The sequence below is a fragment of the Sphaeramia orbicularis genome, chromosome 4, assembly GCF_902148855.1.
Source record: "Sphaeramia orbicularis chromosome 4, fSphaOr1.1, whole genome shotgun sequence".
Lineage (NCBI taxonomy): Eukaryota > Metazoa > Chordata > Actinopteri > Kurtiformes > Apogonidae > Sphaeramia > Sphaeramia orbicularis.
In genome coordinates, this window is record NC_043960.1 from 59,873,563 (window position 1) to 59,945,651 (window position 72,089).

General features: G+C 43.0%; 2 protein-coding genes across 3 annotated transcripts; one reads left to right on the plus strand and one right to left on the minus strand.

Annotated features, from left to right (window-relative positions):
• The first annotated feature begins 9,403 nt into the window (after nt 1-9,403).
• On the plus strand, nt 9,404-22,280 carry LOC115417645 (ubiquitin carboxyl-terminal hydrolase CYLD). Its single transcript, XM_075353465.1, is given in 27 exon segments — nt 9,404-9,612; nt 12,922-13,196; nt 14,379-14,409; nt 14,412-14,483; nt 14,531-14,658; nt 14,753-14,831; nt 15,095-15,159; nt 15,193-15,266; nt 15,591-15,693; nt 15,695-15,758; nt 16,325-16,419; nt 16,421-16,467; nt 16,960-17,070; nt 17,342-17,423; nt 17,425-17,434; nt 17,522-17,596; nt 17,687-17,808; nt 18,958-18,973; nt 18,976-19,005; nt 19,008-19,064; nt 20,620-20,694; nt 20,697-20,737; nt 20,820-20,913; nt 20,916-20,978; nt 20,981-21,036; nt 22,103-22,255; nt 22,257-22,280. Coding segments are annotated over 26 exon segments (2,016 nt in total). The 5' UTR covers nt 9,404-9,612; nt 12,922-12,947.
• Nucleotides 22,281-31,049: 8,769 nt separating this feature from the next.
• rab3b (RAB3B, member RAS oncogene family) lies at nt 31,050-51,057 on the minus strand. 2 transcript variants are annotated; one of them, XM_030133107.1, is made up of 5 exons: nt 50,767-51,057; nt 36,578-36,802; nt 35,030-35,148; nt 32,800-32,924; nt 31,105-31,289 (listed from the first exon to the last, which is right to left on the minus strand). In XM_030133107.1, the coding sequence occupies exons 2-5, from the start codon at nt 36,800-36,802 to the stop codon at nt 31,105-31,107; spliced, it is 654 nt and encodes a 217-aa protein (XP_029988967.1). In that variant the 5' UTR covers nt 50,767-51,057. The 2 variants fall into 2 exon arrangements, with proteins under 2 accessions (XP_029988966.1, XP_029988967.1); XM_030133106.1 differs by lacking the exon at nt 50,767-51,057 and having other exon boundaries at nt 31,050-31,289.
• Nucleotides 51,058-72,089: the final 21,032 nt, after the last annotated feature.

Genomic DNA, 72,089 nt, shown 5'->3' on the forward strand with positions numbered 1-72,089 from the left:
AGCGGGGGGGTGGCGGCTGTAAAAACACTGATTGCTTTCCATCAGGTCGGGCCTATATTCTACAGTTCGTTAAAACAATCCAATTTGCGGAGGGATAATTACGCATTAGCTGCTTTTATCTGCGGGTGCGAGCGTGGCAGCTGATAGGGCTCAGCCTCCTCTGCAAATTACACACTATCACCACTTGTTCACCATCACTGCTGAATTGGGCAATCAATTAACCTCCTCTCCCGGGGGTGGCGGTTGGGGGGGTGGGGGGTACACAGGAAAACACACAGATGAGTTGGGGGGGGGCAAAAGACACCAGGAAAATCCAGGGGATAAGATGGGATCTGCTGCCCCCTGGAGGACAACCACACACAGCAGGAGTCCATTGGACTGGACGAACAAGGATGTCCATCAGCGTCAGGGACACTTTAAAGCCCCCACCCCCACCCCCCATATGTGAAAAAACATAACAGCCTCCGACTGCAGCCACACAACAAAAGGGGACAGAGGACAGGAGACACTTGGACACAGATCCTGGTCAAAGGTCAAAGGTCAGATGGTGGATCACAGAGGTGGGACAGGCTGGACACAGCGGACCGGCATCCAATCAAAGGGACCGACTCTGGACCGAAACTCTGTATTTTGAATTTCGGCTCAAATGTGCTCAGAGCTCTTCTGTGTGTCTGTGTTCATATTAAATCAGTCTCAGTGAATCCAAAGGAACTTTGTGTTGGTAAATGACAGTTGTTCAAATGGACAGGATTTCAGTTCTTTCAACATGTTGATGCTCATATGAACTATGTTTTCAGCTCCAAAATGAACCATTTCAGCACAATTAATGCTATATTTTCATGTCACAAATGGACAAGTTCTATTTGAACTGAACTGAGCTGAAAAACAAATCTTCTCTTCTTTTGGATTCCCCAGTTTTTCTTCCCAGATTCTCTCCTCCATATCACATGTTTTATTTGTACAGGTTCAATCTGGAGTATGGTGCTGATCCATCCTGCTTCTGTTCCACCAATACATACATGAAGAATGGCACACAGCACTGTTTACATCAACACTTTTACAATAAGAGGCATTTTTATACAGAAAGAACAATTCTATATTGTTCTTTCCTCTTTAGTCTGATGCTAAACTATCCAATAAATAATAGTGCTCCTAGTTTTTGCACAGGGATCATTAGTGTAAACGCTGACATGGCTGCAGAGCATCAGTATGATGGGATCCCAACAACCAAGTCACATCCGTCCACTGACACATTTAGTGTTTTTGTGTCAGCTGGGATTGTTTTAGATCCACAATACCAACATTTATGAAGAAGAGCACAATTAGCAATAGGAAGTCTAGAAGTTTTTCCTAATAAAGTACTGGGACTGACCAGAGCATCATGGGTAATGTCACGTCCGTCCACCAGCAAAAGTTTTCACATACACGTGCTATTCCAAATCCAATATTTATGAAAATAGAGCTTCCACTGTCAGAGAATATCAGTAGTCTGTGCACAAATGGATTAGCATTATTTACACACACTTCTATGACTTTAGGACAACTGTTTTTGTTTTTTTTTTTTTTACAAAAATGGACACTCATTGACCCCCTAAGGAAATTTTAGCTGATTTATATATATAAAATGAACCTAAATAAACATTAAACACATGGATTCATGTTTTCATCTTGTTGAATCATGTAAAACCATAAATCTCTTCTTCATGAGTTCATAATTATTTGATGTTCATGTGTGATATATTACGTCGAGAACCTGTGGGTGAATTGTGTGAAGTTCTACAGAACAGACATTCGAACTGTGGCTTCAGTCCAAACCTGTAGAACCATGTCAATGTGAAACCCACCAGATCTGAACCTCCACCACAGAAGAACCTCACCAGAACATGTCAAACAGAAACACAATCAAAGATTTAAGACCCACACCTTCACCTCCAATCAGATGAAAATCGACATGAACCAGAACCAGAACCAGAGAATAAAGACTGAAGAAACGGGCGCCATGAAACGACCTGTTCTTCACATCAGCATCAGGAAGTTCACATAGAACCTGGACTCACACTGCCACTGTGTGGCCAAAACACGTCACTACAATAACTTAGCAGAGCAGTGTCTGAGTGAACAGATGAAGAAGATGAAGATGATGAAGACGATAGAGGTGAAATTATTAACTGACTCCAATCAATTAAAAAAGGTATTTGATTCCATTTTTCCTGAATCTAACCTTTTCATTTCCTTCATTTCTCTGCTGTTAAACATTGGTTCCACTCTTGTGTTCACACGGACACTTATTGTGATGCACATGAGGCCAGGACCAACCCAAAGAGATGAGGACAAAAAGACAGAACATGTCCACATGTGGACATTTGTCCATTGGATCCATCACTTGAAGCTTTACACAAACATTAGAAATCTGGTATTTCTATATAGATATTTTATATACACTTTTGGTGGTTGTTTCTGGAATAAAGGACATGTTTGTCATTTTCACACATCTGTTAAACATTTATACTGTTTTTTAACCAAACTGAAGAAAACAATTGTTAGATTAACTAATTACAGAAATAATCAACAGCTGCAGCTCTAGATGATGATGATGACGATGTTTGTTCTTTGACTGTATTGTGGTCCTTTCCATCTACTGAAGTAATAATAATGATAAAAAATTTTACAAATTCACTAGCACATTCTCCTCTGGTGGTGTTAAACTACACCTGGATCCACAGCTGCCCTGGGGCCTAACCCTAATCCTAACCCTACCCCTGGGGTCCTAACCCTACCCCTGGGGTCCTAACCCTAACGGAAGCATGGCTGCCCGTTGATGGCCCCTCCCACCACTGAACATTCAGACGCATTCATACACCAGTGTGAGTGACACTGGAGGATGAAATGTCTTGCCCAAGGACACAACGGACTGACTAGGACAGAGCGGGATTTGAACCACCAACCCTTCGGTTACTGGACGACCTGCTCTACCTCCTGAGGCACGGCCGCCAAGACAGTTCCTCAAACCCTGACACAGTAAAACCTCTGTAATGGAACTAATTCAGATACTTATGATCTTTGTCATATTCATGATGTTAATTATTAATTGTATTAATTATATTAATCGTATTAATCAACTGCGGGGTTTCATCGTGGGCGTGTCTCTCACCTGTTCTGGGCACTCGCATCGACACCTCCTCAGTTTATGGCGGCCAATGGACACCAGGTCTCTGGATGGCGTCCTCCTGGTCCAGGTCTGAGCTCGAACCCGCAGTGCCAGTTTATGGGGAAGGACCACCCCCCCTCTCAGACCCGCCACGTGGAAACCACATACAGACATTTTAACAACAGGGATCATGCACTGAAGACGGAAACACAGAGTCTCTGAGGTCACCGTCTGTTCATCAGGTCAAAGGTCATAGTCTGGATGTGGTGAAGCTGAGGTCACATGACCAAGGATGCCATCAAAACAGTTTCATTAAAGTCAAGTTGATTTAAAACAATGATCTGAACAAGTTTTCTATACTTTTAGACACAACGGGCTGCTTTCTGATGGTCTATGTTGCTTCTGATGGGACTGACCTGCTGCTGGACTTCCTGATGATATTCATCCTGCTGCGGAGTTTGAACCTGAAGACGATGAGGAGGTTGAAGGCGGGGTTGCTGTGGAGGCGGGGCACCACCGGCTGGTTTTCAACGCTCTGCTGCTTTTGTCAGAACTCCAGTGAATGATGATCGCTGACGACTCACTGATGCTGTGGAGGAAACCCTGACCTCCCTGCCCCACCGTTACCGACTGGAAACTGGACCTGGAACCGCCCTCTTCAGTTTGGAGGGGAGGATGGGTGAGTTTCTGAGCTTCCTGGCCCACCTCCTTTGTAAACAGGAGGTGGGGTTTTGGGGGAGGAAAACAGTTTTTTTGACGACTTTATTTCCCGTAGCAGAAGAAGAAGAAGAGACCCATCTGTACCTGGAGGTCAACCGAACTCTGTCTGCGAGGAGTCCTACGGGGAGGGCCTTCTTCAGGGAGGAGGGGCTCCCAGTGTGAGGGCTCTTTTTCAAAGGGGCGGGGTTCAAAGGAGGTGTGGCTTTCTTAGAGGGGTAGGGCTTGCAGGTGGGGTGGCTTTCTCAGAGGGGCAGGACTAACACTCAGCTGTTTTCTTTAAAGAGGTGACACTGGGTGGGGTCTTGGGTAAAGGGGTGGAGCATACAGGGGATTTATTTGGAGGGGCGGGGGGCTAACTGTGTTTCACCCAGGTGAACTGGGACTGTTTCACTGTAGATGGACCAGTCAGGCCTTGGGAGTGCTTCAGTGAGGCGGGGGGTTTCTACTGTGATTGACATGATACCAGTCGGTCCGGGTTGGGTCTGACGTGGGCGGAGCTACTGACTAACCCTCTGCTGACCTGTGTAGGGTTTCCTGATGCTACTGATGTTCCCTCAGACGAGGAGGTCGGGTTCTTATTTCTCAGAGAGTAAGTCTTCCTCCAGCTTGTCTGGTTCCCAGAACCGTAGAACGGACCACAGGTGCACTGTAAGCCCGCCTCTGACTGCAGGTGCACTGTAAGCCCCGCCTCTGACTGGGTGCATTGTAAGCCCCACCTCTGACTGCAGGTGCATTGTAAGCCCTGCCTGGTGCAGGTGCACTGTAAGCCCGCCTCTGGTTGAGGAGTAGTGTTAGATCCCTCTCTGGCAGCAAATGCACATATGTCCCCGCCTCTCGCGTGCAGCGTACTGCTAGCTCCGACTCACTGCAGCTGTACTGCTAGCTCCACCTCTTGCTGCAGCTGTTACTGCTAGCTCCACCTCTCACTGCATTTCCACTGCTAGCTCCGCCTCTCGCTACAGCTGTACTGTTAGCTCCGCCTCTTGCTGCAGGTGTAGTACTAGCTCCGCCTCGCTGTAGCTGCACTGCTAGCTCGCCTCTTGCTGCAGGTGTACTGCTAGCTCCGCCTCTCGCTGCAGGTGCGTTCCCATGAATGCTCTTGGTTTATTGATGAGATCTGAAAAGGGATGGAAATGTGGGTCTTTGGATAAACTTTACTTTGGATAAACAAATGAGTGTCCATTTTTGTCAAAAAAAACCAAAACAGTTGTCCTAAAGTCATAGAAGTGTGTGTAAATAATGCTAATCCATTTGTGCACAGACTACTGATATTCTGACAGTGGAAGCTCTATTTTCATAAAACTGGATTTGGAATAGCACGTGGATGAGAAAACCTTTGCTGGTGGGGAGGACGTGACATTACCCATGATGCTCTGGTCAGTCCCAGTACTTTATTAGGAATAAACTTCTAGATTCCTATTATCTAATTGTGCTCTTCTTCATAAATGTTGGTATTGTGGATCTAAAACAATCCCAGCTGACACAAAAACACTAAATGTGTCAGTGGACGGATGTGACATGGTTGTTGTGGATCCCATCATACTGATGCTCTGCAGCCATGTCAGCGTTACACTAATGATCCCTGTGCAAAAACTAGGAGCACTATTATTTATTGGATAGTTTAGCATCAGACTAAAGAGGAAAGAACAATATAGAATTGTTCTTTGTGTCTAAAAATGCTTCTTATTGTAAACTGCTGATGTAAACAGTGTGTGTGCCATTCTTCCTGTATGTTGGTGGAACAGAAGCGGATGGATCAGCACCATACTCCAGATTGAACCTGTACAAATAAAAACATGTGATATGGAGGAGAGAATTGGGAAGAAAAAACTGGGGAATCCAAAAGAAGAGATTTGTTTTTCAGCTCAGTTCAGTTCAAATAGAACTTGTCCATTTGTGACATGAAAATATAGCATTAATTGTGATGAAATGGTTCATTTTGGAGCTGAAAACATAGTTCATATGAGCATCAACATGTTGAACAGAACTGAAATCCTGTCCATTTGAACAACTGTCATTTACCAACACAAAGTTCCTTTGGATTCACTGAGACTGATTTAATATGAACACAGACACAAAGAAGAGCTCTGAGCACATGTGAGCCGCTGTATCGACAGTTACATCATGTCTTGAACTAAAAATATCTGGGGTTGCACCAGTTGAAATAAATCTAAAGATCCAACTTCAGTCTGTCTGTTTCTTCAGTAAAACCACAGACTGGAAGTAAACACATGAAAGTCCAGCCTGAAGGAGCTCAGATCCACCAGGAGGTTCAGCTGAAAACACTGACAACGGCTGGAACCTGGTTTCAAATGAGTGAAGAACTGCTGAAATGGAACTTCAGACTGTTTTCTGTCACAGACACTCAGTAAATGTGTGTCCTACTTTAACTCCACTTACTCTGAATTCAACCTGATGATGTGTTTCCACTGAACAGACTCAACACTGGTAACAGGTGACTAACTTCTGTTCTAAACTGCTTCAGCTCTATTTAGTGATCTTCAACCCTGTTTATGTGTGTGTGTTACATTATAAACGTCCGTTTAAAGACTTAAAGTCACTTTATTCCACCTCCGGAGCCTCTGATAAAGCTAACGGCTAAAGCTAACCGCCCTGTCACCGACCCGTTGGCCTGAGTCTCTCGGGTTAGGGGTCGTCGTGTCCGGCCTGAACACCTTCCTCCTCCTGCTGATAGAAACCCGAACCGGACCACAGATACGGATCACACCAGACCTTGGACTTACTCTGTAAGAGTTCAATCTGTCTCTTCAGAGCTTCCCTTCCTCCATGTTTACACCGCGGACCGGAGGTCGCGAGTGATGACGTACAAATGTCGTCATCACAGCGCGTCCTGTTAGGGCGTCTTCTGTTCCACATGTGTTTTATCACGAACTTTATTAAACTACAGATTGTTTACTCCGTTTACTAGTAGATTTTGCGTCATACTGATACTATCTCATTGATTCTGTATCGGTTTGTTTATGTTTAGCAATTTTATCATTTTTATTCATTTTATAATTTATATTTACTGTGACTTTGGAAACTATTGGATTTTGTTATTTATTTATATTTGTATCAAACATGTAAATAGTTACAATCCATAGAGTATAATAAGCATTAAAAAAAATACTTAAAAAGGCTTAGGGTTAGGGTTGCACACACCCTATCTTCAATAACAAGTATAAAGATGCTGGTGCCAGTATTTAACAAGTGTAGAATGAGTATAAAAGTCAGAGTTACCAACTGTAAAAATCTAGAATGACTTAAATGCAGTATAAAATTCAAAACTGCTTTCCTTAACATCTCATAATAGAGTGAACATTATTAAAACAGAACATACCACTAGCACTACATAATAATAATAATAATAATAATAATAATAATAATAATAATAATTATTATTATTATTATATTATTATTATTATTATTACATATTTTCATCATATCTTCTTATAATAACAATAAATTATATAAACTAGACTTCTGAGTCTTGTATGAATCCACTACTGTCTTCATAAAAGTTTTTAAAAATACTGTTGAAGACCCATTCACATCAAAACTAATAATGACAAACTGTTTTGTTTGTTTTTTTTCACAATTAAACTAAATGTGTCAAAAATGAAACTCTTGTCTTTTGATGAACACTGTCTCAGTTTACGCCAACAGACCAGAAAAAAAGAGTATTTACGTGTCCAGTTTTTATCTCTACGTCCAAAAATAAACAAACTGAGGTCAGATTAGGAGGTCAGGTGGTCCAGGTGGTTTGGGTCCAGGCGGTCCAGGTGGTTATGGTGGTTCTGGTGGTCCAGGTGGTTCTGGTGGTCCAGGTGGTTCTGGTGGTCCAGGCGGTCCAGGTTGTCCAGGTGGTTCTGGTGGTTCTGGTGGTCCAGGTGGTCCAGGCGGTCCAGGTGGTTCTGGTGGTTCTGGTGGTCAGGCGGCCCAGGTGGTCCAGGTGGCTCTGGTGGTCCAGGTGGTCTGGTGGTCCAGGTGTTCCAGGCGGTCCAGGTGGTTCTGGTGGTCCAGGTGGTCCAGGTGGTTCTGGTGGTCCAGGTGGTCCAGGTGGTCCAGGTGGTTCTGGTGGTCCAGGTGGTTCTGGTGGTCCAGGTGTCCAGGTGGTCCAGGTGGTTCTGGTGGTTCTGGTGGTCCAGGCGGCCCAGGTGGTCCAGGTGGCTCTGGTGGTCCAGGGGTTCTGGTGGTCCAGGTGTTCCAGGCGGTCCAGGTGGTTCTGGTGGTCCAGGTGGTCCAGGTGGTTCTGGTGGTCCAGGTGGCTCTGGTGGTCCAGGTGGTCCAGGTGGTTCTGGTGGTCCAGGTGTTCCAGGGGTCCAGGTGGTTCTGGTGGTCCAGGTGGTTCTGGTGGTCCAGGTGGTCCAGGCGGTCCAGGTGGTTCTGGGGTTCTGGTGGTCCAGGCGGCCCAGGTGGTCCAGGTGGCTCTGGTGGTACAGGTGGTTCTGGTGGTCCAGGTGTTCCAGGCGGTCCAGGTGGTTCTGGTCCAGGTGGTCCAGGTGGTTCTGGTGGTCCAGGTGGCTCTGGTGGTCCAGGTGGTCCAGGTGTTCCAGGCGGTCCAGGTGGTTCTGGTGGTCCAGGTGGTTCTGGTGGTCCAGGTGTTCCAGGCGGTCAGGTGGTTCTGGTGGTCCAGGTGGTCCAGGTGGCTCTGGTGGCTGGTGGTCCAGGTGGTCCAGGTGGTTCTGGTGGTCCAGGTGGCTCTGGTGGTCCAGGTGGCCAGGTGGTTCTGGTGGTCCAGGTGTTCCAGGTGGTTCTGGTGGTCCAGGTGCTCTGGTGGTCCAGGTGGTCCAGGTGGCTCTGGTGGTCCAGGTGGTCCAGGTGGTTCTGGTGGTCCAGGTGTTCCAGGTGGTTCTGGTGGTCCAGGTGGCTCTGGTGGTCCAGGTGGTCCAGGTGGTTCTGGTGGTCCAGGTGGTCCAGGTGGCTCTGGTGGTCCTGGTGGTCCAGGTGGCTCTGGTGGTCAGGTGGTCCAGGTGGCTCTGGTGGTCCTGGTGGTCCAGGTGGTCCAGGTGGCTCTGGTGGTCAGGTGGTCCAGGTGGTTCTGGTGGTCCAGGTGGTCCAGGTGGCTCTGGTGGTCCAGGTGGTCCAGGTGGTTCTGGTGGTCCAGGTGGTCCAGTGGCTCGGTGGTCCAGGTGGCTCTGGTGGTCCAGGTGGTCCAGGTGGTCCAGGTGGCTCTGGTGGTCCAGGTGGTCTGGTGGTCCAGGTGGTCCAGGTGGCTCTGGTGGTCAGGTGGCTCTGGTGGTCCAGGTGGTCCAGGTGGCTCTGGTGGTCCAGGTGGTCCAGGTGGTCCAGGTGCTGGTGGTCCAGGTGGTCCAGGTGGCTCTGGGGTCCAGGTGGCTCTGGTGGTCCAGGTGGTCCAGGTGGCTGGTGGTCCAGGTGGCTCTGGTGGTCCAGGTGGTCCAGGTGGCTCTGGTGGTCCAGGTGGTCCAGGTGGTCAGACCGTACAGGTTGGGCTGAATGTGGAAGCTGAACTTCAGTGGGTTTGGCTGCCCTGCTCTGACAGGCTTGACAGTCAGCTGATCCCCTGCCCACGTGGCCCGGCTGTGACGTCATCCGGGAAAGTGAAAGAGGAAGTGAAAGTTCAGAGGAGCTGGACTGAACCGAGCGTCGACGGTGAAAAATCAGGTAAAAACGGACTAAAAGTGACGGTGACCGGAGCTGAGAGGAGACACACGGAGACCGGAACACGAACGAACCGGGAAACACCGTCACCGACCCGCCAGGACCCGGAGCCCGAGCCGGAGGTAAGGTCCGGTCCGGTGGGACAGAGTGAGTGAAGGGGCCTGGGGTGGTTCAGCAGACACTGGGACAGGGGTTTGACCTCTGACCCCGGACATCCAGGGTCCGTAACTCCTCAGACCAGGACATGTCAGCCCAGTACCAGCTGGTTTTGGTCTGTTTTAAAGAAGTGCGTATGTTGGAAACATCCTGATGCAACAGTTTTTCAGATGCACTTTGTACATGTTCTATGGAATGTCCTCTGTGGTGGACAGTCTTCTTTTTTTGTATAAAGTTGTGAAACTTAGTGGGTCTGAGGAGGTTACAGGTCCGTGTTTTTATCCAGTGTGACTGAAGAAAAACCCAGAAACCAAGAGTCAGACTGGAAGGTCTGTTTAGCTCCATCTGAGGTTAAAGCTGAGTTTAGCTTGTTTTGTACGCCACGAAAAGTCAGATGGTCATCACACAGTATGAGATATAATTAATATAGACTATTAACTGAGAGGAGGAGAGGAGGAGGAGGACGGAGGAGAGGAGGGGAGGAGGAGGAGAGAGGAGAGGGAGAGGAGGAGAGGAGGAGGAGGAGAAGAGGAGGAGGAGGAGGAGGAGGGGAGGAGGAGGGAGGAGAGGGAGAGAGGAGCGGGAGAGGAGGAGGAGAGGAGAGGAGAGGAGGAGGAGAGGAGAGGAGGGGAGGAGGGAGGAGAGGAGAGGAGGCGGGAGAGGAGGAGGAGAGGGGGGGAGGAGAGGAGAGGGAGGAGAGGGAGAGGAGGAGGAGAGGAGAGGAGGAGAGGAGAGGAGAGGGGAGGGGAGAGGAGGAGGAGGGGAGGAGGAGGAGAGGAGAGGGAGAGGAGGAGGAGAGGCGAGGGAGAGGAGGAGGGAGGAGGGGAGGAGGAGGAGAGGAGAGGGAGGAGGAGGAGAGGAGAGGAGGAGAGGAGCGGGAGAGGAGGAGGAGAAGAGGAGGAGGAGAGGGAGAGGAGGAGGAGAGAGGAGGAGGGGGGGAGGAGGAGAGGGAGAGGGAGAGGGAGAGGAGGAGGAGAGGAGGAGAGAGGGAGGGAGAGGAGGAGGAGAGAGGAGGAGGGGAGGAGGAGGAGAGGAGAGGAGGGGAGGAGGAGGAGAGGGAGAGGAGAGGAGGAGGAGAGGAGGGGAGAGGAGAGAGAGGGAGGGAGGAGGAGAGGAGAGGAGGAGGAGGAGGGAGGAGAGGAGGGGAGGAGGGGAGGAGGGGGGGGAGAGGAGGAGAGGGGGAGAGGGAGAGGAGGGGAGGAGAGGAGAGGGAGAGGAGGGAGGAGAGGAGAGGAGAGGAGGAGGAGAGGAGAGGAGGAGAAGAGGAGAGGGAGAGGAGGAGGAGAAGAGGAGGAGGAGGAGGGGAGGAGGAGGAGAGGAGAGGAGGAGAGAGGAGGAGAAGGAGAGGAGGAGAGGAGGAGAGGAGGGGAGAGGAGGAGGAGAGGAGAGAGGAGGGAGAGGGAGAGGAGGAGGAGAAGAGGAGGAGGGGAGGAGGAGGAGAGGAGAGGAAAGGAGGAGAGGAGAGGGGGAGAGAGAGGGAGGAGGAGACAGGAGGAGGAGAGGAAGAGGAGGAGAAGAAGAGGAGAGGAGATGAGAGGAGGTGAAGAGGAGAGGAGGAGCAGGGAGAGGGGGAGAGAGAGGAGAGGAGAGGAGGGAGAGGGAGAACCCACAGGGAAAAATCTGTCACCAATGAAAAAGAACAAATGATTGAGTCAAGATGAAGAAAATGAAAAGAATCAACATTAAAATTCAAATTCATGTTTGAGTCACAGCCACGTCTGTTATGAAGAATTAAAACCATTAAAGAGTGGATTCAACTACAACTGAACCTTTAAACTATGAAGAAATACATATTAGACCTGAAGAAGACCTGAAGGACCTGAAGACCTGAAGAAGACCTGAAGGACCTGAAGACCTGAAGAAGACCTGAAGAAGACCTGAAGAAGACCTGAAGGACCTGAAGACATGAAGGACTGAAGACGTGGGAAGAAGACTGAAGGACCTGAAGAAGACCTGAAGGACCTGTAGACTGAAGAAGACCTGAAGGACCTGAAGACTGAAGAAGACCTGAAGACATGAAGGACCTGAAGACATGAAGAAGACCTGAAGGACCTGAAGAAGACTGAAGGACCTGTAGACTGAAGAAGACCTGAAGGACCTGAAGGACCTAAAGACCTGAAGGACCTGAAGAAGACCTGAAGGCCTGAAGAAGACCTAAGGACCTGAAGGACCTGAAGACCTGAAGGACCTGAGGGACCTGAAGGACCTGAAGAGACCTGAAGAAGACCTGAAGGACAGAAGACCTGAAGGACCTGAAGACCTGAAGAAGACTGAAGAAGACCTGAAGACATGAAGGACCTGAAGATGTGAAGAAGACTGAAGGATGAAGAAGACCTGAAGAGACCTGAAGGACTGAAGAAGCCTGAAGGACCTGAAGAATGAAGGACTGAGGGACCTGAAGACCTGAAGGATCTGAAGAAGACCTGAAGGACGTGAAGACCTGAAGAAGACCTGAAGACATGAAGGACCTGAAGACGTGAAGAAGACCTGAAGGACCTGAAGATGTGAAGGACCTGGATGTGAAGGACCTGAAGACGTGAAAACTGAAGGACCAGAAGACCAGAAGGACTGAAGGACCTGAAGGACGTGAAGACCTGAAGGACCTGAAGGACATGAAGACCTGAAGGACGTGAAGACCTGAAGGAACCTGATCGACCTGAAGACCTGAAGAAGACCTGAAGGACCTGAAGGATGTGAAGGACCTGACAGATGTGAAACCCTGAAGGACCAGAAGACCTGAAGGACCAGAAGACCAGAAGGACCTGAAGGACCAGAAGACCAGAAGGACCTGAAGGACCTGAAGGACGTGAAGACGAAGGACCTGAAGGATGTGAAGACTGACGGACCTGAAGGACATGAAGACCTGAAGGACTGACGGACATGAAGACCTGAAGACGTGAAGCCCTGAAGGAGCAGTGTGGTATTCCCAGCCGAAAAGTGATTTTAGTCTTGCACAGGCTCTTTTGGTGGAGTCCCGCCCCCCTTCAGAAACCCTCGACTGGTCCCCAACCACTGTGACCCTGGGAAACACAACTATAGACTGATAATTAGCACAGTTTTGAGCAGGACCTGCACCATCTTTTTGGCCGTGTTTTTCAAATATTTATCGTTGTTAATCGCGGTGAGGTGCACGGCTCGCTGCCTAATACAGTGGGTGGAGCAGGTCCAGGTACCTCAGAACCGGTGTGGGACTCTTGTGGTTCTTGGACTTAACCTTAAATGAAACAGGAACCACTGTCCGAAAGTCTGAGCTGTTTTTTACTGTGTGTGTTCAGGTGCGTTCAGGACCTGGTGGTCACCCATGGCGTCCACAGACCAGGTGTTCTTCATCATCACTCAGCCTATGGAGCATTTCCAGTCCATCAGCCCAGGGCGGATCTGCTACACCTACTCCTTTAAGTACAAAAATCTGGGCTCCAGTCGGAAGCTGAAGGTTTTCTTTGTGGGCGCGAACTCACCTTTAGATCACGAAGTGGAGGTGAGTCGTCTGGAGAAGCTGAGTCAACGGGAGGCGGAGCTTCTGCAGGCCTTACCTGAGGACGAGAGCGTCTGAAGAGGTTCAGGACAGAGGATACTCTGCAGACGGCGCTCGGTTCTGACGGTGGGGACGGAGGTGGAGGTGGAGGTGGAGGAGGGCGGAGCCAGGCTGAGGGGCGTCATCAGTTAATTGGCAGATGGAGGAGCCCACATTCCCCTGTCCACTCTCTGGAACCTCTCTTTGGGATCGAACTTGCAGGTAGAACACACCTTTAGACTTATGCTGCGTTTCCACTACGTGGAACCGGCTCGATCGACTCTGGTACAGGTCATATTCCAGGACCGTTTCCATTACAGGGTTACGACCCACTTTCCAGTACCTGGTCGTCATAGCGATCCGGTGCGTTCCTTCTGTGTGCTCTGCTCACAGTTGCTGATAAACTCACTGGTGCCTGTTGTCTGGTCAAACTCCTGCTGAAGTTTGCGTCCTGAACCTCTGACCAACCATGGTGTAGTTTTACAGACTGTCATCATGTGGATTCACCCTACTGACAGATTTACTGGAAACTTCTGCATCTGGTTTTTGTAAAAGGGCGGGGCACAGAGATGATTGACCAATCAGTGGTTCTGCAGTGTTTTCACAGTGTCACCTTTTAGTATCTGGTCCCCAGTCCTGGACCTCAGTGGAGGGCAAGACCCATAACTGGTACCGGGTACCAGATTCCAGGCTCTTTTTTATAATGGAAACACAAAAACGTTGAGTTGAGTCAAGCCGAGCCGGTACCACATAGTGGAAACGCAACATTAGTCACTAAGAAATTTAACGAGACAAGAACCAGAAGACAACGTCAAATAGACATAACAGGAAGTGACGGTAACATAGGAACCACTGAAACAGACACGAATCTTGGAAAATACGTCATAATGTTTCCAGTTTTGACACTAAAATCTGATTCATACATTATTGTTCACTATTTCAGTTTGTTGTCGTTTTTGAACGAACCAATCTGCTAAGGTGACGTCAGTAGAGGAACAGGAACCGGTTGGTTGTGGACCTTGGGTTCTGTAAATTTGTGGAATTCGTGGATGGTCTTGTTGTTGTGGACCTTGGGGTTCCGTAAATGTAGTAGAACTCCTAGATGTCTTTGTTGTGTGACCTTGGGGTTCCACAAATGCGTGGAACTCCTGGATGGTCTTGGTATTAATGTGGGACCTGTACGTTAACTCAGACCTTGTTTCGTGTCTCTGTCCTCAGGGGTCTGATCGGGGGAAGGGAAACACTGACGGCTACTTAAGCACAGAAAACTCTTCTCCTGTGAGAAGAACTGTGGTGTAATTCGCTCCGTCTCTCCAGAGTCCAGCCTCTGGGACGCAGATCCAGATCAGAGTCTGTCCCAGAATCCTCAGAACCGGAAGCTGAGGGTCTGAGCCCGGGGGACAGGGTGACGTTCTTCATTGACGACGACTGTCTTCATGGGATGGTGGTGACGGTGGAGGAGGGTGAGGACGGACAGAGATACGCTCACATCTCAACGGTGAGTCCAGTTTGGCCTTCAGACCCTCAGCTGGTTCTGGTCTGGGTCTGGTCTGGGTCTGACACTTGTCCTAACTGATTTCATGTGTTTTCAGGACACAGATGGAAAGGGGAATCGAGGCGGTGAAGTGAAACTTCCTCTGCAGTGTGTGATCAAGGGCGAGGTTCCTGCAGGTCTGAACCTTTCACATCCAACTGTCTCCTACATGTTTGAACCTGGTAAAGTGTAAAGTCAGATGTGAACCCTGACTCCTGTGGACCACGTGGGTCTGAAGGGGTCCGTCCAGGATCAGTTGATCTGTGTAGAAGTATCAGTTCAACAGTGGTTTTGTTTTTGTTCCAACCCTGTAGTTTGACTCCAACGCTGATTTAATGTTTGAGTAAATGAACCTGTTTCTCTTGTGCTTAAACATGTAACTCAGTTTCTGGTTTCTCAGAGTCCGAGCACATGGACGTGGACCGACCGGACCTGGACCTGGACTCTGCAAAGTCTGGTCTGACGGTGAACTCTTGGTGGAGGTGACTTTGGGAAAAGGAAAACGGCTACGGAATCATCCGCTGGATCGGGAATCTGCCAGGACGACAGGAAACCATGGCGGACTGGAGTTGGTAAGACCCAAATCATACTACTACTACTACTACTACTACAACTCCTACTATTATTACAACTACTACCATTACTATTACTACTACAACTACAAACACAACTACTACAACTACAATAGAAATACAAACTTGTTCTTGTACCAATTACAACCCAAGCACAACTGTGACTCTGCAGTGACATTAAGTGTGTTTGATTTCTGGGATCTTTTGGGATCTTCTGGGATCTTCTGGGACCTTCTGGGACCTGCTCTTACTCAGTGGACTCGTGCGTGTTTTGAGTCCAATCCTGAACGTGTAGCTGATGCTGCGTTCACTGTCTCTGTGCAGGGAGGAAGGTGAAGGTGTGAGCGACGGGACGTTCAAAGACCAGCGTTTGTTCTGGTGTGCTCCGAGACGAGCTCTGTTTGTGAAGCTGACGTCCTGCAGACCGGGACTCACGCTTTCAGAACCTTTCAGCCAATCACAGCCAAGAGACCGACCAGCGCCATGGACCAGGTCCCACCTTCACACATCAGTTCATATTCATAGTTATCGTTCCAAAAGCACCGACACAGACTCCAACAGTCACTGATCACTGGCACACTAATGTACATATATATGTTTTTAATTGTTTGCTAATCTTGACCAAATCTTGTTAATGACCTAAAGTATATGGCACTTTCAAAAATTTTGGCCAAACTTGTTATTTCTTTGTGTACTGGTAAATTATTGCCTTTTTTTTATTATATTTATTGTTATCACTGATCCTTTTAACCTGTTTTCTTTTCGGTGTTTACTGCTGACCTCTGGGCCAGGTAGCACTTGTAAAAGAGATCTAAGTCTAATGGTTAAATAAAGGTTAAATAAAAATAAAAAACACATGCATGTTCAGATGAGCTCCAGCATGGGGAAGCACTGAGCCACAACAAAATGACAGTTTTATCTTCAGACAAAACTGGACAAAACACAAGAGAAAATCAACACAAATATGCTCACAGGAAGTAAAACCTGTAAAACCATTGGTTTGTTCCGTAAATACTCTTCACATATGTTCACGTGATCACAGGTTTGTGTTGTTCCAGATGGTGAATACGACATGAGTGCAGGTCGTCTGGAGACGGTCCCCCCCGTTGGCACTGAACATGTCAAAAGCATTCTGATTGGACGGATGACGGGCCATTCAGGGACACTGTAACTCCTGTTATATGGACGCTGCCCTCTTCAGGTCAGAACCAGACACAGCACCAAAGACGTAGCCCCAGGGTTCTAGAGCTTCAAGGGATCCAGAGTTTCAAAGGTTCCACAAGTTCAAGGGTTCTAGAGGTTCAAGGGTTCTAGAGGTTCAAGGTTTCAGAGGTTCAGGATTCCAGGAGTTCAGGGGTTTCAGAGGTCAAGGGTTCTAGTGGTTCAAGGGTTCCAGAGGTTCCAGAGGTTCAAAGGTTCCAGAGGTTCAGGAGCCCCAGTGCTTCAGCTGTAGTTGTAATACTGCTGACGGCCACTAGACGCTACTCTGTAAAGCCCTGAAATCCATAGACTCAGACTATGGGGTTCTGGGTTTTACAGGACTTATTCTGGTCTCACTGGCTTTATTGGCTCTAACCCAACATGGTGACGACCAAAACACAAAGTACAAGTGAAAAGTAGGGTTCTGGATGGGTTCTGTTTGTGTCTGGACTTGGTTTGTTTTGTCATGTTTTGTGTTCTCTGTCCTTTCAGTCTGTTTTTCGTGTTCATCGGTTCTGGACTCGATGCTGTTTAAATGTACAGAACCTCAGGACGCCCCGATCCAGAAGACGCTCCTCCAGGACATTGTCAACCCCCTGCGCAGGTTAGCACTTCAAACCCAGGTTCAGATCCAAACCCAGGTTCAGATATGTTACTTGTCCTGATCATCATATATTCAGTCCATGTCATAGATGAGCATGTGTGTGGTATGTTCCGGTTCTGGACTGAACGTGTGCATGGTATGTTCCGGTTCTGGATGAGCATGTGCGTAGTATGTTCTGGTTCTAGACAAATGTGGGTGGTATGTTCCGGTTCTGGATGAGCATGTGCGTGGTATGTTCCGGTTCTAAACAAATGTGTGTTCTGGTCTTCAGTCAGGGCTTCGTCGAGGCTCGTCACATCATGAAGCTTCGACAGCAGCTGCAGAAACACGGGTACAGCCAATCCTTCACCACGGCATGAGAAGGGTGAGTTCCTGTGGACTGTGGAACCTCTCCAGACGGGTGGGGACTGGTGGACTGGTCAGGAGTTGATGTTGCTCCATTGTCTTTCAGACCCTGAGGAGTTCCTGACGGTCATCATGCACCACATTCTGGCCTTGGATCCTCTTCTCAAACTGTACGAACCCAGTCAAACCTCTGAGCAGAACCCGTTTTGAACGTTTCCGTCTCTGTTGCTGATTCAGTCCTGGTTCTGGTGTTGTCCTCAGGTCCGTGGAGGTAAAGTTCAGGAGAGCTACTACTACCAGATCTTCTGGACCAGAACCACAGTTCTGGTTCTGCCCACGGTCCAACAGCTGCTGGAGCACTCCTTCCACAGTTCAGGACTCAAGTTGGCAGAGGTTAGAACTGACGTTCTAACCCTAACCCTTTGAACTCACATGTCCATCACTTTGGGGCGTTTCCTAAAGACTTGCAATTGTTGTTTTGATCTAATGGAGCGTTTCCACTACATGGTACTGGCTCGACTCGACTCGGCCTTTTTGCATTTCCATTACAAAAAAGGACCTGGAGTCTGGTACCTGGTACTCGTTTTTTGTATCATCTCCACTGAGGTTCAGGACTGGGGACAGATACTAAAGGTGACACTGTGTAAACACTGCAGACCATGATTGGTCAGACAGTTGTCTCCTGTGACGCGCCATTTTACAAAAAACAGATGCAGTAGTTTACAGTAAATATGGCGGGTAGGTTAATCCACATGATGACAACACTGTAAAACTACACCATGGTTGAGGAGGTTCAGATGGAGAAATTAAGCATGAGCGTGACGAGACAACATGCAACGAGGTGAGTCATCAGCAACTCTGCGCAGACGACATGGAAGTAATGCGCTATCGCTATGACGACCAGGTACTGTAAAGTGGGGAGTATCCTGTAATGGAAACGGTCTGGAATAGGAACTGGTACCAGAGTCGAGTTGAGCTGAGCCGAGTCGAACCAAGTTGAGCCGGTTCCATGTAGTGGAAATGCGGCATAATGTTTTCTCGTTCGCTCTAGGCTCAAGAACAGTCTGACTTTATGGAAACACAAACACACAGAGAACTTCAGTGGTGGATCTGCGCTGCTTCATCTGAGGTTGTGTCCAGTGTTTGTCCTCAGTGTCTGTCCAGTAGAAAGTCCTGTTTCTCAGTGTCTTCAACTATTGGACATTATGGACCGGTCCAAAACTGGACACAGTCTGGATGGACCTGGACTGAATTAAATCGATTTAGGTCCTGGATCCACTAGATCTTTGCGCGGGGAGTGTACCGGTGAACTCGTTTGTACCGATCCATTTCAGTTTGTGAACTTTGATACAATACAAAGGTGACCGAACGAATGCACGAAGCCTCTGTGAAGAACCCTAACACTGGGGAAGTCAGAGGGTGGAAACCCGCAGAACCATGTGCAGGATACCCTTAACACTAACCAGTAGAACCATGTGCAGGGTACCCCCTGAAAGTCTGATCCAGTTCCTGAAGGTCTGATCCGGTTTCTCTGTTGTCCAGGTTCCGTCCTGCTTCATCCTCAGATGCCTCGCTTCGGAAAGAGGTTTAAGTGTTCGATAAAATCATTCCTTCTCTGGAGTTGGACGTCACTGACCTCCTGTCAGAAGGTAAAGCAGGGCAGCATGGGAAATGACACAACATAGACCAGGTCTTCGAAACACAGTAGAAGGAAACTCCCTGAATGTCAGAGTTCGACCCAGCTGTAGTTTTTCTGCTTAACTTCAGAGTTTTCATAGTTGGTGTATTTGCTGGTCGCTGGTCGTAGATGTGCCGTTCCGACGTTCAGATGTTTTGAAACGGTACCCCAGACTGTGGTGACGGCAGGTCCAGTCGTATGCTTAGGCTGTTTGACGTCCAAGCAGGGGCGGAGCAGCACAGGGGAAACATGTCCAACTAAACCTTTAAACTGACCCGGAATGATACCGACCCATGACCCCGGGTTGGACCGGGACTGGACTCTAGACTCTGGACTCTGGATCCGGGCCCCCGGATCCAGGCCTCGGAAACAGACTCTGACTCTGAATTGGGACTGGATCTGGACTTGACCAAGGATCTGGACTCTCTGACCAAGGTTATTATGTTAACAAAAACTAACGAAATGACAAAAATTAGAATGAAAAAAACGTTTTCGTTAACTGAAATAATTAAAATATAATTAAAAGAACAATAGGACCAATGGCCCCTGTAGCTTACTGGACAAATTAAAAGCATTTAGAGAAATGTATCCAGAGGCCATTTATTCTCACCCAGTTCTTTGTATTATTCTATTACAGAAATAGCCCAGTTTTGGTCATATCTCCAATCAGATCTGTAAAAATCAAATTCCAAGTGATACCATTTATATTTACTGAGTTATTGCATCGTCCACTTCCTATCTCTTATAATGCGGAATTTTTCAAAGTGGCACCAAATCCAGAATCAGATCCGGATCTAAATAATTTCAATACCTGGTGTTGACATCATTATAAAGACGCTGTATACCCACGTTTGAAGTCAATCGGAATTGTAGTTTCGGAGAAGACGATTGAAGTTTTTGTAACGGAACGACAGACGACAATAGCTTATGGCCTGTCGGCCGGCAAGCTGAAAACCATAACTAACTGAAACTGTATTGTGGCTTATAAAACTAACTCAACGGATAAAATTTATGGATAAATTCTGTTCGTTTTCATCTTCATCAGTGCTGGATTGATATGAAATCGATTTATTTCCCTCTAGCAATTTTTAGCTAGCGGCACCATAAGACACTTTTTGCTCCGTCACTTGTGTTCATTGTGGTTTCAGTCGTCTTCTGGTCCCCACTCTACCTGGAAACATGGAGGACTAACGCAGCAGAGTCCTGTTGGGATTGGTTTGAATAGGAGCACAGAGAAGACGAGAAAAGAGACCACTGAACTACAACTGAACTACAACTGAAGCTACAACTGAACTACAAATGAACTACAAATGAACTACAACTGAACTACAACTAACTACAACTGAACCTAAACTAAGCATTTAGAAAATAACAAAAACTAATAAAACTAACAAACCTGCTCCAAAACGGACATTAAAACGAACTGAATTAGAGGAAAAAAAAGTCCAAACTAAATAAAACTAAACTAGACTCTAAACTCCAGAAACTGTTACTCCCCTTGATTCTGACCCGGGTCCCTGGTGCAGGTCTACAGCAGTGCATCGTCTGTGGAGGTCTGGCTGAGCTCGAGTGTCCGGACTGTTTCAAGGATCCGACCTTCAGTCGACCGGGTTCAAGACCTTCTGCAGGAAGTGCTCGTCTCAGGTTCGGACCTCGTCCTCTGGTTTGAGTCAGTGTAGACGGGTTGGTGTTGACCTCCGTGGTGTCCCTGTGTTCTGATGTTCAGGTCCACTGCCACCTCCAGCGCCGGTCCATCGGACTTGGACTGGACCGCCCGTCGGGGTTTGAGGGCGGGGCGGGTCCTCAGGTTCTGTCCCGGGACGACTGGACCTGTTCGCCGTCCTCTGCATCGAGACCAGTCACTACGTGTCCTTCGTCAAATACGGACGGATCGTCAGGACTGGATGTTCTTCGACAGCATGGCCGACAGACAGGGTGATTTAGTGATTTATTCTGAACATGTGATGAAATTTAACATATATGCACTTGCAAAACGTACATAATAATACAAATATCTAAAATCATAACAATCTTAGTCAGAAAGAAAAGCACAATAATTCCATTTACATTTACCCGAAAAGGGGTGGGAAGAAGTATAACTTATTAATCCCCACCCCCTTTCCCTACCAGTATTATTAATAATATATGTCCCCTCTTCCTTTTACATTACTCTTCTATATTTAAATATCTATTCACACACACACAACACACCATACACACACACTCATTCAATCCATATACACATACATACCTATACACACATACAAATACACATTTAATCTTTTACCAGTGCTTTCTTAGTTGTGCTAGCGAATAAATAAACAAATATTCACTAACTCAAGGAAGGAAATATGTACATACTCAACAGTGAACATATGGGGACAGTTCCTACCCCTCACCCCCTGTATCTGTGAAAACCTGTTCTAAGTGTTTTTGAATGGTCTCCTTATGCTCCTCCCTCAGTCTGTTCCAGACTTTAACACCACACACACACACACACACCCACAACACACACACATGCTCAAACTGTTCCCAGTAGTGCACACCCTCTGAGTTTTGAAACTGGGAGGAGTTTGGCATCGACTTACACCTTTCACACAAATGGGGTCACATGATAAAGAATGTTATGAGTGATGTTTGTGTGTGTGTGTGTATTACTGTGTGTGTGTAATTACTGTGAGCGTGTGTGTGTGTGGTGTGTATTACTGTGTGTGTGTGTGTGTTAATTTGTATTACTGTGTGTGTCTGTGTGTGTGTGTGTGGTTTGTTTGTCTGTGTGTGTGTGGTCTTACTGTGTTGTTAATGTGTATTACTGTCTGTGTGTGTTAATGTGTATTACTGTGTGTGTGTGTGTGTGTGTGTGTGTCTACTGTGTGTGTTACTGTGTATTAATGTCTGTGTGTGTGTGTGTGTGTGTTTGTTTGTCTGTGTGTGTGTGTCTTACTGTGTGTGTTAATGTGTATTACTGTGGTCGTGGTGTGTGGTGTGTGTGTTTTCAGGGTGAGTCAGACGGCTTTAACATTCCCTCAGGTTCCACATGTGTCGGAGGTCGGCTTCTACCTGGACATGAGCCCCAGCCGAACTGGCCAATCAGGTGCTCGGGACATGAAGGGCGTGGCCAAACGCCTGTTCTGTGATGCGTACATGTACCTGTATCAGAGCAAACAGCATGTGTCTGTACCGCTGACCACGCCCCCAAATCCGTCTGACCATGACTTAAATAAAAACTAAACTGACAACGTTCAAATGTGTAAAACTTGTTTCATAAGAAGTAAACAAAGAATCGACTCCTCAACAGATGAGTCCAACACGTCAGGACAAACCCAGTGGACAGTCCCCCAGGTGACAGTCCCCCAGTGGTCAGTCCCAGAGGACAAACCCAGTGGTCAGCTCCCCCAGTGGTCAGTTCCCAGAGGACAAAACCAGTGGACAGTCCCCAGTGGTCAGTTCCCAGTGGACCGTCCCCAGTGGACAGTCCCCCAGGGTCAGTTCCCAGTGGACAAACCCAGTGGACCAGTCCCCAGTGGACAGGCCCCAGTGGTCAGTTCCCAGAGGACAAACCCAGTGGACAGTCCCCAGTGGTCAGTTCCCAGAGGACAAACCCAGTGGACAGTCCCCAGTGGACAGTCCCCAGAGGACAAACCCAGTGGACAGTTCCCAGTGGACAGTTCCCAGTGGACAAACCCAGTGGTCAGTTCCCAGTGGTCAGTTCCCAGTGGACAGTTCCCAGTGGACTGTCCCTGGGTTTGGAATCTGACCATATTGGACTTTTCTGTTGTTTTACAGTTGAATATTAAATATTAAATGCCGTCTTTTGAATATTGTGTTGAAATATTTGATTTTGAATTTGTGCTGTTTGATATTTGTAATTTCTCTCAGGAAAAGTGTTCTGTACATTCAGGTTGTAAAAGTGTAAATGCTTGAATCCACAGTTTTAGAAACAGATGAAAATCTACTGGATCAAACTGAATCAAACCATGAAATGAATCGGTGGAAAAACTGTCCAGCTCATCCATATACTGTTTATTCACATGTAATCCACTTTGTTCTCCTAATAAAAACCCCTCTGACTGTTGGATCTGACGTATGGAGCTGAACAGTGGGTTTTCAGTTTGGGTTCATGGTTCTAGTGTTTGACCCTCAGCACAGGGTCTGTCCTCCGGTCAGTGTCGTCCGTCCGGTCTGTATGTGCAAACACTATGACTGAAGGTCTGAGGGTCGTCAAGTGGAGATCTGTTTTCTGCCACACAACTACATACACACAAGTACACAGTATTAATTTTCTCTCATTTCTGTCATTTATGAATTTTCTTCCTTTCAGTTTGTTTCATTTTTATCTTTATTTTACTCATTTTTCTTCCTTTTGTTCATTATTTTGTAAATTTTTCTAAGTTTTGCTCAATATTTTCTTCATTTTCTTCCTTTTGTTCATTATTTTGTTCATGTGAAAGGGTAAGTACAAAGGCTGAACCCAAAAGCAAGACCACAAGTAAATAAGGTTTAGTGTTTTATTCAACACTTTCACAGAGAACAAGGTTACAACACAGAGATAATATTAATTTCTGTGGAGCCTCTGGTTCCGGGATAAAACGTCTGGGCTGCGGGTGGATGCGGCAGATGACCAGCTAGGCCGAGCCGGGAAAACCCCAACGGAATCCCCACTAGGGACAGACAGAGGGTGGTCAAAAAACCAAGCCAGGTCATACACGGAAAGACAGTTTAACAAGCAACGGTACATGGGGGACAGGCTGACTCACGGTGGTAATCCAGGCGAAGGTCGAAGCACAGGTGATCGTGTGAGGCTGAGGTCATTAAAGGGAGAAGGCAGAGACAGAGTCGGGGTAAACGAACCAGGTCGGGAACAGGCAGGCAGGATAGGAACAGGCTGAATCGGTGGTCGAGGGACGAAAACAGGTCAAACAGCAGACAAACGAACAGGATCCAAGAAACGCTGGTTAGTGAACACAAACGAGTTGTAGAGCACAAACTGGCAACTGAACAGGGGAAGACTGAGGGTTTAAATACACAGGAGGGCGGGAAGACAATGAGACACAGGTGGAGATAATCAGGGAGGAGTCAGGTAATCAGGGAAAAGGTGAACACGGTCAGGGAGAGGAAGTAAAGACAACAGACAAGACACATGAGGGAAAGTTAACAAATAAAACAGGAAATGACAAACAGAAAAGACAGACAAAGTCCAACAGCTGACATGACAGTTCATTTGTCTGTCCTTTTGTTCATCATTTTGTTCATTTTTCTTTTCATTATTTTATTCATTTTTCTTTGTTCATTATTTTGTTCATTTGTCTTCCTTTTCATCATTTTGTTCATTTTCTTCCTTTTGTTCATTATTTTGTTCATTTTTCTTCCTTTTGTTCATCATTTTGTTCATTTTGGTACCATGTAAAAAATGGGAAAATGTATAATCTCATGAAAACACCCAGAGAGAAGAACCGCAGACACTTCTGATTAAAGATTATGATTTTTTTTATTATACTAAATTGCCTCTATAATATACAAACATTCACAATATTTTGTACAATCACTTTGTGCTTCTCCCCCGTACATCGGAGTGAACTGTAAGACGACAAGTTTACACAAACTCTCTACAGAATTTGTCCAATGATATACAGCGCAGAAAAATAAACCCATACTCAACACCATTAGAATAATAAATCTAACTCTATCATTTACAAAGTCACCTAGAAAATAATCAGATGAACACCAATGTCCAGATTATTGTACGTTTTTATCAATATGAAGACACATGGTGGGAGTCACACACAAAACGTGCGCCGTGTAGCTATACAACAATTTGGCAGGATATTGTTGTTTTTTTCTATCGTAATATTTAATAATAAACGCACAAATTTCTTCCCACGTTTTCTTCTCCCGTCGAGTCTTTCATATTCAAACGCATCGTATCTCGACACGACATTATCAAAAATTTATCTCACTTCCGTCAAAGATACTGCACACGAACACAAAACCCTCACAACTGAACACGCAATAAATATCCGTATGATAACCGTACGTCGATGTCGCACACGCACACATCCATGGAGGAAACACTGCACACATGACGGTCACGTGACTACACCTGTGAAACGGGGAGGAGGGCCCATGTGGCTCACGTGCTCCAGTAGAAAACACCCTCATATGGCGTTGGATTGTGTGCCCCGTGCAAAAACGCTAACGCCACCGTGAAGCAGGGCTGCAGCGCTGCCCAGAGGACGCCTCGTGTCCGTACAGTTTTAACCTCCGAAGTGTCGGGAAACGAGCTGCTGACCGGGTGTTTTACCGTTTATGTAAAATTATCGTGGAACAGTGAGGCAGGATCAGAGTGACCAGGGAACGGTATCATTTCCCCTTGTTTTCAGTTTATGTTTTTGTTTTAGGGTTTTTTGCGATTGTTCTGTAAAAACGCTGCGGTCACCAACCGGGTTCGACTCGTTTATGTAAAAGGATCGTGGGACAGTTGAGGCAGGATTCAGAGTCCACAGGGAACGGTATCAGTTCCCCATTGTTTTCAGTTTAACGTTTTTTTTTTTGTTTGCGACGTTCTATAAAAATGCTGCAATCGCCAACTGGTTCAACTCGTTTTATGTAAAGGATCGTGGAACAGTTGAGGCAGGAGTCCCACAGGAAATGGTATCAGTTCACCTTGTTTCAGTTTAGGTTTGTTTTTGTTTTTTGCGACGTCCTGGAAAAACGCTGCGGTTTTCACGGTAAACATAGGTTTGATCTGTTCCAGCTGACTGGCAGTGAAGGCAACAAGATGTCTGCTGTTTTAAGCCTCGTCTAGAACAATGAGCCCGTTTCCATGATGACAAACACCAAATAACTGTTGGCGATTGGATAATTGTAATAATCTGATCTGATTACGATAATCGGAAATCCCTGTTACCAAACGTCCTGTTTTTGTCTTCTATGTCACTTTTTCTATAAATACAGTGTGTCCCAAAAAATGGGACATTATTTCATCACCGAATAATTAGGTCTTATCTCAAATTATGTCCATTTTTTTGGGACACCCTGTAAAAAAAAAAAAAAAAAAATATAATATATATATATATATATATATATATATATATATATATATAAAAATATATATTATATATAATATATATATAATATATATATATATATATAAGACCAGTTTAAACTGAAGCTGTTCCCTTTAAAACCACTAACAAAACCTGTGTTTTCACCTCTAACTCCAAACGCAAATATATAGTGTTTTTTCATCTTTAGGACTAGACGGAAGCTGTTTTACATTTCTGTTTGTTTCACGTATTACTGGCAGATTTACGCAGAAACTGCTTCTGGACACGCTTAGTGTTTCCGTTCAAATCTGGCAGAATTCACTGTTTTTTTTACTAGTTTGGTCCAATTTCTGACAAAACAACCCAACTCTGTGACGTCTGGTCTGAGGTTCAAACTGGATCGTCATCTGCGTTCGTACTAGGGCTGCATGATATTTGTTTAACCCTGCGATATATATTGCGATCTGGGTGTTTCTCTGAAACTGGGTTTATTTTAGTATCTGACACTTTTCCATCTTTTTAGACCCAATAATAAAAGGTAAATGTGGACAGATTACCCCAGGGTGGACCTAATGATGACCTCAGAGAAAATGAGCCATCCCATAATTCATGAATTTATAATTAAATATTGGGTCCAAAAATAGGACCCAAATATGGACATTAATCTCCTAGGTGCATTAGATGTGTAAACGTGTGTAAATGCTCTTCTATAGATTCTAAATTAAGACACTGTGTTCAATGTGTGGATCCTAGTGGTTTTTCTAATCCACACGTGGCTTTGGCATCAATCTCAGTCTCATTCCAGGTTTGGTGTGGAACCCATCATGTCTACTGGTGTTACATGCGGAACCTGAGCATTTAAACACTAATAAATCGCAAATTATTTTTGCAACAGCGGCCATTTTTGTCCAATACTCTGCCTTGAATATTTACTTCGATTACCTAAATGCACCTGTGAGAGAATAAAAAGAAATTTAAAAAAAAAAATAGTAGTGTGTATTTTTCGTGTCCTTTTGACTGTGTTACATGCGGATTTATGTATAAGAAAATAATATAAAAATGTGTTTTATGTGAAAAATAGTTTCTTCTTTTTGTCTCAGTAAATTTTTTTTTTAAAATAGACCCAAAGTTCTTCCAAACCTGCTTCAGAACATTCGTCTACATCTGTTTAAATGTTGAACCCTCTGTCCTGGTTTTGGACCAGTTTCATACAAACACCCGTTTGAAAAACTATTCAGGAGGATAAAACATCTGTGCGGTGCGACGTGTAATGGTCAAACTAATTAGTTTGTTTCCTCTGGTTGTGTCGACCAGAACACATGTTTCAGTTTCATCCTCCTTGTAGCCGAAATATTCCAGATAACTGACGGTGCTTTTCTTTTGACACCAACTCTTCATTTTTGGTGATACCCTCTTGCTCATTGCTCATTTTTCAATATGTTACCAGTGACATTAAGAATGCTTGTGATTGGTGGATGGCTGTGTGCAGTGTGTGTCAGGTAGCCTCAAAACTACTTGACAACACAATGAGTTCATTACCCTCTTACATTGCGGGACCTGCGACGTGACTTCGGCACACACATACACCGTGATGACGACACTCAAACCATATATTGTACAGCTCTAGTTCGTACAGTTGTAGGTTTGATGCTAAAGCGGCAGGATTCGACCGTACTGACCCGTACGTCTGCTGTTGTTTTTCACTTCGGTGAAATCCTCCTAAACGGACTCAGTTTTCCTTTGATTGTACAAAGATTTGTTGTCCTTATTCATTTGTTATCAACCCTGTTGATCTAATCAAACCCTGTTAAAACACCATCTAGAGGCACTCGTGTTCCATGGTGTTGGTCTGGTCTGGTCCAGTCTGGTCTGGACTCGACCCGGTCCTGGTTTGGGCTGCAGCCCTGCCTGGGAGTTGTGCATCGGTGGCGTAGCCCTAAAGCGTCTTTCAAGCCAAAAACAGCACAAAGTAAGGCCAGTAACAGTTAGTGGACTAGAGGCGTATGGTCTTAACGTGAACGCGCTAATCGTTAGCTCTAGAAGCGACCTATCGGACGTGTCGGCGGATGACTGACCGGATGGACGACTGCGACGGAACACGAGCACCTGTTTGTGCTACACATCGGCGGCAGTGCTGTGCTATATGCGAACCCTGCTCCCCTCTGGCCGTCGACTCACAACACTTCATTTGCGTTTTCAAAGCCGTGCGAGACAGAACTGAACCCCCACCACCACATGGGGCTCAGACTGAGACCAGAAGACTCCAGATGTCAGTGATCGGCCTCCGTCAGCTCCACCTGTGGCTCGGTTTCATTCTGAAGGGAAGTCCGTGGAGTTCGCCCTACGTTTCCAGGGTCCCTGTGTTCAATTGGGCTTATGGCACATGATGGGAACGTAAGAAGGGTCTTTATGTTCCCAGAGTTGGGGTCCCCAGGTGAGGACCCGTGGAAACATAAGGTTTGGCTAACTTGGCCATTTTGAATTACAGGATCTTTGATAAACCTGTTAGAGACTCTCCTTTGCCCCCAAACTTTAGCTGATTAAAGTTCCTAGCGAATGAGGGTTGGACTTTTCACATTTCTGGAGTTCTTGGGGGCAGAAGAACATGATTGGTGGAACCCACCCAGTGACGTCTGTAACTGGTTCTATTTCTCTACCAGCTTCACGTGGTTTGTGTTAGGATCATTGTGAAGCTAACATACGTTCTGGTCTAACTTTAGCCCCTTTTTACCATAGGATCTTTGAACAACCTGTACGAGACTCTCTTCGACCACGACTTTACCTGATTAAAGTTCCTAGTAAGATGGGGGGGGGGGGGGGGTGGTTGGGTTTTATGGCACTGATGGGAATGTAAGAAGTGGTCCTTATGTTCCCAGATCAGGTTCCATGTGAGGACTGTGGAAATATAAGGTTCCGGTGTGACTTTAGCCCCTTTCTACCACAGGATCTTTGAAAAACCTCTTACAGACTCTCCTTTGACCCCACAACTTTTACCTGATTAAAGTTCCTAAGCGGAGTGGGGGCGGTACTTTCAGATTTCTGGAGTTCTTGGGGTCAGAAGAACACTGATGGTGGAAACCCACTGTCAGCGGCATCTGTAACTGGTTCTATTTCTAACCAGATTTACGTGGTTTGTGTTTGGATCATTTGTGAAGCTAACATAAGGTTCTAGTCTACCTTTAGCCCCCTTTGTACCGCAGGATCTCTGAAAAACCCGTTAGAGACTCTCCTTTGACCCCAAACTTACCTGATTAAAGTTCCTAGTCAGAGGGCGGTTGGGACTTTCGGATTCCTGGAGTTCTTGGGGGCAGAAGAACACTGATTGGTGGAACCCACTGTCAGCGGCGTCTGTAACTGGTTCTGTTTCTACCAGATTTACGTGGTATGTGTTTGGATCGTTTGCGAAGCTATGAGAAGCGGACAACGAATGCCAACATGTGACGAAAATTTGTCTTCTGAACATGACATCATGACTCACGTAAATATACACTCCACTTTTAGTTGCCGTGTTGTCTGTACACATTCCGCTGTTACTAGCCCCCTGTTCAGCGTGAATCGATGCATCAAATACCACGAACTGAGGGTTATGGTTTGGCTGGGGTGGGGGGGGGGGCATGACAAATTCATGGGGCCCAGTGGATATAGGTTAGAAGTTGCGAAAATTTCGTGCAAGCTCCGCAGCACCTCTATGTTACACTATGTTCACCCCCCCCCCCCCAGACCAATGACAGATTTATAGATAATTTGTTGTTTATCTTCCACGGGGTCCACAATCGCACAAAACTATAATGGAAAGACCTTTTTCCGCAACTACAGTCACATGAATTTAAAAAAAAAAAAAGAGGATGTTTTCGGACGTTACAACAACAGAAGAAGAACAAGAAACGTGTCGGATGTGTGGACACACCAGCAAACCGAGTCATTTTTAATTTAGTGTGAGATAGAGGGGGAATATATAATAATAATAATGAAAATATCTGTAAATCAACACGATATTTACATTTGTCACCATGTTTATGGAATGACTTCTCGTGTCATCTCGCAATAATAAATCAAACAAATCATCGCATTTGTGATTTAATGGAAAAACTGACATTACGCACTTCTGTTTTTTCCATATTTCGTAAAAATCTGTAAAGTTTTGCACAGATGTCCAATGGAAAAGAGACTAGTGAAGCTGATTTATGAGAAAAAAAGTAGAGAACGTATTAATTTACACCATTTCTATCGCAGTTTTTGGAAGTGGACATTTTTTGTCCTGAATAACTTCAGAGGGACGTACATGAAAGCCTGAGGGTTAAAAACCTGCTAATGTTGGCTAACGTGCAGTAACGTAACAACTGTGGCAACTGCAGTTTGTAGGTTTGCGAACTGAACCAGGTCCAGATCTACGACTGAAGAAGGAACCAGTTCTTCAACCATTTAATGCAAAGAACCGGTTCTATACAAGCTACGAAAAAAGTAAAAGACCGGTTCTATACAAGCTGCGAAAAAAGTAAAAGAACCGGTTCTATAGAAGCTGCGAAAAAGTGAAAGAACTGATTCTATAGAAACTGAAAAAGTGAAACGAACTGGTTGAAATCTGTAACTGGGGTTCCCGTCTCCTATTGGGCAGCAGATGAACCATGTGGACACGAACAGGAAGTCACTCTGAATGTGTCTCCTGACTTCCTGTGTCTGGTTTAATGTTGCTAAAACTTTGTGGAAAGCGACCTTTGACCTTTTGCGAAGATGCCAAATGAAGTGTTGCACCGTGCACCGCCGCTGCGACACCACTAGGGCCTGGAACTGGACCGGAACCGGACCGGGTGGACTCTATCTAAATGTTATCGACTGCTCACGAACATGGACTGAAGCGGAGGGAGTGAGTCGAGGAATGTTACAACAGTTAATCTGATTTTTTTTTTTCATCTTTTTCTCGGAGTTTTCGGGGGGGGGGGGGGGGGGAGGTCGACGCCCACTCCATCAGCAGCACTTCTGAGGTAGCTGGGCGGGCTTGTCCGTCAGTCTGGTGGTCTTGGATCCGGGAGCCGCCGGCGCCTCCACGTCCACGCGCTCCGACATCTTCACGCAGATGATGTCCACGAGGCGTTCAAAGACCTGCCGCACATTGATGTTCTCCTTAGCACTGGCCTCGTAGTACTCGAAACCTGGAGGAAGACCAGGAGGTGAGGAGGAGCTAAAGACCAGGAGGTGAGGAGGAGGTAAAGACTGAGAGGTGAGAGGAGCTAAAGACCAGGAGGTGAGGAGGAGCTAAAGACCAGGAGGTGAGGAGGAGGTAAAGACTGAGAGGTGAGAGGAGCTAAAGACCAGGAGGTGAGGAGGAGCTAAAGACCAGGAGGTGAGGAGGAGGTAAAGACCAGGAGGTGAGGAGGAGGTAAAGACCAGTAGGTGAGGAGGAGGTAAAGACTGAGAGGTGAGAGGAGCTAAAGACCAGGAGGTGAGGAGGAGCTAAAGATCAGGAGGTGAGGAGGAGCTAAAGACCAGGAGGTGAGGAGGAGCTAAAGATCAGGAGGAGCTAAAGACCAGGAGGTAAGAGGAGCTAAAAAAACAGGAGGTGAGGCGGAGCTAAAGACCAGGAGGTGAGGAGGAGCTAAACGCCAGGAGGTGAGGAGGAGCTAAAGACTAGGAGGTGAGGAGGAGCTAAAGATCAGGAGGAGCTGAAGACCAGGAGATGAGGAGGAGGTAAAAAAAAAACAGGAGGTGAGGAGGAGCTAAAGACCAGGAGGTGGTTTTGGAAACGCTGAACCTTTCACGTGTCATTTAACACCATTTATTCTAATGTGATCTTCTACATTTGACATGTGTCAGTGCATGTTCTGTTTTTACTTCACTGATCGTGTAGATGTTCATTAAAGCTCACAGTAAATTTAAAGGTTATTAAATCAAAACAGAGAAAACTAAAGAAAAAGGGACTTTTTCACTCAAATTGATCAAACCAATACCAAAGAAAATGAGCAAACATGATATTTTTTCTATAAATAATAATATTTAAGTGGTAATTTTGTTCTTCAAATACTTCTATATCTATATTCTACTATGACATTTACTGTAATACCACTAATACTACTACACTGTACTTCTACTACTTCAAGTTTTTTTTTCTTAAATCAACATTTTATTCTCTAAATGTTAGATCCTGTTTCTCATAATTTCACATTTTCCTCAATTTGGTTCAAATAACTGAAATAAAAACACACACATACAAACAAACAGGTTTTCTCTAATTACGAGGCCTTTCTTTCTGCAAATATTCCAACTTTTTCTGTAATTCTGACTTTTTCCTGGACTTGACCCCGTGGACGGATGTCCTGGTTCGAGCCGTTGTCCCTCAGAGGTTCAGATCTGGTCTGACCTGTGACCTTTGACCTGTGACTCACCCAGCTGGTCTGACCTGTGACCTTTGACCTGTGACTCACCCAGCTGGTCTGACCTGTGACCTGTGACCTTTGACCTGTGACTCTCCCAGCTGATCTGACCTGTGACCTTTGACCTGTGACTCTCCCAGCTGGTCTGACCTGTGACCTTTGACCTGTGACTCACCCAGCTGGTCTGACCTGTGACCTTTGACCTGTGACTCACCCAGCTGATCTGACCTGTGACCTTTGACCTGTGACTCTCCCAGCTGGTCTGACCTGTGACCTTTGACCTGTGACTCACCCAGCTGGTCTGCCAGGTGTTTTCCTTTCTCCGGGGGGACGACCCTCTCCTCGTCCATGTCGCATTTGTTTCCCACCATGATGACCTGAGCGTTGTCCCAGGAGTATGTTTTTATCTGCGTGGCCCTGAAAACACAACAGCCCACGTCATCTACAATAAACCCACCAGAGTCCAACTGGACCAGAACCAGAACCAGAACCAGAGCCAGAACCAGAACCAGAACCAGAACCAGGATGTTTGAACCAAATCTGCAGCTGCAAAAAAAAAAAAAAAAGAACATCTGACGTAGAGAAACAGACAAACCTGGTGGACGTCAAGGTTATTATTGTTAAGGAAAACTAACGAAATGACAAAAACTAGAATTGTAAAAACATTTTCGTTAACTGAAATAAATAAAAACTATAATTAAAAGAAAAAAACATAACTAACTGAAACTGTATTGTGTGTTTAGAAAACTAACTAAAAAATTAACAAAATTAACAAAAATTATGGATAAAATTCCCTTCGTTTTCATCTTTGTCAATGTCAAATTGATACAATATCGATTTATTTCGCTCTAGCAATTTTAGCTAGCGGCCCCATAGCGTCATATGGTTCGCGGTCCATGGAAATTGGATTTTATTTACAGAAAAAACAAAAGAAAAACTAGTGGTTCAATGATTTTCGTTTTAAAACATAAGAATTAAAATTTAATTTCAAGGCATTTTTCTTTTTCTGTGTCAAAACAGATAAACCAAATTTCAAAAACAGACTGATTTTCATTTTCTCTAATAACTAAAAATAAAATTACAACCGACAGAAATGGAGAAACGGACCAAAAACACCAGTTTTTTTTTCATTTTCTCAGATCGCATGTTGTCATTTCAAGGACAGAGCGCTAATGCCATCGAGGTCACAAAGATTCTTAAACGATGGGTTTGTACGAATCTTCCAGTTCGTAGACATTCATGGAGGGAGCATGTTTACGATGTCCAGATTTTGTACGAACTGGAAGATTCGTACAAACCCATCGTTCGTAGTCCGTGTATCTGATGGTGATTGGATTTTCTTTTCAGAAACAAAAACAAAAACTTGAGGTTAATTGATTTTCGTTAAAATTGAATTTCAAGGCGTTTTTCATTTTCAGTGTCTAAACAGATAAACTGAATTTAAAAAACAGATTAATTTTCATTTTCTCTAATAACTAAAAATAAAGTTACTACTGACAGAAATGGAAAAACTGACGAAAATCACCTTTTTTTTTTTTTTTTCATTTTCTCAGATCGCATGTTGTTATTTTCAAGGACAGAGCGCTAAACGCCATCGAGGTCACAAAGATTCTTACGAACGGTGGGTTTGTACCAATCTTCCAGTTCGGACAAAACTTGGAGTTCATAGACATTCATGAAGAGAGTATGTTTACGATATCCAGATTTCATACGAATTGGAAGATTCGTACAAACCCATCGTTCGCAGTCTGTGTATCTGTTGGTAATTGGATTTTATTTTCAGAAACAAAACAAAAACTAGAGGTTAATTTGATTTTCGTGTTAAAATAGAAGAAATAAAATTGAATTTCAACCCATGTTTCTTTTTTCAGTGTCAAAACAAATAAAACAAATTTAAAAAACTGTTTTATTGTTTTTGTTTTCTCTTTATAATAACTAAAAATAAAATTACAACCTGACAGAAACGGAAAAACAGACCAAAAACACCTGGTTTTTTTTTTTTTCATTTTGTCAGACCAGATGTTGTCATTTTCACGGAAACAGCGCTAATGCCATCGAGGTCACAAAGATTCTGTACATTGTAAACACGCTCCCTCCACAAATATCTATGAACTCCAGATTTTGTACGAACTTGAAAATTCGTACAAACCCATTATTCGTAAGAATTTTTGTGACCTAGACCTGACCTAGAACCAAAAATAATACTAATATGAACCAGTGTTGGTGTGAATCGCTGACATCTGACAGGAGGAACAAATAAATATATAACTGATACATTTATGTAAAATATTTAAAAAAAAAAAAATTGTGTTTTTTTTGCATCAAACATATGGTTTGTTTCCGTTCCAAACCTGTCATTTAAAGGGTTAAATATGACAGTTGTTGAATATTTGGTATTTTTTGCTTCTGGCTCCAAATCATTCAGTTCCAGACATTAGTTCCGCTTCGGTGATTAGATGGACGTCTGTGGGCGGGGCTAATATGTCAGAGGTGTTGTAAATGGGGTTGGGGGCGTGTCCTACCAGTCCTGGACGGCGTTGAACGACTCCTCGTTGGTGATGTCATACATGAGGATGAAGCCCATGGCACCGCGGTAATACGCCGTGGTGATGGTCCGGTAGCGCTCCTGTCCCGCCGTGTCCTGGAAACAGACGGGTCACATGGGTCAGACCAAGGCCTGTGATTGGCCTGTGACTGAACTGTGATTGGCCTGATGGCGGCGGATTTAACACACAATGACCTCAGGAATTAGACTGAGCCCGTTTCACACAAACATCCAACACCGCGACATTTTACACAAATAAAACCAAAGATGAAAAAAAAAAGAACAATATGTGTTAAATTCAACACAAGAAACAAAAGAAACTGGAGATTTGACAACATTCTACGAAGTCATCATCCAAATATGGTCGATATTCCGTCATAAAGCAAAAGGTTCTGATACACAATAATAATAACAATAATAATAATAATAATAATAATAATAATAATAATGATAATGATAATAATAATAATAATAATAATAATAATAATAATAATAATGATAATAATAATAATAATAATAATGATAATAATAATAATAATAATAATAATGATAATAATAATAATAATAATAATAATAATAATAATAACGTGTATTTAAGGGTTAAAGTGGGTCGGCCTGTACCGTACCCTCTGTGACGTCACCCCTTCTGTTCTCTTCTGTCTGTTCTGTTTCTCTGTTTCTCTGTCTCTTCATCCAACAGATCATTTCAGTCCATTTATCAACTACAACTCCCACAAGGCTTTGCTGCCACCAACACAAAGCCTGTTCCACTCAGCGCCTATGGACACGTGTGTGTGTATGTGTGTGTGTGTGTGTGTGTGTGCATGTGTGTGTGTGTGTGTGTGTGTGTGCGTGTGTGTGTGTGTGTGTGTGTGTGTGATTGGTTATCAATGTAATTTTCATTCTGAATTGCTCGGCTCTGATTGGCTGCTCTGAGAGCCCCGCCCCCTTCCTGTGGGTCTCAACCTTTTCACCCCACGAGGTCCTTTGAATTCAAACACACCACCATTAGTGTGTGTGTGTGTGTGTGTGTGATCTGTTGCCATGGTAACACCATCACCGCTGATGATAAAGTTGAGCTCTGACTCGTCGTCTGTTCGTCTTCTCTCCCTCATGTTATTTCCCATGATTCCGTGCTCCTTCGTGTGTGCGTGTGTGTGTGCGTGTGTGTGTGTGTTACTGTCCGTGATTCTGCGTTTTGACGTGTCTCGTTGTCGTTTCGTTGATGTCGTTCCGTTTCTACATTTGTCTTATACTTTTGTCAAACACACCGTACGGGTCACTTTTCAGGCTGTATGTATTCACAGCTGCTTTGTTTGGTTCGTTTTAAACAGACCACAGCTCGTTGGCTCCCTAGGTTCGGACCTTGGTGTGAATAAAAACCACCGAACTCTGTTCCGGACCGAGCGAGCGAACCCAGACCCAGCTGAAGAGGTGGTCTGGGCACGGGCCCATATGAACCCTGGTGTGGTTCGGTTAGATTCAGACGGTCCAAACTCTAGGTGTTAGCGTTGTGCGTCCTCACCCAGATCTGCAGCTTGATCCTCTTGTCGTTGCGATAAACCGTCTTGACCTTGAAGTCGATGCCGACGGTGCTGACGAAGGAGTTGCTGAAGGAGTCGTCCGCGTAGCGGAACAGGAAGGAGGTTTTGCCCACGCTGCTGTTCCCGATGATCAGCAGCTTGAACATGTAGTCGAAGTTCTGGTCCGAGCCGTCCCGCTGGCCGAAACGCTGGTCTGCCTTCGCCATCTGAAAGGAGCGGTTAGAACAGCATGTGTTTACAACAGCTGGAGTCAGAGGGTGGAGCTGGATGAGCTCGGTGTGTTTCCTGTTCAGCTTTTGTGTTTTCATTATTATTGATAAGCCCCAAAGACCGAAAGCATCTGCTGATGGACACTGTTAAACACCTGCTGATCCACTGGTCCTATCAATACATGTCAATAACTGGTGTCAAATACAGTTCTTCATCTTTTCATGGTCATCAAATATGACCGTATTTAGACGTTCAGAGGCTCTGTAGTTACCATGGAAACACCGTCATCTTCTCCACCATTGATTCACCAGTAAAACCCATGGAGTTGGATCAGTGACAGTGGATGGACACACTGGGGTTATGTTAAAAAAAAATAATATTCATTATTTTGTCTTTTTTTATAAATTAATTTTTGTTCATAACATGGAAAAAAAAGCAAAAACTTCACCAATGAAGTAAAAAAGAATAAGTTAAGCAACAAAATGAACAAAAGCAGCTTAAATAACTGATCAAATGAACAGAAATGAATAATAATTAAACAAAATAATAAATAACATGAACAAAAAAAGCCACAAACTCAACAAAATTGAAGAAGGAAATAAAATAGGCAAGAAAATGGTTAAAAATAAAAACCAAATAAAATAAAAAAGTAAAAATAATAAAAATGAACATAATAATAAGAGTAGTTACCGTGGAAACACTGTCATCTTCTACAACATTGATTCACTAGTAAAACCGACAAAGTTGGAACCCTGGGTTCTAGATGTGGTGGTTCTAAATGTGGTTCTAGATGTGGTTCTAGATGCAGTGGTTTTAGATGTAGTGATTCTAGATGTGCTGGTTCTAGATGTGGTACTAAACGTGGTGGTTCTAGATGTGGTTTTAGATGTGGTTCTAGATGTGCTGGTTCTAGATGTGCTGGTTCTAGATGTGGTACTAAACGTGGTGGTTCTAGATGTGGTTTTAGATGTGGTTCTAGATGTAGTGGTTCTAGATGTGGTTGTAAATGTGGTGGTTCTAGATGTGATTATTCTAGATGTGTTACTTCTAGATGTGGTTGTTCTAGATTTGGTTCTAGATGTGGTGGTTCTAGATGTGGTGGTTCTAGATGTGCTGGTTCTAGATGTGCTGGTTCTAGTTGTGCTGGTTCTAGATGTGCTGGTTCTAGATGTGGTTCTAGATGTGCTGGTTCTAGATGTGGTTCTAGATGTGCTGGTTCTAGATGTGGTGGTTCTAGATGTGGTGGTTCTAGATGTGCTGGTTCTAGATGTGGTTCTAGATGTGGTGGTTCTAGATGTGCTGGTTCTAGATGTGGTTCTAGATGTGGTGGTTCTAGATGTGCTGGTTCTAGATGTGGTTCTAGATGTGCTGGTTCTAGATGTGGTGGTTCTAGATGTGCTGGTTCTGTTCCTGACTTTAGGGAAACAATGTTCGTCCAGATTTTGTAAGCACTGACATTAAAAACTGTTTGGAAAACCATTCTTTACAGTTTAAACGACAGTTGACACATTAATATAAAAATACTGATATCTAGGGACTGAAATTAGTAAATGTGTCGTTCCTGTTTTTGACTTCATTTCCCATCATGCACCCTGGTACTGGTTCTATGGTTCTGTGTTATTTCTTTGACTATTTCATTAATTTTTTGAAAGGATTTACCAGATTTTTCCATTACTTTGTAAAATTTTGGATTATTTCTGTTCATTTCTATTAATTTAGTTCATTATTTTTAATTCATTTTGTTAATGATCTTGTTCAATTTTTACATTATTTTGTAGGTTTCTCGATAATTTGGTTCATTTACTTCTTTATTTTGTTGATTTTTTCCCCCCATTTTTTAGAACTATTTTGTTCATTTATTATTTTTGTTAAAATTTCTCTTGTTTTTCTCTTAGTTTGGTTCATCATTTAATTTTTTAAATGTTATTTTTAGTTTTGTGAAGTGTTTGGAATATTTTGTTCATTTATGTTCGTTTGGTTCGTTATTTTATTCATTTGGTTAATTCCCTGGTAAATGTTACATTTTTGTTCTTTTTTTTAACTTTTATTTTTGTTCAATGTTTGCAGTATTTTATTGGTTTTCTTTATATTTTAGTTCATTTTCTTCTTTATTTTGTTGATTTTTGTGCATTTTTGTGACTACTTTGGTCATTTATGTTCGTTTGGTTCATTATTTTATTCAATTTCATGAGTATTTGGTACATTTTTGTCTATTTTGTTCATTTCTATTCAGTTAGTTAATTATGTTTTTTATTTTCTTGATTGATTTGTTTTTGTTCATCTTCTTACTCCTGTTAGGGACCGAGCCGAAAGGTAAGGCCCTCTCACACAGTGAGAGGCCTTGCCTGCAAGCAAGGCCCTATTGTTATTCGTTTGCTTAGATATTATTATTTTCCTGACGCCACTTTGAACTGGATTTTGACCCCCTAAACATACTCAAAAACTCACCAAATTTGGCACACACATCAGGTCTGGCGAAAAATTTGATACAATGAAAAAATTAACCCCATAGGTGCCAAAATGACCTCTCTAGCGCCCCCTACATACACAAAATCAGCCCTAGCGCCCAGTAGGAATGTCGTAGAAACATGAAACCAACGCCAAAATTTTCATCTCATCGAGCCCGACAAATCACGCGCTGACACTCATGACCTAACTCCAACAGGAAGTTCAGAATTTGCCTTTCAAACTAAAATGCTCAAATTGCAAACTTCCAGTAGGAATATCGTAGACACACGAAACCAATGCCAAAATGTTCGTTCAGTCGAGCCCAACAAATCACGCGCTGACACCTATGAGCTACCTCCAACAGGAAGTTCGCAATATGCCTTTCAAAATAAAATTTTTAAAACTAACTCCAATGACACCGTTTGTCGTATTGACTTCTAAATAGCACCAAAACATAGAGTGAACCCTCCTCAAAAAAGTTACTCCGCACTTTTTCCATAACTGTCTTAGTTTTTTTTTTAGAAGCCCGCAAAGTTGCGATGTTTGGAACTCATTTTTCACTTTGGATTTTTTCCCCACATGTAACATATCTACGTGTTCATGGGACTCAGCGCAATGCTCACATGCAAAAATTTTTGAGATACAACGTTCAGTTATTGATTTACAACAATTTGTTTATTTTCATACTTTTTCCACTTTAGACTGCCATTTGACCCCCTGAACATGCTCCAAAACTCACCAAATTTGCCATGTATGTCATGGCTGCTGAACACTTTCATACAATATCAAAATTAACCCCTTGGGTGCCAAAATGGACTCTGTAGCGCCACCTATGTACTAAAAAAACACACAAAATCTGCCCTAGCGGCCAGTAGGAATGTGACAGAAACATGAAACAAATGCCAAAATGTTGGTCTGATTGAGCCGACAAATCATACACTGACACTCATGAGCTAACTCCAACAGGAAGTTGGCAATCTGCCTTTGAAAGTTACTCTACGTTTCTGCAATTACTGCTTATTCATTTCAGGCTTTTGACACAAAAGTTATACCTCATTAAATTCCCACAAGTCTGCAGAATCCAAAAGTGAAAGAATTTTTCAGATACAACCTACGGTTATGGAATAATTGTGATTTTTTGAAGACTATGTTTAGTTTCACTTTTCACAATGACAAAGTCCCCATAAAACTCTTCCTGGTGCATAATCTTAAGTGTCTCTCTGTAGTGCTGTGGTTTATGTAACTGCCTATTGAATAGAAGGACCCTGGTTCAAGTCCCAAACTTTCAAAAAAAATTTTTTTATTTTTTTATTTTATTTCAAAACAGGTTTTGCTGCATTATATTGTGAATATCGGACGTTTTGCACACATTACAAATTACACGGAGAACATTTTTTCAAAATAAAACCCCTATTAAAAATAAAACAAAATGTCTATTACATAACTTCTTTTCATTTTTATGACCAAACACTCAACTGTTTGTACAATGTTTCTTCATTCAAAAGTACTCTTTCTCACAGACACACATGCTCACACAATAGGGTTTTTCCAAAATAAAAGCCTTAAATGTGACAAATCATCACTTTTATGCTCAATTATTCATACAATTTCAATTCATTTTTCAAACGGATTCTTTCTCTCACATACAAAACAAATGCACATACACACAGTAGGTTTTCCAAAATAAAAGTCTGATTTAAAGGTGATGGTGGTTTCAGCAGAGGGTCACTGGTGTTCTGTACAGATGTAAGGAGGACAGACACTAAAGGGTGGGAACTGGTATGGGGACGGAGAGGTGTGAGTGGAGCTGAGGTGTCGACGGTCACGGGAGGCGGATCGCGGGGAAGGCGGATTGCATGGGAGGTGGATCGCCCGGTGCGAGGTCCCGCCCAATGCTGCTTGCAGCTTTAATTATATTATTAAGGACCGAGCCGAAAGGTAAGGCCCTCTCACACAGTGAGAGGCCTTGCCTGCAAGCAAGGCCCTATTGTTTTTCGTTCGTTTTTATATTATTATTATTATTATTATTCACACACCACTTTGACCTGGATTTTGACCCCCTGAACATGCACGAAAACTCACCAAATTTGGCACACATGTCAGGCCTGGCGAAAAATTTGATAAAATGAAAAAATTAACCCCATAGGTGCCAAAATGGGCTCTCTAGCGCCACCTATGTGAAAAAAAACGGCAACTGCCCTAGTGGCCAGTAGGAATGTCGTACAGACATGAAACCAGTGCCAAAATTTTTGTTGGATCATGCTCTACAAATCATCCACTGACACTCATGACCTATCTGCAACAGGAACTTCGCAATATGCCTTTCAAAATAAAATTTCTAAAACTAACTCCGATGACACCGTTTGTGGTATTGACTTCTAAATAGCGCCAAAAGATAGAGTGAACCCTCCTTAATACAACGATTTCACACCTTTTCCATAACTGTCTTAGTTTCTTTTTTACAAGCCTGCAAAGTTGCGATGTTTGGAACTCATTTTTCACTTTGGAGTTTTTCCCCACATGTGACATATCTACGCGTTCACGGGACTCAGCACAACTCTCACATCCAAAAATTTTTGAGATAGGATTTATGGTTATTGATTTATAACAATTTGTTTCTTTTCATACTTTTTCCACTTTAGACTGCCATTTGACCCCCTTAACATGCTCCAAAACTCACCAAATTTGCCATGTATGTCATGACTGGTGAACACTTTCATACAATATCAAAATTAACCCCTTGCATGCTAAAATGGACTCTGTAGCGCCACCTATGTACTAAAAAACACACAAAATCGGCCCTAGCGGCCAGTAGGAATGTCACAGAAACATGAAACAAATGCCAAAATGTTGGTCTGATTGAGCCGACAAATCCTACACTGACACTCATGAGCTAACTCCAACAGGAAGTTGGCAATCTGCCTTTGAAAGTTACTCTACGTTTCTGCAATTAGTACTCAGTCATTCCAGACTTTTGAATAAAAAGTTATACCTCACTCAATTCCCACAAGTCTGCAGAATCCAAAAGTGAAAGAATTTTTCAGATACGACCTACGGTTATGGAATTATGGCGATTTTTTGAAGAGTATGTTTAGTTTCACTTTTAACAATGACAAAGTCCCTATAAAATTCTTCTTGGTGGGCAGCTGTCTATGGCTGTCCTTAGTGCAGTGGTTCATGGAGCTGCCTATGGAGCAAGAGGACCTGGGTTCAAGTCCCAGACAATCCAAACTTTTTTTTTTTTTTTTTTTTCTCCATCTTAAAACAGGTTTTACTGCATTGTATTTTGGATACTGGAAATTTTGCACACATTCGAAAGTACACGGAGTACATTTTTTCAAAATAAAACCCCAAATACCAATAATACAAAATTTCTATTACATAACTTCTTTTCATTTTTATGATCAAACGCTCAACTGTTTGTACAATGTTTCTTCATTCAAAAGTACTCTTTCTCACAGACACACATGCTCACACAATAGGGTTTTTCCAAAATAAAAGCCTTAAATGTGAGACATCATCACTTTTATGCTCAATTATTCATACAATTTCAATTCATTTTTCAAACTGATTCTTTCTCTCACATACAAAACAAATGCACATACACACAGTAGGTTTTCCAAAATAAAAGTGTCATTTTAAAGGTGATGGTGGTTTCAGCAGAGGGTCGCTGGTGTTCTGTACAGATGTAAGGAGGACAGACACTAAAGGATGGGAACTGGTATGGGGACGGAGAGGTGTGAGTGGAGCTGAGGTGTGGACAGTCACGGGAGGCGGATCGCGGGGGAGGCGGAACGCCCGGTGCGAGGTCCCGCCCAATGCTGCTTGCAGCTTTAATTAGGGACCGAGCCGAAAGGTAAGGCCCTCTCACACAGTGAGAGGCCTTGCCTGCAAGCAAGGCCCTATTGTTATTCGTTCGTTTTTTATTATTATTATACTATCGTCACTTTAAACTGGATTTTGCCCCCCTAAACATGCTCCAAAACTCACCAAATTTGGCACACATGTCAGGCCTGGTGAAAAATTTGATAAAATGAAAAAAGAAACCCCATAGGTGCCAAAATGGGCTCTCTAGCGCCACCTATGTGAAAAAAAAAACGGTAACTGCCCTAGTGGCCAGTAGGAATGTCGTAGAGACATGGAACCAGTGCCAAAATATTTGTTGGATGAAGCACTAAAAATGATATGCTGACAGTGATGACCTAACTCCAACAGGAAGTTCACAATATGTCTTTCAAAATAAAATTTTCAAAACTAACTCCGATGACACCGTTTGTCCTATTGACTTCTAAATAGCACCAAAAGATAGAGTGAACCCTCTGCACAAAAGTGGTCTCGTAGCTTAGTCTTAACTGTCTTAGTTTTTTTTTTACAAGCCTGCAAAGTTGCGATGTTTGGAAGTCATTTTTCACTTTGTAGTTTTTCCCCACATGTGACATATCTACGCGTTCATGGGACTCACCACAATGTTCACATGCAAAAATTTTTGAGATAGGATTTACGGTTATTGATTTATAACAATTTGTTTATTTTCATACTTTTTCCTCTTTAGACTGCCATTTGACCCCCTTAACATGCTCCAAAACTCACCAAATTTGCCATGTATGTCATGGCTGGTGAACACTTTCATTCAATATCAAAATTAACCCCTTGGGTGCCAAAATGGACTCTGTAGCGCCACCTATGTACTAAAAAACTCACAAAATCTGCCCTAGCGGCCAGTAGGAATGTCACAGAAACATGAAACAAATGCCAAAATGTTGGTCTGATTGAGCCGACAAATCATACACTGACACTCATGAGCTAACTCCAACAGGAAGTTGGCAATCTGCCTTTGAAAGTTACTCTACGTTTCTGCAATTACTGCTTATTCATTTCACACTTTTAAAAAAAAAATTATACCTCATTAAATTCCCACAAGTCTGCAGAATCCAAAAGTGAAAGAATTTTTCAGATACGACCTACGGTTATGGAATTATGGCGATTTTTTAAAGACTAAGTTTAGTTTCACTTTTCACAATGGTAAAATCCCTATAAAAGTCTTGCAGGTGCGTTTTTAACATGTCTCTCTGTAGTGCAGTGGTTCATGTAGCTGACTGTGGAGCAGAAGGACCCTAGTTCAAGTCCCAGGTAATCCAAAATTTTTTTTTTTTTTTTTTTTTAAAACAGGTTTTACTGCATTGTATTGTGGATATTGGAAATTTTGCACACATTCAAAAGTACACGGAGTACATTTTTTCAAAATAAAACCCCAATTAAGAATAATACAAAATGTCTATTGCATAACTTCGTTTTATTTTTATGACCAAACGCTCAACTGTTTGTACAATGTTTCTTCATTCAAAAGTACTCTTTCTCACAGACACACATGCTCACACAATAGGGTTTTTCCAAAATAAATGCCTTAAATGTGATAAATCATCACTTTTATACTCACTTATTCATACAACTTCAATTCATTTTTCAAACTGATTCTTTCTCTCACATACAAAACAAATGCACATACACACAGTAGGGTTTCCAAAATAAAAGTCTCATTTTAAAGGTGATGGTGGTTTCAGCAGAGGGTCACTGGTGTTCTGTACAGATGTAAGGAGGACAGACACTAAAGGATGGGAACTGGTATGGGGACGGAGAGGTGTGAGTGGAGCTGAGGTGTGGAGGGTCACGGGAGGCGGATCGCAGGGGAGGCGGATCACGCGGGGGGGGCGGATCGCGTGGGAGGCGGATCGCCCGGTGCGAGGTCCCGCCCAATGCTGCTTGCAGCTTTAATATTATTATTAGGGACCGAGCCGAAAGGTAAGGCCCTCTCACGCAGTGAGAGGCCTTGCCTGCAAGCAAGGCCCTATTGTTTTTCGTTCGTTTTTATATTATTATTATTATTATTATTATTATTATTTTTCCGTGACGCTTTAAACTGGAATTTGCCCCCCTAAACATGCTCAAAAACTCACCAAATTTGGCACACATGTCAGGCCTGGCGAAAAATTTGATAAAATGTAAAAATTAACCCCATAGGTGCCAAAATGGCCTCTCTAGCGCCACCTATGTGAAAAAAATGGGAAAAGCCCTAGTGGCCACTAGGAATGTCGTACAGACATGAAACCAGTGCCAAAATTCTTGTTGGATGAAGCACTACAAATCATCCACTGACACTTATGACCTAACTCCAACAGGAAGTTCGCAATATGCCTTTCAAAATAAAATTTCTAAAACTAACTCCGATGACACCGTTTGTCATATTGACTTCTAAATAGCATCAAAAGATAGAGTGAAACCTCCTCAAAAAAGTGATCTCTCACTTTTTCCGGAACTGTCTTAGTTTTTTTTTTACAAGCCCGCAAAGTTGTGATGTTTGGAACTCATTTTTCACTTTGCAGTTTTTCCTGACATGTGACATATCTACACGTTCATGGGACTCAGCACAATGCTCACATGCAAACATTTTTGAGATAGGATGTACGGTTATTGATTTATAACAATTCTTTTATTTTCATACTTTTTCGGCTTTAGACTGCCATTTGACCCCCTTAACATGCTCCAAAACTCACCAAATTTGCCATGTATGTCATGGCTGGTGAACACTTTCATACCATATCAAAATTAACCCCTTGGGTGCCAAAATGGACTCTGTAGCGCCACCTATGTACTAAAAAACACACAAAATCTGCCCTAGCGGCCAGTAGGAATGTCACAGAAACATGAAACAAATGCCAAAATGTTGGTCTGATTGAGCCGACAAATCATACACTGACACTCATGAGCTAACTCCAACAGGAAGTTGGCAGTCTGCCTTTGAAAGTTACTCTACGTTTCTGCAATTACTGCTTATTCATTTCAGAGTTTTGACATAAAAGTTAGACCTCATTGAATTCCCACAAGTCTGCAGAATCCAAAAGTGAAAGAATTTTTCAGATACGACCTACGGTTATGGAATTATAGCGATTTTTTGAAGACTATGTTTAGTTTCACTTTTCCAAATGGCAAAATCCCTATAAAAGTCTTGCTGGTGCACATTTTCACATGTCTCTCTGTAGTGCAGTGGTTCATGTAGCTGCCTATGGAGCCGAAGGACCCTGGTTCAAGTCCCAGGTAATCCAAAAAAATTTTTTTTATTTTATTTTAAAACAGGTTTTACTGCATTGTATTGTGGATATTGGAAATTTTGCACACATTCAAAAGTACACGGAGTACATTTTTTCAAAATAAAACCAAAATTAAGAATAATACAAAATATCTATTACATAACTTCTTTTCATTTTTATGACCAAACACTCAACTGTTTGTACAATGTTTCTTCATTCAAAAGTACTCTTTCTCACAGACACACATCCTCACACAATAGGGTTTTTCCAAAATAAAAGCCTTAAATGTGGTAAATCATCACTTTTATACTCACTTATTCATACAATTTCAATTCATTTTTCAAACTGATTCTTTCTCTCACATTAAAAACAAATGCACATACACACAGTAGGGTTTCCAAAATAAAAGTCTCATTTTAAAGGTGATGGTGGTTTCAGCAGAGGGTCACTGGTGTTCTGTACAGATGTAAGGAGGACAGACACTAAAGGGTGGGAACTGGTATGGGGACGGACAGGTGTGAGTGGAGCTGAGGCGTCGACAGTCACGGGTGGCGGATCGCGGGGGAGGCGGATCGCCCGGTGCGAGGTCCCGCCCAATGCTGCTTGCAGCTTTAATTAGGGACCGAGCCGAAAGGTAAGGCCCTCTCACACAGTGAGAGGCCTTGCCTGCAAGCAAGGCCCTATTGTTATTCGTTCGTTTTTTATTATTATTATACTATCGTCACTTTAAACTGGATTTTGACCCCCTAAACATGCTCCAAAACTCACCAAATTTGGCACACATGTCAGGCCTGGTGAAAAATTTGATAAAATGAAAAAAGAAACCCCATAGGTGCCAAAATGGGCTCTCTAGCGCCACCTATGTGAAAAAAAACGGTAACTGCCCTAGTGGCCAGTAGGAATGTCGTAGAGACATGAAACCAGTGCCAAAATGTTGGTTGGACAATGTTCTACAAATCATCCACTGACACTTATGACCTATCTCCAACAGGAAGTTTGCAATATGCCTTTCAAAATAAAATTTTCAAAACTAACTCCGATGACACCGTTTGTGGTATTGACTTCTAAATAGTGCCAAAAGATACAGGGAAACCTCCTTAAGAAAAAGATTTCACACCTTTTCCATAACTGTCTTAGTTTTTTTTTTAGAAGCCCGCAAAGTTGTAATGTTTGGAACTCATTTTTCACTTTGGAGTTTTTCCCCACATGTTACATATCTACGCGTTCACAGGACTCAGCACAACTCTCACATCCAAACATTTTTGAGATAGGATGTACGGTTATTGATTTGTAGCAATTTCTTTATTTTCATACTTTTTGTACTTTAGACTGCCATTTGACCCCCTTAACATGCTCCAAAACTCACCAAATTTGCCATGTATGTCATGGCTGGTGAACACTTTCATACAATATCAAAAATTAACCCCTTGGGTGCCAAAATGGACTCTGTAGCGCCACCTATGTACTAAAAAACACACAAAATCGGCCCTAGCGGCCAGTAGGAATGTCACAGAAACATGAAACAAATGCCAAAATGTTGGTCTGATTGAGCCGACAAATCCTACACTGACACTCATGAGCTAACTCCAACAGGAAGTTGGCAATCTGCCTTTGAAAGTTACTCTACGTTTCTGCAATTACTGCTTATTCATTTCAGGCTTTTGACACAAAAGTTATACCTCATTAAATTCCCACAAGTCTGCAGAATCCAAAAGTGAAAGAATTTTTCAGATACAACCTACGGTTATGGAATAATTGTGATTTTTTGAAGACTATGTTTAGTTTCACTTTTCACAATGACAAAGTCCCCATAAAACTCTTCCTGGTGCATAATCTTAAGTGTCTCTCTGTAGTGCTGTGGTTTATGTAACTGCCTATTGAATAGAAGGACCCTGGTTCAAGTCCCAAACTTTCAAAAAAATTTTTTTATTTTTTTATTTTATTTCAAAACAGGTTTTGCTGCATTATATTGTGAATATCGGACGTTTTGCACACATTACAAATTACACGGAGAACATTTTTTCAAAATAAAACCCCTATTAAAAATAAAACAAAATGTCTATTACATAACTTACGACCTACGGTTATGGAATAATGGTGATTTTTTGGAAGACTATGTTTAATTTCACTTTTAACAATGACAAAGTCCCTATAAAAGTCTTCCTGGTGGACAGATGTAATTGACTGTCTATAGTGCAGTGGTTCATGTAACTGCCTATGGAACAAAAGGACCAGGGTTCAAGTCCCAGACAAACCAAAATTTTTTTTTTTTTTTTTTTTTCTTTCTCCATTTTAAAATACATTTTACTGCATTGTATTGTGGATATTGGACATTTTGCACAAATTCAAAAGTACACGGACTACATTTTTTCAAAATAAAACCCCAATTAGGAATAATACAAAATGTCTATTACACATGCTCACACAATAGGGTTTTTCCAAAATAAAAGCCTTAAATGTGGTAAATCATCACTTTCATGCTCAATTATTCATACAATTTCACTTCATGTTTCAAACTGATTCTTTCTCTCACATACAAAATAAATGCACATACACGCAGTAGGGTTTCCAAAATAAAAGTCTCATTTAAAGGTGAAGGTTGTTTCAGCAGAGGGTCGCTGGTGTTCTGTACAGATGTAAGGAGGACAGACACTAAAGGGTGGGAACTGGTATGGGGACGGACAGGTGTGAGTGGAGCTGAGGTGTCGATGGTCACGGGTGGTGGATTGTGGGGGAGGCGGATCGCCCGGTGCGAGGTCCCGCCCAATGCTGCTTGCAGCTTTAATTTTTGTTTGATTTTTCCGTTATTCTGTACATTTTTTAATAATTTGGTTTATTTTCTTCTTTATTTTGTTGATTTTTTTCCAATTGTTTTATGTCTATTTTGTTCGTTGTCTTGTTTCTTCATGTAGTAGGTTAATCATTTAATTTTTTTAATGTTATATTTAGTTTTCTTCATTTATGTTCATTTGGTTTATTTTATTAATTTTCATGAGTATTTTGTTTGTTTCTATTAATTTAGTTTATTTTTTTCATTTTCTTGATTAATTGATTTGTTTTTGTTCATTTCTTACTCTTGTTTTTGTTTGATTTTTCCGTTTTTCTGTCCATTTTTTTGATAATTTGGTTCATTTTGTTCATTGTTTTGTTTATTTTTTCAGTTTTGGGACTTTTGTTCATTTTTATCCATTTCAGTCAGTAAAATTCCCTCTTCTTTTATATATATATATATATATATATATATATGTGTGTGTGTGTGTATACATATATATATATATATATATATATATATATATATATATATATATATATATATATATATATATGTATATATATATATATGTCACAGTAGAGATTGAAATCCAGTAGGATTCGTAATCCTACTAGGACAGATTGAAATTTCAGTTTGTCCTAGGACAAACTGAAATCCTACAAGAAATTAGGATCTGAAGATTAACCCTAACCCTAACCCCCTAACCCCCCCCCTAACCCTAACCCTAGGACAGATAGGATTTTAGTTTGTCCTAGGACAAACTAAAACTCCTATCTGTCCTAGTAGGATTACGAATCCTACTGGATTTCAATCTCTACTGTGACATATATACACATATATATAGTTTGGTTAATCATTTAATTTTTTAGATGTTATTTTTAGTTTTGTGAAGTGTTTTTTGTTCATTTTTGTTCGTTTGGTTCCTTATTTTATTCATTTTATTGTATATTTGGCTCATTTTTGTTGAAAACATGCTGAAATAATGTTAATTAAATTGAATTGTAATCCCAGTTGGTGTCCGTGAACGCATCAGGACCACTGGTCCAGTTGTGGTCGAACATTAACGGAACCGGATCCTCACACGTGACCCTCTGCTTCTGCTGCTTCGCTCTCGCGCTCATCTTCACACGTGACCGTCGCCATGACAACAGAGCAAACTCCATCAGCTGACTGGGCGCGTGAAACGCCCACAAATCCACGCAACCGAGTCCAGACGCCGTCCGCAAATGTTCCGTTTTTAACCTGAGCGATGAAAACGGAAAAGTGTGGACGGACGGAGATGATGTGACGGGAAAACACACGCGCACGGGCCTCGCACTGCGCATGACAACAAACACCAAGCAGCACCACAGAGCCTCGCGCATCCATCACAGCTGATCAATAAATGTGTAAATCTGCGGACGTTAGACCCGGTTAAGCCCAACCGGACCGAGGGGCGTTCACTGTCGGACACGGTGTCGGTACAAACAGGTGTCACCGGGTTTGTCTTCGTGTCACACCGGGGACATTTTCCGCACCGGGAGGAACACTGCGTGTCTTTGACCGAAAAACGCGTCATCGGTTTGGATGCGGTTTTTGTCGGTCCGGGTCCGGGTCCGGATGCGGGTCCGGGTTGGGCCCCGTGCGTGTCCGAACCCCGGTGTCCGTGTCTCACCTCTGCTGGGCGGATCTGATGCGACGCTCCAACCGGTTGGGGGGTGGGGGGGCAGCTCGCTCCGGTAACCAGATCAATCCCGAACCCGCCGGTCCCGATGCGATCCGCAGACCTGATCCGTTCAGCGGACCGTCAAAGCCCCGGGGCTGCGGATGGAAGGAGGCAAAGAAGAGGAGGAGGAGGAGGAAGGATGGAGGGAGGATGGGAGGATGGAGGGAGATCAAACGGCTGGAAAACGGGTGTTTTTCCGCGGCGGCGCACGCAGCTGCTTCCCGTTACGCACGGATTTACGCTGACATCCCGCTGGATTCAAGGTGGAGCGAAGAGGAGACGGGCGCGCGGGGCCCCTCCCTCTGAACCCCACACACACACACACACACACACACACACACACCTCTACCTCTACCGGCGCCGTGTCCGTGAATGAACGGGATGATGCTCCGCCTCCGCCGCGTCATGCGTCCAATCAGACGACGCGCAACACGAGCGGCAGAAAGAGGCGGAAGGATGAGTCATAACCGACACCGGATCCACGGAGGACCGGAGCCGACGGATCCAAACCGATAATAATAATAATATTAATAATAATAATAATAATAATAATAATAATAATAATAATAATAATAATAATAACTGATGTAATTTTGGATCTTTATCAAAAAACAAAAAAGCCCTGTTCTCTTTTGTAACTTTTGTAAATAGTGAACCTCCTTAAAAAAGAAACACTTGAATAAAGTCAATAAAGACCAAACCCACCTTTATGAATGAATGAATGAATGAATGAATGAATGAATGAACTCTTTTCTGTATTTCTTTATTATGCAAATGATACATGCATCATTTATTTCACTGTGTTGAATATTTCTTCTTGAAGCTATTTTGGCATCTTCCACAAAAAAAGCAAAAAAAAAAAAAAGCTGAAGGAAAGTTTGTAAATGTTTAACCCTTTCATGCAGAACCGTCCAGAGGGTTCTACAGGTCATGGGTTCAGTCTGGACACACTGGATCCAACCTGTTTTTACTCCTGACTCCATTTTAACTCCACACATTTCTGTCGACCCCAGACGTTCAAAACAGAGACTTTTTTTTTTTTTTTGCTAAAATTAATTAGTTTTTGATCATGTGATAGTTTGCTATACCATGTTGCAAATAACTGTTAATGTTAGAGGACATTTAGTCGATATAATGTCTGTTATTGTGGACAGATCCAGGTGTAGATTACTGCACAGAGGGTCAGAACATGGACAGTCAGTCCAGCTGGGATTCACAAGGAGGACAATCACATGACACACACACAGGAGTTAGGACTGGAGTACAGAACCAGTGTTCTGGAGGACTTTGGATGGTCTGATCATTTTCTCCGTGTCTGTAAATATGATCCAAATGGTTTGAAAGGGTTCAGACTGTCCAGTGAATGCAGGACAGAAAACTGGGGTCGACTCAAAGCACAAGAACCTCCAGTTCATGTTGGACCTGATGAGATGGAAGCTCATCTGGATGAGGCTTTGGAGATCCTCCAGGTTTACCCACAATTCAGCTGTTCAGGTTTACCCACAATTCAGCTGTTCAGGTTTACCCACAATTCAACTGTTCAGTCGACTATGAATGGAGGTGTAGGATCACAACCAGGGAATCAAATAAAAAATTAAATTAAATTAAATTAAATTAAATTAAATTAAATTAAAAAAAAAGAAAAGAAATAAAATAAAATAAATACAAATAAATTAAAAAATAATAATAAAAAATCAATAAAAATTAAAAATCAATAAAATTAAAAATCAAAAAAATAAAAATAAATTAATAAAATAAAAATAAATATAAATAAAAATAAAACAGAAATAAAAAAAATAACTTAGAAATTTAAAAAAAATAAAAATTAAAAATATAATAAAAATAAAAAAAATAAATAAAAAATAAAATAAAAACAAATAAATAAATAAAATAAAAACAAAAGTAAATAAAAAATTTAAAAAATAAATAAATCAAAAATTAAAAATTTTTAAAAATTAAAAAAAATTAAAATACAAAAAATTAAAAAAACAAAAAACAAAAAAATAATAAAATTCATGTAATAAAAATGGGAATCAAAGGCTCATTTTTTCACATAAACAGTCATATTTCAGTATAACTGTGCTTCTGCTGTATTAATAAAAGCATCATACCCAGAGGGAAGAACTCTTTGGACTAATCTGAAAAAAGAAGTATTTTCAAACCAAAACAGAACATGATCAGATTAAAGTTGTATTTACATGTGCATAAACTCTGTGAACAGAAGCTGAAACATTTGAATGGATCATGAAGCATCAGAACAGAATGAAGGCGTTTACGGGTTCAGCTGCGAAAACTGTCGATCACATCCAAAACATCAGCCGGACTCACATTGAAGAAGTCTGAGTATTATGGGATGTTTCTTCCTGAACTCTGGTTGCGTTTGCGTCCGCCTTCGTTCGGATGCACTTCACAGAGTCCTGGAACAAACACAGCGGCAGACCTGTCCAGTTCAGACGGATGTGTGTGTGACTGCGTCTACAGTCCAATGGATCCACTGAGGACACGTGAACGTACCTGATAGTAGAAGAGGAGGCAGACATCAAATATGAGCAGAGCCGGAACCAGGAGCATCATCCTGATGATCAGATTTGTCTCTGAGTCTGAAACACAAAAGAAACAACCTTTAAATAAACCAGGGTTCTCCGACTCCTGTTCTTTCAGGTTCCACATTCAGCCCGATTTAATCTGCAGTGGACCCAACCAGTCAAATAATATAAATAATAGGATAAAAACTTATAAATAATATCAACTCTAAAGTTTTTTCAATGTTTTTGAGTGAAAAAAGCAACATTTTGTAATGAAAATGTTTACATCTACGAACTGTACCTGAACATAACATAAAAATACATGAACAACCTGAAAATTCTTAAGAAAAATAAATGCAATTTTAACAGTAGTCTATCATTTATACATGTGAATCACAACGTACAGATCACAGTGGATCTACAAATACACAAAACATTTAATAACAGGCAGAATATTGGTACAATTCCACAGACTTCTATTAAGACATTTCAGGCTGTTCATATTTGTTCAGGTTATTCACATTTTTTGTAAAAGGCTAGTCTGTAAATGTGAACATTTTTGTGTAATTTTACTTTGTTTACACTGAAACAAAGAGAAAACATAGGACCAATGGGCCTGTAGCTTAGCGGCCAAATTAAAATCTTTGGGAAATGTATCCAGATCCATTTATTATCACCTGTTCTGTGTATTTATTCTATTACAGAAATAGTCCATGTTTTGCTCATATTCCAATCAGATCTGTACAAAATTCAAATTCACACTTGATATCATTGATACTGATTTATTGGATCAATCCACTTCCTATCTGTTTGAATGGGAACATTTTTCACAGTGGCACCAAATCCAGAATCAGATCCGGATCGAAATAATTTCAATCCCTTGTGTTGACATCATCATACAGAAGCTGTAGACCAAGTTTGAAGTCAATCAGAACTGAAGTTTCAGAGAAGACGATAGAATGTTTTGTAACAGACAGACAATAGTTTATGACCTATCGGCTGGTAAACTAAAAATAGCTTTTTTCATTATTTATAGGTTATTCTGATAGTGTTTTACTGGTCTGACCCACTTCAGATTGAATTGACCTAAAATGATTTGAACATCCTTGACTGTTTATATCTTCAGTGTCATTTTTACATTTCACAAATGTATCCCAGGGGCCAAACTGGACCCTTTGGTGGACCGGTTTTGGCCCCAGGGCCACATGTTTGACACCTGTGCCTTATAACATACATTTACCTTTAACATTATGCAACATTCAGTACCAAAAACTTTAAAGATTACATTAAGAATGTCGTTATTTCCAGTGCAATACCTGACAAACAGACCTGGAACCATTCAACAGTGTGTCCTTCAGGTCCAGCTGGTTGAATCCATGTCAGTCACATGTCAACACATCCACAGCACGAGAACACACAGCGCCATGTTAGCTTGAAGAGCCAACAGTTAGCTTAGCTTAGCTCCACCACAACTCATTTAAAACGTTTTTACAGCTTAATACCAGAACAAGCTTCATATCCTGACTGATTTTAGACATGTCGACTTCCGGTCCAGTTTGGCCCCTGGGATAAATTTGTGAAATGTAAAAATGACACTGAAGATATGAACAGTCAAGGATGTTCAAATCATTTTAGGTCAATTCAATCTGAATGGGTCAGACCAGTAAAACACTATCAGAATAACCTATAAACAATGAAAAAAGCTATTTCTTCTCTTTGTTTCAGTGTAAACAAAGTAAAATTACACAAAAATGTTCATATTTACAGACTAGCCTTTTACAAAGAATGTGAATAACCTGAACAAATAAGAACAGCCTAAAATGTCTGAAGTCTGTGGAATTGTACCAATATTCTGCCTGTTATTAAATGTTTTGTGTATTTGTAGATCCACTGTGATCTGTACGTTGTGATTCACATGTATAAATGATAGACTATGGTGTAATATTGTTCAAATCGCACTTAATTTTCCTAAGAATTTTCGGGTTGTTCATATATTTTTATCTTATGTTCAGGTACAGTTCGTAGATGTAAACATATTCATTATGAAATGTTCCTTTTTTCACTCAAAAACATAGAGAAAACTTTGGAGTTGATATTATTTATAAGTTTTTATCCTATTATTTTACTGGTCACTATAGATCAGATTAGGCTGAATGTGGAACTGAACTAACATGAGTTGGACAGATCTGTTATAAGGACTGCCTCAGTGATCATATGTACGTGTCTGTTCAGGCTGTTTTTGGTTTTTTGGTTGTTTGTAGATTCCCTTCTGTGGACAGAACTGCTGCCTTCCTCTGGGACACTGTGCTGAGGACGTACCAGGATGTCCATCTTTTCCATGGAGGCTGGTTGGAGCTTTATCAGTGGAACTGAAGTTCTGAGGATTCATATTTATTTTGTGGTTTGTTTCTCAGATTTCAGAGGTTTGAGTTGAGCCTAACATATAAAACTGAAATGGTGTAAATTACAGCCCGACTGATTGATCGGCCGGCTGATTAATCGGGCCGATTATAGCTTGTCACCGATTAATCAATATCGGCCAATATGTAACCGATTTATTAACTTTTTTGCTGCGGAGATTCTGTCGCTCATTGCTTGTGTGTGTGTGTGTGTGTGTGTGTGTGTGTGTGTGTGTGTGTGTGTGTGCTGCCCGGAGAGTTAGAGGAACGGTAAAGCGTGTCGGTTTCACTTCTGCTCGGACAATCACGCTATCACCCCCCACACACACACAGAGTCACGGACCACTACCCCTGTTCCGACAAGGATGGACCGCTTGTGTGTTCATGTGGATGGCAAGTCTGTAAGTCTACCAGCTCTGATGGAACAGTGAGATGGAACAGAGGCAGAAGGCCAGCGTCTGCAGCAGAAACACTCCTTGGAAGTGTCAGCAGTGTAGGAAGAAGGACGTCATGGAGTTCAACCAGGTACCAAAAACCAGCTGGAGTGGTTTAGAGAAACAAAGAGACTAAAACCAGTGTTCAGAACTCAACCCTCCTCCTTCACCCTGAACTCTGTGCATGTGTGGATCCACTCTTTCTGTTTAAATCCAACAGTTTCCAGGTTGTTCCATACAGCAGAAACAGTTGAATCTGGTCCCAGTCATGTGTCTGTCCAATTAGATTCAATTCACATCAATATTAGTTGAGTTCTAATTTTAAATGTGTGGGAAATGACATTTTCAGTGTTCAGTGTAAATGTCCACAGAGTCCACATTCCACAGTGGATGTGGACAATTTAGTTCCAGATACAAGAGACTGTTCTAAGCTACAGGTGGATCCAACTGGAGGAGAATTGGAGTCGTTTTGAATTTTTTATAAATTTTGTAAAATGTCTCAGTGATGACAGATGGAAAACTGTAGATGTTGTGACCTTGCTGTGACCTTGAACTTTGTCCTACTGGGACCAAAATGGACTGGGTTGGTCCCAGGGCCTAGGCCTATCTGTGGGGAAGATCTGGGAAAGATGGGTGGAAGAGTTTTCCTGTAAAGTTGCTAACAAACAAACAAACACGCAAACAAACAAACAAACACACAAAGCAAAGTGATCACAACACCTCCTGGCGGAGGAAACAAAAACTACTGGGTGAAAACTCAGATACTTGTTGAACATCCTAAATGTCTTATAGATGTTCATTCTGAGTGCCTTATTCAGTAAAAACTTACACAAATTCTATTCAGTTTTTTCCATTATTCCATCTAAAATGCAGAGTTAAGACTTAGTTAACGACGGTCAGATCTTGGAAGTTGACGTAGTCATGAAAAACAGGACTCAACCACATACACACAGCAGCTTTCATGACACAAAACCTGGGTTTAAACTCAACTGTGGTTTGAACTGAGCTCAGATAAAAGGAGTGTTTGTTGGTTCAGCCTAGGGATGGAACCATATGAAAATTTCATATCACCATTATTGTGACCAAAATTATCACAGTTATCATTGTTATCGGGGTATTGTTGAAATGTGCTCAAAATGTTCAAAAAGTACTGATACACACACTGAAATAATTTAACCAAGTTATATTTTGAAAAAAACAAATTAAATAACATGCACCATGTACTTTCTGTGGCAGAAACATTGAAATATTAACATGTAAACATTAAACATACACATGTGCATTAAAGATGGAACCTTATGGACAGAACAGACATCTGCACCAGGGGTGGAACTGAGAGGATTGGATCAGTATTGTCCATTGTCCATTCTGTTTACTAATCCAATTCCTTATCAATTCTCCTATTGATTCCTGAATGGTTTTTTGAGTGGGAAAAAAAGTATTTGGACAGGTCTGAGTGGAGCTGGTTTGAACATTTCCCAGATCAAATCATTCCCAGAGTCACACATATACACTAGTGTACACACACACACACACAGACAGTGAAACACAGTCATATTTAACTGAACTGTTTAATGAACAAATGGAAATATTCTAAAAGAATGAGGATTTAAAACACATTAGGGGGATCTGCTTCTCCAGGAAATGAGCGGTATCACCATGATTTTCAAAGGGCGCTAATCGAACACGGTTATCATGATAATTAGAATTTAAACGGTAATACTAACCGTCAGAAATTTTACTGCGGTTTATCGCTATACCGTTAAGTGTTACACCCCTAGTTCAGCCCAGTCTCTGACAGGTTCAACTGGACCTACCTGATCTCAGTCCTACCAACGTGGTTCTGCTCACACCTGTTCACTCTGCTCACTGGGAATGTAGTGCAGGGGTTTCAATAACCGCCGGCTGTGGGCGATTTTAATATGTGTCGCCGGCTACTTTCCGCTCTGGAGCCCAGGTCAGGTCTTTTCTGCCGCCCAGCACAACATTAGAAACCTCCTGCCTGATCGTAAAAAAAAAAAATAAATGTGTGTACGTATGGATGGCGGGGCTTTACTTGTACCACCAGATTACTATTACTAGTGACCCCTGCTGGATATATCATCATTTGTTCACACGGGGAAATGTCAACCTCTGCACAGGGTCAAAGGTCTATTGAGCCAATGAATGTGACCCTGTGATCCCCTGTGCGGACGACATGGAACCACAGTGGGTTGGACCTGGATTGCTGGGGGGGGGGGGGGTCATCTACTGTATACAAACATGGCTGAACACATGCACCTTTACGTCACCTGGGACCCCAGAATCGTGCCCATTTACCCATGTGCTTCATGTATGTCTGTAGCTTCAAATGCCAAAAAACAAAATATGGATTTTGTAAATTATAACAGATCTTTGTAAGATGTAAACTAATAGTTTCTATGTAAACAAATTTCCCAAAATACATAATGAATGACGGTGGTTGGAAATAGAATATGAAATATTCACATTTAAACAGAACAAAGCAGCTTCAGGAAACTTTAGTGCGAATGTATACATGGACTGGCACAAATCCAAAACCAGCGAGTATCCCTTATTAAACCTGTATATGTGGAGTAGTAGTTCTCAGCATATTTGTACATTTTCAGTCCAACAGACTTCTGTCCAGTCTTCCAGGGCCCATTTGGTGATCAGATCTGCAGTCTGAATTAATTTGACCATCAGATTGATATAAGATCCATGTGTCTGTTTATCAAATGACTATCATTTTAAAGTTGATTTGACCTTCAACAAATATAAAATGTTCAAATATATATGAATAATACATGAACACAGAATAATGTAAATGCAGATCACTAGACGTAGTTTGGGGCAGGTCACTCTGTTTTTTAGTCTGTACCTGTTCTGAGGTCTACACTTTGACTTTTGCAGTACAGACATAGTGTTCTGTTCAGCTTTAAAACTGGTCATAAAATTAGGTCAAATGAGGAATGGAAAACACTCATTTAGCTTGAATGTGGCATAGGGAGGCTTCAGCCCCCCATACACCCCCCACCAGGGCTTTGCCCCCGGACCCCTGCCATCTGGGAAGAGCCACCTGCTTTTAACAAATAACCGTCTACTCTGGAAATTATTGAAACCCCTGTAGTGGAACATGGTCATGTGACTGTTACTGATGCATTGTGGGTGTTTTGTGTGCGTTTGTCCTGACGTTACCTCCAACAGTGAGATAGAGGGCGGGGCTCTGAGACGACGAGAACCTGCGGTTGAAAACACCAACATGATAAACACATGTGTAGTTCCCTCGGTGGGCGTAGCCCATGGAGGACAACAGGAAGTGGGCGGAGTGATTGACGGCCGGCAGGGTGAGGTTCAGGGGCTTCTCGGTGTCGGAGATCAGCTGGAAGGAGCCTCCTGGGTACTGCGGTCGGACGGAGCAGGTGACGGTGAAGTCGGAGCCCACCAGCACCCGGAACCCCTGCCGGTAGACCTCAAAGACCCCGTCAGACAGGGAGATGTTGGGCTGAGGCAGCAGATCTGTCCACACACAGAGACATGATTGGACCAAGCAGCACACATGAGCACAAACAAGCAGTCAGAGAATCCATCCTCCTCAGAGACACAGATGGATCTGATCCACAGGAGTTTGGGATGGGATGAACACTGACCAATGAAAACATGAGGAATGGGTCATTTCGAGCACAGCTGACCTTCAAAGGCATTATGGGTAAAAAAGGACACACATGTGGTGCTTTTACAGTCTCACATGTCAACATTTGGTCCTTTTGTCCTAAATGAGACTAATGGGAAATCTGTTTGTGTTTTCAGCCTCATCTGGTCCAAATGAAGACGTTCATTTGGGATCTGGACGTTCCAAAGGTCAAAGGTCAATATTTGACACATTTGACCCAAAAAACAATGAACTGAGACAAAATAATCAACTGATGAAATGAACAGATTCATTAGATGGAACCTTAAACGTCAGTCAAAACCATCTGGTCACTGAGAATTCAGTTCAGACACAGTTTGTGTCCGTTTGTACCTGAACACACCACGACCACACCAGAGGGGAGATTATAGTTATAATCTGGTCCAACACAGTCCCTCAGTCCAGATGTCAGCTTTACACAAGGAACTGAGACCACCCACACAGGTCTGTCTGTAGAATTATCTGTTCTGTTGACTGAAACAGCTGATCCACAGTCCAGATGTTGACACACAGCAGATCCAGACTTCAGGTCCCAGTCTCCATAGTGGTCTACTACTGGTCTCCAGTGTCCCTGGTGTTGGATCTCCACAGTACCAGCACAGCGGCTCGGCTGTCCCACCAACCTGACCCCACCTGGATCTGAGCAGAGACACAAAGACATGAGTCACACAAACACACTGTCAGAGGAAAGCCACGCCCCCTTGGTACCTGAACAGGTGAGTCCAGCAGCTGTTCCAGGTGAGCAGGTCTTCCCAGCTGAGCTGGACCTTCTACAGTCCTGGAAAGCAGACTCATGGCCTTCACACTGGAGGAGCCCAGGAGCCCCACAGTCCAGCTCCCTGCAGACCTCGTTAGGGTCCAAATCCTCTTCACACACTGAGGACCAGGACTGGTTGGACCGGACCTCCAGTCTGCCTGAACACCGACTGGAACCATGGACCAGTCTGACAGAGTCTGTGGACCCACAACAACACAGAGACCTGTTTAAGGACTCCAGTCCATCCAAAACAGCACTGCCAGAATCCTCAAACAGACCCAGAAACAAGAACACATCAGTCCCATTCTCCAGAACCTCCACTGTCTACCACTCCCCTTCAGAATTAACTATAAGACCACCCTCATCACCTTCAAGTGCCTCCATAAAAACACACCTGACTACCTCAAGTACCTCCTCACCCCTCACACTCCCACTTGTAGTCTCCGGCCCCACAGCTCCAACCACCCCAGAACTAAACTTCAGACCATGGGTGACCAGGCCTTTTCCTCTGCACCCCCCCCCCCCCAACGTATCTGGACCTCCCTCCCTGACCACCTCAGAGTTCCTCAGTCACTGGACTCCTTCAAAAAGGGGCTTAAAAAATCCTGTTTAGACAGGCTTATTATGGGCCACCATTATGCTCTGTTTTATTCACCTAGTCTTTTATTCCTGATACAGTATTTTATTTTTTATTGGACTGTCTTCTCTCTGTAGCACTTTGAGATTCTGCTGAATGAAAAGTGCTTTATAAATTCAACTTATTATTATTATTATTATTACTATTATTATTATTATTATTATAGTTAAAGACACAGAAGCCCCTGTACAGATGGGAGTGTGAGGCTGGACTCTTTCAAATCCTCCTGTCAGTCATTAGTGACACAGGAACTAAACAGGACTCATGGACCAGTTCAACCAGAACCACAACGTCCTCAAAGAAAACAGCAGAACACAGAACACACCAATAAAAGGAAGTTTAGTGTTGAATGTGGAGCTGAAGGACACAGTGTGTGTACGCTGTTGCTGAACTGGATTCCAACAGAGGGCGCTGTCTACATTCAGACTGGACTCAAACGGGCCTCAGGGGTCTGTTTCCCAAAGCAGGTTCAACAAACTCTGTGTCTAACCCTGAACTCTGAGCTGATCTACTCTGAGATAGAAAACCCTGAGTTTTTGGTTCCAGAACAGGCGATTTGAGTTCGTTTGATCAATTGAGTAGTTTCACCTGGAGTTAAGTGCGTGCACCACAACGATAAAAAGACTGAATCAACAGAGCCCCGATTCGACGAGTCACCATGGTAACGGGAAAGCGGCAGTGACGTGCAGTCAGAGGAGGCAGGGGAGGCAGAGCCTCCCTTGTCAATCTTGAAAAGAAAAAAAACTTGACTATAAAATATAATAAATGTTGATAGTTGTCAGCTGGTATGTCCTATAAACTCATTTGCTGTTTGAATCCAATATTGTTATTATTATTTTTTTTTTTGACAATTAGAATAGCAGAATTTCCGCATGCTCCGTTCAAATACAGGGAGGAGATACGTTGTGAGGCAGCGCTGTGCTGTGCCTCCAGGAGAACTGTCTCCTCCCCTCATGAACTCTGCTGGTACCCCATGAAAATATTGTGTCGCTGTCCCTCTGTATATCGCAGGTAAAATGCTTTCAAACACTCTGATTATATGCTCTATCCTTCCATAATCTGCATAACGTATGGACCATATTTCTGTAATGTGTTTAGGCTCGCAGATTAATCATAAAACCGCAGTGAAAAAGTCACTACCTACTGCATCCTTGCAGACTGGAACTTCATCTGCAAATGGATGTCCATCAGTCCTGGTGCATCTATAGCCTGTCCGTCCATGGGAGTGGATCTCTCCTTCACTGTGGTTCTCCCCGAGGTTTCTCCCTTTTCCCACTGGGTTTGAGTTTTTCCTTGCCGAGAAGGAGGGTCTAAGGACGGGGGATGCCCTGGACATTACTCATTTTCTTGCTGTTTATTTGACTGTTGTTGTTTACATCCACCTGACCCTGTAAAGCCCTTTGAGATAACCTTGTTGTGATATTGGGCTATACAAATAAAATTGAATTGAATTGAACTGAACTAGGGGAGGCAAACAGTACCCCTGCCTCATGACAGATGGCGCCTGTGAGTCCACAGATTCATGCGCTTATAATCTTCTTTGTTCTTTTTTATACACTTTAATTCACCGGGATCGGCGTATGGATTTCATGTACAAATAAAGGTCAGACCATAAACTTTTTTTATTTTTAGTTTGAAATGGCTCTTTTTGAAGGTTTCCTGTTGAGTTCCTGCCAGTCTACCTATGATGACTTGATGCAGAGCCCATATACCCAGGCTGTTCCTTTGGCTCACTCTCTCTATTCCAGTTTCTCAGGCCACCATGTATTTGTAGATCTGGCTCTGAAAGAGTCAGTGCCTCCCCAGCCATGAACCCCACTGCACGTCACTGGAAAGCGGAGGGCTGCGTTTTTCACCCCACTGGAAATGGACATCTTAATGCGCTCATTCGGCAAGTTTGAACATGTTTTTAGAAAGAAGTGCAACAAAGAAGTGCAGCACCACTGCAACTGCAAAAGAGAAGGGGACGGCGTGGGAGAACATTGGGTCCATGCATAGGTTTAAAGCTCTACTGTATGATGTGACATTTCTACACTTGTCTTTAGTCATCTTCAAATGCTCCTAATAAGTGTGTGTCAAACTGAAATGTAAAAGAAACCCACCAGGTACTGAAACTCAAAAATGTTTAATTCTCATATATTGCTCATATTTCTGTTAAAACTCTGACCAATCATTTTATTTGGTCCGAATGAAATAATTGGTCGAACCTGGCTGAGCCTCCTGTCAATCATCCACTATCGTCGTCCCCACATCCTATATGTGTACCTCTGAATCTGATGCTTCACTGGCGCTGCTTCTCCTTCACTGACCACAGTCTGCTGTCTAAGGATGTGTATGGATAGAACTGACATGTACATGAAGGAAAAAACGGATTTATTAAGAGTCCTGGGTATCATGGCCAATTTCCATAATCGATTTGATTTCGATTCATAAGGTTCTGAATTGATTAATCACGATTCGATTCGAGCCAATATCTCTTCGATTCAGTATTAATCGATTGATTCAGATAAATTTAGTGAAATCAAAGTACAATTTTGAGTTGTAACCTGATTACTTGAGTACCACAGTCATGCATCTGGTATCAATGTTGATATTAGGCTGGAAATAAATATGACATTTCAGCAGGAAGGAGCTGAATCTGCTCTTAAACAATGAACAGGACAGAAACATCTTTCTACAGTGGCTCAAAACGGACTTCTTCGTCATCTTTATTCTGTTTTATGGCTGGTGGCTTCTGCTCGCGAGGGGGGGGGGGCTCCATGATTGGAGTGGGGGTGGGGCTGCGCTCTGTGATTGTTGGTCAGGGAGTGGGGGGGGGGTAGCGTAGCGGTCGGACATTGTCACTGTACTATTCCTCTAACTCCATACTCAGCCATAGGTGATAGTATGGATCCTTCTGCGACTCTCCTTGGAGAACCTCTGGTCGTCCAGTTCCTTCACACTGCGGGTTCTAGTTTGAGGCCAGGAGGAACTCCAGCGGAGGGTTTTCCCCACCCTTCCTCCATGTCTTTTCCGTGCCAGAGCCATCGCAAGTGAGACCAAGACTTCCTCAGGGGTTTGCAAGATGGAGCTGCCAGCGCTTCTGCGTAATCCCAGTCCTGCTCTGAAAAACTGATCTTATCCACTATTAATTGATTACGTAAAATTAAAACTAAATCGATCTAAGATCGATCAAATCGATGTTTTTACCCAGCCCTAATTATTAACAGAAACAACAACTAAGGGGAACAAACAGGAGTCTGGTGAATGAAGGATGGAGATAAAAGTCTGGGAGTCTGTTGTACTGGACTGAACAGACAGGTCTGCACAGCTCAGCTTTTATGACTGTGGGACTCATACAGGTTCATGTACTTGGTGTCACACAATGTAGGATGAGAAATGTATGGACTATGAAACCTCAAATGTCCACGGAAAAGTCGCAGAGGCCACGCGTTCACAGTGCACGCACCCATCGCCTGGACACCTCATCTCCCAGGGGATGAGGTGAAGACACTGACCCAGCGCTGCACAGACCACACCCTTAAATACAGACCACACCTTTAAATACAGACCAGACCCTGAAATACAGACCAGACCCTTAAATACAGACCACACCCTTAAATACAGACCACACCTTTAAATACAGACCAGACCCTGAAATACAGACCAGACCCTTAAATACAGACCACACCTTTAAATACAGACCAGACCCTGAAATACAGACCAGACCCTGAAATACAGACCACACCTTTAAATACAGACCAGACCCTGAAATACAGACCACACCTTTAAATACAGACCAAACCCTGAAATACAGACCAGACCCTTAAATACAGACCACACCTTTAAATACAGACCAGACCCTGAAATACAGACCAGACCCTGAAATACAGACCACACCTTTAAATACAGACCAGACCCTTAAATACAGACCACACCCTTAAATACAGACCACACCTTTAAATACAGACCAGACCCTGAAATACAGACCACACCCTTAAATACAGACCACACCTTTAAATACAGACCAGACCCTTAAATACAGACCACACCCTTAAATACAGACCACACCCTTAAATACAGACCACACCTTTAAATACAGACCAGACCCTTAAATACAGACCACACCTTTAAATACAGACCAGACCCTTAAATACAGACCACACCCTTAAATACAGACCAGACCCTTAAATACAGACCACACCTTTAAATACAGACCAGACCCTTAAATACAGACCACACCTTTAAATACAGACCAGACCCTTAAATACAGACCAGACCCTGAAATACAGACCAGACCCTTAAATACAGACCACACCTTTAAATACAGACCAGACCCTTAAATACAGACCACACCCTTAAATACAGACCAGACCCTTAAATACAGACCACACCCTTAAATACAGACCAGACCCTGAAATACAGACCACACCCTTAATTACAGACCACACCCTTAAATACAGGGTCTACTGATAAAACAGGAGCCACGGCAGGTGGATGATGTATCTGATTGATGAGGGAGGGGTCCGCGGTCACGCTGAAGTGGACCTGACCTCCACCTCCACCGCGTGCATCAGGTGAGAGGAGGAGAGCGTCAGAGCTCAGGCAGGGGGAAGTGGGCGGGGCTTTGGAGGGAGGCGGGTTGTTCATGTTCAAACTTTTACTAAGTGCTGTGAGAAATGCCACATCAGTAGGAGTAGATTTAAGCGTGGACGCTCTTGTTTTGGATTCGTTGAACGCAGCTTAGTCAGTTATCCTGGATGACAGAATCCTAGTTTTGTGCAACGGGCCCCTGGTCTGACTGGGTTTGGTTTGACCCAGCTCAGATAAAACACACCTGAATGGACTCATGGAAGAACTGACAGAATCAGGACCATCATCAGTAGACTTACCTGAACAGGTGAGGAACAGGGCAGAGCTAGAGAAAACAGAATGTATTCTCACACAGTCCATCAGTGCATATGTAGAGAGAAGACAGGAGGAGCTGATGAACCACAAAGAACCAGATGAACCAGATCCTCTCACAGAAACAGCAGATCCACAGTCCAGTCGACGACATATGACATCTGATGCCTTCAGGGTCCAGCGGTCAGAGGAATAATCATCATATTCCACGTATTTCCATTCTCCGTTATGTTTGATGTGCACTTCACCGCTACAGTGACTGGCTCCTCCCACCAGTCTGACATCATCAAGATCTGATCAAATACAAGTGACAGATAAATGAGCTCAAAGTGAGTGAACTGATGTCAGCTGGTGTCAGTCAAAGCTCCGCCCACCTGTGCAGGTAAGGTCCACAGCTGTTCCAGATGAGCAGGTCTGTGCCCCTGAGCTTCCACAGTCCACCAGAGCAGACTCATGGCCTTCACAGGTGAACGTCTGCACCACAGGAGCCTCCGCTGCTCCAGAGAGCGCCCCCTGGAGGAGCCCAGGAGCCCCACAGCCCAGCTCCCTACAGACCACCTGGGCACCACGAAGGTCCAAGTGTCCTTCACACACTGAGGACCAGGACCTGGACTGGTTAGACCGGACCTCCAGTCTGCCTGAACACACACTGGACCCATGGACCAGTCTGACAGAGTCTGTGGACACAGATGGAAGAAGACTGGAATCAAACTACAGTCTGAAGTGGACTCTAAGGGACTGTAGTGGACTGGAGTAGACCAGGGTCTGGGGGCTTGGACTATATAGTGGATTTTACTGGACTGTAGTAGACTCACATTCATACATGTTTGGTTTGGATTCTTCTGTGTGTGACATGATGTTCAATCAGCTGTTTGTTTGTGGACTAGGGATGTCCCGATCCGATCTACAGATCGCTATCGGCTGCCGATCTGGCATTTTTTAGAAGATCGGATTGGATTTAGTCATGAGATTAGGCCGATCCAGGCCCGGTTCTTGGGGGGGGTAAACAAATGTCCCACTGCCCCCTCAAATTAAAGTTCCTCAAGGTAGGGAAAAGGAAATTTAGCTGCACATCAGCAGGAGGCTTAGAGGAATTAATAAAATGTCTGTACGCTTCACTTTCACTCTGCACATACTCATTCTGAGGTACGTGCGGTAGTGATGCATGAGTCGGGTTTTTTTCAACCCACAGGGTTTTTGTGGAACTATTTGACCCAGCCCAACCCACCCTGCAAATAAATTGACATTCTTTTGACCTGACCCAACCTGACCCGCAAGTAACTGCTTCGCGCATCACTAACGGCACGGAACGTACCCCCATATAATCCCTGGACGGACCAGTGGTAAACATACGGCCCGTGGGCCAAAACCAGCCTGCCAAAGGTTCTAATTTGACCCACAGTATGAATTTGGAAAGCCGAAAACTTATACTAAGGTTATTAAGTAGGGCTGGGTATGTTGGCCAATTTACATAATCGATTCAATTTCGATTCATAAGGTTCTGAATCGATTAATCACAATTCGATTCGATCCAATATCAATTCAATTCAGCATTAATTGATTGATTCAGATTAATTTAGTGATATCAAAGTACAATTTTGAGTTGTAATGTGATTATTTGACTACCGCAGTCATGCACCACATCAATACTGGTATCAATATTGATATTAGAAAGGAAATAAATATGACATTTCAGCAGGAAAGAACTGAATCTGCTCTGAAATAACAAACATTCCCATGTTTCTCCAGTGGCTCAGAACGATCTTCTTTGTCATCTTTATTCTGTTTTATGGCTGGTGGCTTCTACTCACTGGGGGGGGGGGGGGGGGGGGTACACTCCATGATTGTTGGTCGGAGCGGGGGGGGCGCACACTCCGTGATTGGGGGTGGGGGGTAGTGTAGCAGTCGGACATTGTCGCTTTACTCTTCATCCAAGTTATTATTCCAAGAACGACCGGCTTCCGCAACTCGCCTCGGAGAACCTCCAGGCGGACAGTTCCTTCACACTGTGGGTTCGAGTTTGAGTTGAGACCAGGTGGACCTCCAGTGGAGGGATTTTCGACACCCTTCCTCCACGTCTTTTCCGCACCAGAGCCGTTGCGAGCTTCCCCAGGTGTTCGCAAGATGGAGCCGGTCGCGCTTCCGTGTACTCCCGGTCCTGCTCTGAAAAATCGATCTCATCCACTTTTAATCGATCACGCAAAATTAAAACAAAATCAATCTAACATCGATTAAATCGATTTTTTTACCCAGCCCTAATTATTAAGAGTCAAAGGTGTCCTAGTTATTTTAGTTCAGGGTCCACACTCAGACTAACTGGGATCTACAGTAAAATAACAGAATAAGAACCTCAAAATAATGACATCCAATTTAAATTAAAATTTCATTGTCAAAAATCAGTATCAGATCGGTATCAGTAAAACTAATACTAAAAGATGATCGGATCGGAAGCAAAACAATCCATATCGGGACATCACTATTGGGGACATGGATATTATTGATTGATTGTATTGATCAGTTTGTGTGAGTTCAGATTAAATGTGAGTTGAAGTCTTGGACCGACCCAGATCTGAGAGTCCACAGAGTCTGGAGCCCACAGTGACAGTGGAAGGGTTAGGGTTCAGTGTGAATGCTCTTACCTGAACAATTCAGCTCCAGGAAAAAAACGAGAAATGAACGAGAGTAAAAACAGTCCCTCAGTTCAGATCCTTCACAGTCTGGTCTGATCCACCAATTATCTGTATCTAAATGCCCAGATCTCAGTCTGTCTGAAACTGCAGATCCACAGTCCAGTTCTGCACAAACTCTGTTTCCTAACTTCCTGTACCAGCTTAACCCATTCACTGGTTTCCAGTTTCCATCCTGTTGTTTCATCTCCAGGTCACCATGACAATGACTGGCTCCTCCCACCAACCTGAAGTGGACCGACTCTGTAGAAATAAGACAGACCAGTCAGAGTCCAGTCCAGAACCACACCATACCATCTGCACCACATGGACTGGATTGTTGACCACATGTGGTTTCCATGTGTGAACAGTGTTTTCAGTCGGCATGTTTTATGTGCACTGGAAAAAAATCTAAATCTGACCAAGTGTCTCATTTGTAGTCCAAATATCTTATCACACTTTAAATCAGACAGAATCACCTGGGGTCTCATGGATACAGACTTGTGCAGATTTCATACTGAAACCTACCGTACACTTAAATCCAATAAAGTCCGAACACACAAAAAAATCCAGATGTATAAAACTGAGCGTACGCCCGAATCCAAGTACATTTCCTTTATACATCCCAATCAGCATGGAATTCAGTGTATATGTTGGAGTACCTGACTCCTCCCTCTCCACGCCCACATTTAAATATGCAAATTAGTATAAACGGGGTCTGCAGGTGGGATTCCCTCTGGGATTCCCCTGTCTGTGTGATCAGATGATGACGTCAAGGTGGACGCAAAGCAGAGGACGAAACAGGCGGAAGGAGAAAAGAGACGAACTCAGACTGTTTGAGCAGAGAGTCGGCGATACTGTGGGTGACACTGGGCTGACTGGGCTGACTGGAATCACCCCCAAGGTGAATACAGATTTAGTATTTGTGGAAGTCCTTCTGACTGTCCTGTTGCTGCTCTGGCAGTAGGATGACGTGTTGGTGTGTTCATTGTTCTTCTGTGTATCTGATGCGCCCATCAATCAGAGGAATGACCTTTTTCACATTATTAACAGTTTCTCAGTGTCACCTCTAAGTGTCTCCAATTGTTCCAAACACTAGAAACATGTATGCCAGATATGAAGTTGGAGTGAAGCACCGTGCATTTCCACGGTCATTTCAGTCTTTATACATCTGAACGTGAGTGGGGAAAAGGGCGTACGCCAGGTTTACGTGCGTATGCACGCTTTATACATGAGGCCCCTGAAGAGGAAGTTATCAGTGAGATATAAGAACTGATTTATAGACGACAGATCTGAAAAATCTGATTTCAAGAAATCTTACCAAGATAATTTTCACTTGTTCCATTGGCAGATATTTTGCTTGAATTAAACAAAAAAGTCGTGAATTAAGCAAAAAAAAAAAAAAAAATCTTGAATTAAACAAAAAAAATCTTGAATTAAGCAAAAGAAAATCTTGAATCAAAATCTTGAGTCACCAAAAAAAATCTTGAATTAAGCAAAAAAAATCTTGAACCAAGCAAAAAAAACAACAACCTTGAATTAAGCAAAAACAAACAAAAAAAATCTTGAATTAAGCAACAAAAAAATGTTGAATGAAGCAAAAAAAAAAAAATGAAGCAAAAAAAATGTTGACTCAAGCAACAAAACAAAAAATCTTGAATTAAGCAGAAAATCTTGAATCAAGCAACAAAAAAAATTCCTGAATTAAGAAAAAAAAATCTTGAACCAAGCAAAAAAAAATCTTGAATGAAGCAAAAAAAAAGTTGAATCAAGCAACAAAACAAACAATCTTGAACTAAGCAAAAAAAAATTGAATCAAGCAAAAAAAATTTGAATCAAGCAAAAAAAAATCTTGAATCAAGCAAAAAAAAAAAATCCTGAATTAACCAAAAAAAAATTCTTGACTCGAGCAACAAAAAAAAATGTGAATTAAGCAAAAAAAAAAGTGTTGAATCAAGGAACAAAAAAAATCTTGAATTAAGCAACAAAAATCTGCCAATGGAACAAGTGAAACTGATCTTGTTCAGATTAGTTGAACTCAGCTTTTGCAGATCTATTGTCTGTAAATCAGTTCTTCTATCTGACTGAACAGTTCCTCTGTAGGTGATTCTGTCTGAGTGGAAGTGTGCTCAGATATCTGGAACAGAAATGAGACAGATCCACTTGGTCAGATGTGGACTTGTTTGCAGTGTGTCCAAACGGACTCAGTTCATCCCTCATTCATTCAGTCAGTGAATTGAATGGCTCAGTCTGCTCCTGTTTGTCAGTGTTTCCTTCACTTGTGGATCTTTAAAGCCACACTTGTCCAAATGTCAGGAACAGGAGCTGAGCGTGCTCAGTGGAGCTTCTGTAAACCCATCCTTCCTGAATCCTCTGCATTAGTTCCAGTTTGTTCAGATGAAAACCACCTGAACCAGGATGTTCAGCTTCAGCCCAGTTCACATCCCTCCTTTGTGCATTTCTTACCTGTTGAAGTGCTGTTGTTTTCAGACAGGAGCCCTGCAGGAAAAACACAAAGGACAGCCATGAAAACAGGACAAGACTGGGATTCGAACTCCAACATGTCCACATGAGGAACCAAACAGGAAACTGAGGCTGATCAGGTTGGATCCAAATCTGTCTGAACTGTGTTTGTGCTTTGACTTTGACAAACGGCGTCTAAATACCAAAGCAGCACATGAGACACAGATGAAGGTTCAAATCCAAATGTAAGACATGATTGAACACACAACCAACAACTGCCACTGGCTTTCAGTTTGACTGGTCCTGGAACTTTTGTATGTGGTAACTGTGTGTTGTAACTGTAACTGTGTGTTGGAACTGTGGTTTAACCGTAACTGTATGTTGTAACTGTAGCTGTGTGTTGTAACTGTAACTGTGTGTTGTAACTGTATGTTGTAACTGTGTTGTAACTAACTGTGTGTTGTAACTGTATGTTGTAACTGTGTTGTAACTAACTGTGTGTTGTAACTGTGTTGTAACTGTAACTGTGCTATAACTAACTGTGTGTTGTAACTAACTGTGTTGTAACTGTAACTGTGTGTTGTAACTGTAGCTGTGTGTCATAACTGTGTTGTAACTGTAACTGTGTTGTAACTGTAACTATGTGTTGTAACTAACTGTGTTGTATCTGTGTTGTAACTGTGTGTTGTAACTATGTTGTAACTGTAACTGCGTTGTAACTTTAACTGTGTTGTAACTGTGTTTTAACTGTAACTGTGTGTTGTAACTGAAACTGTGTGTTGTAACTGTGTTGTATCTGTGGTGTAACTGTAACTGTGT

What these genes read in the sequence shown, in the direction of transcription:
- rab3b (XM_030133106.1), bottom strand. Translation starts at nt 36,802, where the DNA reads ATGGCGAAGGCAGACCAGCGTTTCGGCCAGCGGGACGGCTCGGACCAG. An exon ending in GGATCAAGCTGCAGATCTGG is followed by an intron (nt 35,149 to 36,577) that starts GTGAGGACGCAC and finishes GTCTGTTTCCAG; the next exon opens with GACACGGCGGGACAGGAGCG. An exon ending in TTCAACGCCGTCCAGGACTG is followed by an intron (nt 32,925 to 35,029) that starts GTAGGACACGCC and finishes TTGTGTTTTCAG; the next exon opens with GGCCACGCAGATAAAAACAT.